The 60948-nt window shown below is 42.5% G+C and overlaps 2 protein-coding genes across 8 annotated transcripts; one reads left to right on the top strand and one right to left on the bottom strand.

The window, feature by feature from the left end:
- Positions 1–2288: 2288 nt before the first annotated feature.
- LOC149914297 (zinc finger CCCH domain-containing protein 11A-like) lies at positions 2289–10357 on the bottom strand. Of its 2 annotated transcripts, XR_016460497.1 has the most exons (6): positions 5933–10357; positions 5168–5291; positions 4628–4690; positions 4290–4376; positions 3279–4000; positions 2289–3157 (listed from the first exon to the last, which is right to left on the bottom strand). XR_016460497.1 is itself a non-coding variant. In XM_090127085.1 (5 exons), the coding sequence occupies exons 1-5, from the start codon at positions 5984–5986 to the stop codon at positions 3633–3635; spliced, it is 696 nt and encodes a 231-aa protein (XP_089983211.1). In that variant the 5' UTR covers positions 5987–10357; the 3' UTR covers positions 3224–3632. The 2 variants fall into 2 exon arrangements, 1 of the variants encoding a protein (XP_089983211.1); XM_090127085.1 differs by lacking the exon at positions 2289–3157 and having other exon boundaries at positions 3224–4000.
- Positions 10358–10530: 173 nt separating this feature from the next.
- LOC149914296 (annexin A4-like) lies at positions 10531–30549 on the top strand. 6 transcript variants are annotated; one of them, XM_090127020.1, is made up of 5 exons: positions 10531–12462; positions 12712–12825; positions 13748–13804; positions 16733–16880; positions 27801–28069. In XM_090127020.1, exons 1-5 carry the CDS (start codon positions 12370–12372, stop codon positions 27845–27847), a joined length of 459 nt encoding a protein of 152 aa, XP_089983146.1. In that variant the 5' UTR covers positions 10531–12369; the 3' UTR covers positions 27848–28069. The 6 variants fall into 6 exon arrangements, with proteins under 6 accessions (XP_089983146.1, XP_089983147.1, XP_089983145.1 ...); XM_090127021.1 differs by lacking the exon at positions 27801–28069 and adding an exon at positions 24621–26268; XM_090127019.1 differs by lacking the exon at positions 27801–28069 and having other exon boundaries at positions 10531–11275; positions 12368–12462; positions 16733–17929.
- The last annotated feature ends 30399 nt before the right edge of the window (positions 30550–60948 follow it).

Genomic DNA, 60948 nt, shown 5'->3' with positions numbered 1-60948 from the left:
CTTCTCCAACTGAACAACCCCAGCTCCTTCAGCCGCTCCTCGTGAGCTCTGTGCTCCAGACCCCTCGCCAGCCTTGGCGCCCTTCTTTGAACCCGCTCCAGGGCCTCGATGTCTTTCTGGCAGTGAGGGGCCCAAAAGTGGACACAGCACTCAAGGTGCGGCCTCACCAGAGCTGAGGACAGGGGGACAATCACTGCCCTGTTCCTGCTGGCCACACCGTTCCCGATGCAGGCCAGGATGCCATTGGCCTTCTTGGCCACCCGGGCACACTGCTGGCTCATTTCAGCCCAGCATCCATCAACACCCCCAGGTCCACTTCCTCTACGCATCTTCCAGCCGCTCCGCCCCCAGCCTGTAGCGTCGCCTGGGGTTGTTGCAGCCAAAGCGCAGGACCTGGCCTTTGGCCTTGTTGGAACTCATCCCATTGGCTTCAGCCCAGCTCTCCAGCCTGTCCAGATCCCTCTGTGGGGCCTCGCTACCCCCAGGCAGATCCACACTTCCAGCCAGCCTGGTGTCATCCGCAAACTTCCCGAGGGTGCACTCAGTGCCCTCAGCTCATCAAGAAAGATCTTGAGGAGGACAGGCCCCAGCACCGACCCCTGGGGAACAGCACTGTGACCCACAGATACCACTTTTCTCACAGATATGTGACATTTTCATCCGGGAACACTATTTTAGTCCCCTACACATGATCTCTTCCACCAAAAAACAAGGACATTTTCTCCCAGGTAGACCACTTTTCTCCTAACTATGTGACCGATTATCCGGGAAATACCCATTTTTTCCTAAAAATATGGCGTTTACTCCCAGAAATACCAGCTTTCTCACATACATGTGATCTTTTCCCCCCAAAACAAGACATTTTCTCCCAGAAATACTACTACGCTTAGAAATACCTCACGTTTCATCCCAAGAATACTACTTGACGCTCCTCAGGATCACACTTACTCCCAGAAAAATGGCAGTTTCTTCCAGATAGACCAGTTTTCTCCCAAATACATGACATTTTCTCCAAGATAGACCACTTTTCTCCCAAAGACGGGACATATTCCCCCAGAAATACCAGCTTCGTCTTAAAAATACGGCCTTTTTTCCCAAAATACCAGCTTTCTCACAAACACCTGTCATTTTCCAACCAAGGATGCTACTATCTCCCAGAAACAGCAGTTTTCTGAGAAATACCTGACATTTTCTCTCAAAAGTACCACTTGACACTCCTCAAGAGGACATTTTCTCCCATATTTACCGTATTTTCTCCCCAAAGGACCAGTCGTCACACCAAAAATACCACAGTTGCTCTCAAATAGAAGACATTCTCTCCCACCATTTCCGAGTTCTCTCCCTCAAGTATGTCATTTTCTCCCAGAAATACCACATTTCAGTGGTAAATTTCACCTTCTCTTCCAAAAAGAGGATATTTTCTCCCAGAAATACCCCTTCTCTTAGAACTACCACACGTTTTCTCCCAAAAATACTGGATGACAAAACCAAATGGGACACTTGCAACCAAGAAGAGGACTGGCACAACTGCAGAGCGGTGCCATCCTCATTGAAGAGGTGACGAGGAGTGTACAGGGAGGGGAGCTGGGGACAGTCGGGGGACATGTGGGGTCTGCTGTGGGTGTGACATGGGGTCGGTGGTGTCACCATTGTTGGTTCTTCCCTTCACTGGATGCCACTGGGAGTCGTTGAGTGTCACTGTCTTCAGGTGACACCGTGACACAGGGTGACCTCGATGTGGAACAGCCGTGACGCAGTGTCCCCATCCCTGGCTGTCACTGTTGTTACCGTCATCTGGTGTCACCGTCACTTGTGTGCCACCATCTATCGGGTGACACCATTCCCTGTACTCTGACCACCGCATAGGGCCAGGCACAGGCAGCTCTGCGTTGTCACCATGCTGTCACTGAGCCTCTCACTGTTCTTTGTCACCCCTCCAGGCCCACCTAGAGCTGGACCTGGTGACACTGGAGTCCTCTGGCGCTGTCACCATCGTCTGACATGAGGATGTGGACACGCACGGTGGTGAACTCTGTGCCACCACCAGAGGGGACTGTGTGACACCAGCGTGGCACAGCCGTGACGCGGTGTCATCGTCATCGGGTGTCGCGTTCGGCAGCCAGCATCGGGTGTCACCGTCATGCAGAGGGGACAAAAGGACCCCCTGGGGACGTTGAGCCGAAGCTGGGGACACTGTAACCAGCTGGAGGACTTCCTGGAGAAGTGGGGACACAGCATCGTGCTGTCACACCACCAAAGTTGGGGACACCTTCATGGCACCCTGGTGGTGTCACGTACTGGAGATGGGGACACCCCCACAGTGTCACCCCCACGGACCACTTTGTTCCCATGGGTCGGGGGTTGACACCCCTCACTTTTGCAATTAAGGTTTATTTTTCGATAATGGGGGTTAGAGGATGTCCCCCCCCATGTCCCCATGTAAACTAAGCATGCACGCTGCAGTTTTCAGCCTAGGCTTTTAAGAGCAAAGCCAGAAAATTCCACACCGCTCAGTACAAAGCTGTGCGATGATGAGAGTGACTCAAGCTCTGCCCAAAGGATGAAAAGTAGCATCAAAACGGCTGAAGAGAGGGGGGACAATGAGGCAAGGTAGCACTGCAGAGAAGTCAGGAGAACACCTCTGCCTTCCGGGATCAGGCAGCCGGCGGAGCCTCTCTTCCCCCAACAGAGACGCCTGCAGGGTGAGGGGCACACGCTCACTTCTGCTCAGTGCTGCCCCGAGAAACTCAGACAGCTCGAGACAGCTGTTCTCTAACTCAGCGCGCCTGTGCTCAGGCCGTGCTACTCGCAGTTCTGTGCACGTGCTTTGCAGGCAGTGCGTTTATGGGCAGGGCCAAGGACTGGTGCATCCATTGCTTCTATAACCTGCAGCATCCCCTGATGGAGATGTGGGAGTTCTGACCCAGCGCCGCGAGTGGAATAACGAGGAGGTGGTGCAGCAGCTCACTGAGTGCCACTGGACAAATCAGGCCGTGCGCTCTTTGTGAATACAAAGCTCCAATTGTTTATTGATGGACTGCAACCAGAGTGCCAAGTTGGGCTGCTGCCACGAAGCCGCTGCCTTCTGATGCTCCTCCACTCAGTCCTTCAGCTGCAGCTTCTCCATCATCTCCACAAGGCTGTTCATTGTGGAGGACTGGAAAGAAAGAAAGCGAGCGTCAAAGTAGGACACCGCTTCCCCCAGCATTCTACAATCCCCTTCACGTCTGACAGACAGAGAACAACAAGAGCCGTGTCTGTGCTCACCGAGGACTCACCTCTGCACGTGCAGCGGCAGCTCTCAGAGCAGCCTTCTTCATTTCTGCTCTCCTCTCTTTTTGTCGTTGTCGTCTTGCTATAGAGAAAGAGGAGAGAAATTCAGTTTGTCAACAGCAAAACCGCGGAAACATGGGTACATGAAAACAGGCTAGGAAGCCTCTCAGGGAAGGGTATTTCCAGTGGGACAAGCAGAAGGCCGTCATGGATTTCATGGGAAAAGAGAGGGTTACACTTTCTGGCACTTCCTTGCCATTGGACTCGGCAGCCTTCTACTCTTTTCCCCTCTCCGCAGAGAGAAGGAGAAAGCAAAGCAAATCCTAAGCAAACTCCATGCACCTGATAAGGGAAGCACCTCACCAGGGCAGCTGCAGCACCTTCCTACCTCTTCGCTTTGAGGTCCGGAACCGCTCAGTCGGCGCTGGGGCAGGCCCAGGGTGTGTTGCTGGAGCTGGCACACCGCCTCTGCTCTGATGTGGGCTCTGAGCCTTCTCCCCATCGCGCTCCACCTTCACTTGTTTCTTGGCAGGCCACAGCTCTGCTTTTTGCTCCTCTTCCTCCACTCCCTTGCGCTTTCTTGCAGCCATGGTCTTGGAGAGGGAGTGGTTGTCAACTGCAGGGGAAGGTCTTTCCCCTCTGCTGGGACCTGCTGTTCCAGGAAGCCCTCCTGGAGCCTGGAGAGGAGCTTTCGCGTACATCTTGCCGTTTGGCTCAGCACCTCTCCCTGTTCAAATCAAGCAAGGGGAAGCAGCAAGATTAAAAGAGAGTCACACACTGCCTTCGGTCTGCAAAATGGGCCACAATGCTAGGAACTCTCGAGTGTTCACAGCAATGGACCTTGGGATCTTGGCTGAACTGTGGGCCATTTCCAATTGGGACAGGAAAGGCAACTGTAATCCCCAGGGATTAAGATCTCAAGCAACACGCAACGACAGCAGTCCCAGGAAAGGACAGACAGAAAGCCTAACTAGAAAGACAGTGCACCAAACCCAGATGCTGCTGTGTGTCTGTACCTCTCTTGGGGGCTGTGCCACACTCCATGCTCCTCCCCTGGCTTCCTGCAAGGCTGCGCTTCACTGCAAGCCTGCTTGCATCAGCTTCTGTCAGAAAGGAAACAAGAAAGACATGAAGAGCATCTCTTTGGAGGAGCATTTTAGCACAGCCAACCACAAACTTCTGCTCCTCAAGCGTAGTTTCTTCAATTGGCCTTTCTGCTGCTACAACGCTGTGCCATTTCTGCAGTCAGCACAGATCTGCAGTGCCCCTTCTTTTCTCCTCCATCCCACACAGCCCTTCATGCAGCCCTATTTAGAGGCAGGTACCCACACCACAGCTCACAAGAGCTTCTTACCTGGGGAGGCTTTCCGTTTCCCCCCAAGCCCAGCACCATTCCATGGACGCGCAGGCTCCGTCCCTACAACAACAGATTGTGTGTTGATTTCACAGACACCAGGAGCAGCACTGTCCTGTTAGCCCACGTCCACCACAAAAACCAAAAGACACTCTTCTACAGCCAGAACAGAAACTGATCTTTAAACTGCAGTGCGCTTGCACAAAGCACTACTGCTCTCATTCCCGCTCAGGTGGCAGCAGAGGAACCCCAGTCTGCCTGACAGCTCTGCATGCTGCAGAGCAAAGCTGCGTCAGCACACAAAACGCTATCAGCTGCAAAAGTCGAGGCACGGATTTTTTGTCCCTACAGGGAATGCACTCAGCTCTGAGCACCACCACTTACACACACACTTCTGTCTCACTGCTGCCATCTGTTGCTGTCGGCCTCTCTAATGCTTCCACCATGGTTACCGGACACCCCTGCAGTGCTGCACCGCTCAGAAGTAATACTTAAAATGCATTCTTCCATACTTCATGACAGAGGACTGCAGAGACTCACTTTTGCGTGGTGCTAAGGATGGTCCGTCCCCATCGCGTCCCTCTGTGCGCTGCAAGGCGCTGTTGGATCTCTGGCAGCCTGCTGGGTGCTGCTCCCTAGCACAGGGAACCGCGCCGCGCTGCTTCTGAGGACAGAAATAAAGGAAGGGCCATGGAAACAGCCACCCAACGTTTGCAAAGAGATGCAGCGTTCCAGATGGTGCCAGAGGTGGGTATCAGAGTGCTGAGACGTTAGTTATCACTAACGGAAACATTTGGGAGCGCATTCACAACATCTGCACGCGCTGCAATTTCTGGGCATATCCAGCTTTCTCATCGTTCAGGTGGAGAAGACGGGCGCTCTCAGACATCACTTCGGGGGGTTAAACCAACACACCTGCAAACACCAGCATTATTCCGAGGGAAACAGTGACTTCAGGTGCCACAGTTCAACCCATGCAAAATTACCGTACACAGCCTTAGCTCTTCACCACTATTTCTTCCCCACCCTTTACTACTGCAGGCAGCTAGAACTAACTTCTCAGCAGAAACCCAGGGCAGCTGGCAAACCATAACCAGGTGCAGCTGGCAGGAGGGCAGTGCCCGCTCTCTGCTCCCACCCTGCCCCAGCAGGTTAAGGAGCCTGGCAATGCTGTCCTGTTGCTGCAAGTGCACAACCCAGCCGCTTACTGAGCTAACAAAGGACCAGCAGGGCTCCCCCTGCTCCACCCCTTCCCCTCCAAAACCAGAGAAAGGAGAAACCCAAGCGAAAGAAACCCAGCCATACCTTTCCACGCGCAAAGCAGCGATGGCAACTGCGTCCGTCTCCCTGCTGAGACATGCTGGGGAACGTCTCAGGGGAAGCTCAAGTTCCCGGGGTCCTCTCCACAGGGACTGCCCGCACTGTTGGAAAGAGCTGGCTTCACTCTCTCTTCAAGTGCCTCGATCCCCAAAATCTCCTTTTGGAAAGGAAAAAGGAACCCTAAGGAAAGAACCTGCAAGTGAAAAACAGTGAGGAAGAAGCATTTTCCCAGCATTCTTCTGCTGTGCAGTTTAGACTCTCGGGCAGGGCAATGTCTCGAAACCAGCTGGTTACAAGGACTGTCCCCAAAATACACCCAGCTCCTGTACAGCTGCCATGATTTCTGACAGCAAGCGTTCTCCATCTCCTCAATAGTTACGTGCCTTGAAGCACATGGCTGGTGTTGCTGTCCTGAAGAAAACTCCCTCTGTCTCACTGCCAGCCGGGACGAGGGCTGATGCAGCGTGCCCACCCCAGCCCAGCTTTCCTGCTGAGACACCTCCCGGCAACCACCCAGCACCAAACCCAGCTCACCTGCTCGGCCTGCTCAGCCTGAGCTGTGCCCAGCTCACGCACACGCCGCAGCGGTGCTTCCGACGGGCTCTCGCAGGGTGATCTCTCAAGGAAAGCTCACAGCTCAGTCTCTGCGTGCAGCACACTCACCAGAGCACCAGCTCTGCTCACCGGCTGTGCCACAAACGCTCCCACCTCGGCGATGACTGTGACCTCAGCGAGTGCCCGCATCACTTCTGTGCTTCCATCATAAGCAAAGGGCGTGCTCACCTCCCAGATCCAAATTTTAGGAAACCAACACCACGGTCTCCCAACGGGTTTATTTAAGTAAAAGAACAGAGAAATTAAGATGACCCTCATGCAGCCAGTTCTTGCTCAGGTGCTGCACAATCGGACCAAGGAGATGTTACCCCCAGGCTGCCTCCAGCTTGGAGGATTTGAGCTCCCAAGCAACCAGCAAGCATTTGGACGTGCCCTCCCCCTGCTTTTTACAAGGACAGACGAGTCCTTCTTGGGATGCCAGCTATTCTGCAAAGGCGGAATAGCTCTGTTCTTGGGCCGCAGCTCCTTGGCCACGCGCTTCTCAAATACTGGGGCTGCATTACCTCCTGGGCATCCACACGTGCTCCGACTCTCCCGCAGGGTTTCTGGCTTCCTGCTGGGGAGCTTCTCATCTTCTGCAATATCATTCCTGCCTCCTCTGGTACCATCCTGGGAGATGCTGCAGAGCTCATGAGCCTGAACTACCTTCCTCCCATCAGCAGCTGCTCTTGCTTTAAAGAAGTGCCAGCACCTACGAATCAGCTTGGAGAAAGTAATTCTGGGGACCCAGAGACACTGCAAGTTTCAATGCAGCTCCCACAAGAACGCTGCTGTTAAATCCATAGAATCATAGAATGGATCAGGTTGGAAAAGACCCGAAAGATCATCGAGTCCAACCGCAACCTGACCATACTCCCCTAACTCTAACAACCCACCACTCAATCATGTCCCTGAGCACCACATCCAGAGCTCTTTAAACACGTTCAGGGACAGCCAGGACACATCCCCAATTAGCCAGGACTGCTGAAGGATGATGGAGAGCGGCTTGGCAGCCACGTCTGCCAACCCCCTCAGCACCCCAAGGTTCAATCCATCCGGCCCCATGGCTTTCAAAGCAGGTTTTGTTTCTTTAATTATTGTCTCCCATTCTATCTTTTCTTTTAGAAAGGAATCTAAAAGATGAAAAGTAAGAAAGTACTAAACAAAATGAATCAAAAGAAATGAAAAAAGGAAAGAAAGGGGAAGAGATGAAAAGAGACGGAAAGAAAAGGGGAGAGGGAAAGAAAAGGGGAGAGGGAAAGAAAAGGGGAGAGGGAAAGAAAAGGGGAGAGGGAAAGAAAAGGGGAGAGGGAAAGAAAAGGGGAGAGGGAAAGAAAAGGGGAGAGGGAAAGAAAAGGGGAGAGGGAAAGAAAAGGGGAGAGGGAAAGAAAAGGGGAGAGGGAAAGAAAAGGGGAGAGGGAAAGAAAAGGGGAGAGGGAAAGAAAAGGGGAGAGGGAAAGAAAAGATGGAAAACAGAAAACAAAATGAAAAAAGGAAAAAAAGGAAAGGAAGGGAAGAAAAGAAGAAAAAGGAAAGGAGAAAAAACTCCTTCCATCACCACTGCTACCACAAGCACTAAACCATATCCTGTAACTCCTAATCCAGATGCCTCTTGAACACTGCCAGGGACGGCGACTCCACCACCTTCCTGGGCAGCCATTCCAGTGCCTGGCTGCTCTCTGAGAGAACAAGTTCTTCCTTATGTCTAACCTAAACCTCCTCTGGTACAACTTATGGCCATTTCCTCGGGTCCTGTTTGTTGCCTGGGAGACGAGGCCAAACCCCTCCTCATCACAGCCTCCATTCAGGAAGTTGTAGATTGCAATGAGGTCTCCTCTGAGCCTCCTCTTCTCCAGACTGAACAACCCCAACTCCTTCAGCCGCTCCTCGTAAGGCCTGTGTTCCAGACCCCATACCAGCTTTGTTGCCCTTCTCTGGACACGTTCCAGGGCCTCAATGTCTTTTTTTGTAGTGAGCGGCCCAAAACTGAACACAGCGCTCAATGCGTGGCCTCACCAGGGCTGAGTACAGGGGGATGATTCCCTCCCTGCTCCTGCTGGCCACGCTATTTCTAATGCAAGATGCTGTTGGCCCTCTTGGCCACCTGGGCACACCTCTGTCCCTGGAAAGGTGATGGAACAGCTTGTGCTGGATGCCATCTCCAGACAACTGGAAGAAAAGGAGGTTATCAGGAGTAATCAGCAAGGGTTCACCAGGGGGAGGGCATGCTTGACCAACCTGGTAGCCTTCTACGATGTTGTCACTGGCTGGGTGGATGTAGTGCATGTAGTCTACCTTGCTTTCAGCAAGGCGTTTGATACCGTCTCCCACAACATCCTTATGACAAAGCTGAGGAAGTGTGGACAGATGAGTGGACAGTGAGGTGGGTTGAGAACTGGCTGACTGGCAGAGCGCAGAGGGTCGTCGTTGGCGGTGCAGAGTCCGGTTGGAGACCTGTAACCAGCGGTGTTCCTCAGGGGTCGGTGCTGGGTCCGGTCTTGTTCAACATCTTCATCAATGTCCTCAATGAGGGAATAGTGCTCACCCTCAGCAAGGGTGATCTGTGAGGCCCCGTGTACTGAAAGGCAGCCACACGGTCTCCCATGAGCCTTCTGTTCTCCGGGCTCAACAAGCCCAAACCTCTCAGTCTCTCTCCAAAGGAGACATTCCCGATGCTTTGAAGCCTTTGAAGTCACGTTCCTGATGTCCAAGTTACGTGCCCATCATGTGTTAATGCTGTTGTGCCAATCGGTGGGCTCAACAGCTGCAACAAAGACACCAACGTCTTTGGGATAGGCTTATTTTACTGCCTATGACAAAATAAAACCAACAGTAATATTGGCAGCGTCTATAGCCAAAAGAGAAGCTTAGCAGTAAAGGGAATAAGCAAGGCAGTGGGCCTACTCATTGCCACGTGAACACAGTGGTGAAGAAAGATCCACGACCAATTGCCCCAGCACTTTACCATCAGCCAGATCCGCAGTCACTGGGGAGCCCCGTTTGCAGGGAGGATCTGAAGAACCTCTCCCAGCCATGGGGAAGTTGCACAGCAATGCATCCATCCCACGAGTGAGGCGTCCAGAGCCGCTGCAAGCAGCTCCAGCCTTTCTAGCACACAGTAAACCAATGTACGGAGCAGTCCGAGGGAACAGCCGCTGCCCTCTTTCTCCTCTTGGTTTTCGCCCCGAAGCCTGGCCAGGGCTCAAGGGGAACAAAAGGCGTCGTGCTGTCAATCTTGCTGCAGCACGGGCCTCTTTGGCAAGACTGTCTGCCCAGCCCCCCCGCGTCGGGCTTCGTCGGGTAACGAACTCAGCAGCAAAGCTGCCCTCGGCTCCTCGGGGAGAGCCCGCCGTCGTCACGGAAACGCAGCGTGACAGCACGCAGGTCCCAGCAGCCCGGCTGATGTCACCGGCGCCGTGACTTCCTCTGCCTGCCCTGGAGCCGCAGCCCGAGAGCTTTCCGGCCCCCGGCCTCCCTCTCCCTGGTCAGCGCCAGCGCCGCCAGCTTTCTTCTCGGACAGACGTGAATACAGAAAACGGCAGTCGAGTCCTCCGCCTGCGGGGCAGCGGCTCAGCACGGCGCTGCTGACCGTTCGAGCCGAGCCGAGCCGGAACCGAAGGCGGCCGCCCGACTCTGCCGGGCTCCGACGCGTCTCGATCGGCGGGGTCGGTCCCTCTCTTTCGGGGCTGCCCGGCTCGGCCAGGAGCCGCTCCCGGACACCGGGCGTCCCGCCGCTCGCAGTCAGCCGCCGGTTCTCAGCCGGCGGCGCCCCGCCGCGACGCCGACTCCGGAGGACGGCTCCGTTCTGACGCGGGACGGACGGGGCCCCGAGGCGCGGGGCGGGCGGCGGCGGGGACGCGGGGCGGCGGAGCGCCGCTTTCCCGGCACGGAATCCCGCGGCCGCCATTGGCGGAGAGCCCGCGCTCGGCCCCGCCTCTCCCGCTCTCCTATTGGTCGGCCCGCGGAACGGGGCGGGCGCTCCCGGCGGGGTCGTTTGCGCCCGCGGTCGCGCCGTCATTGCGTCATCATCGCGCGCGTCCCGCGTGGCCCCGGCCCGGCTGCCCGCGGCGCTGCCCCGCTCCGCGCGCCCGCTCCGCTTCCGGGGCCCCGGGGCCCGCGCCCCCGGATCCTTTTCCTCCGCGCGGCCTTCCAGCCGCTCTGCCCCCGGCCTGCAGAGATGCCTCGGGTCGTCGTGACCGAAGTGCGGGACCGGCGCGTGGCGGTGTTGAACGTCGTTCCGTTGGCATCAGCCGTCGGTCAGCCCGTCCAGAGCCCTGTGCGGGGCCTTCGTTTCCTCAGGCGGATAACGGGAGGATGCCGGAGCCGAGGGGCGGTGGGAGGGAGGCGGGGACGGGAGCATCCTGCCGTGCCGCCAGCAGCCCGGGGGCCGCGTGCTGTGGGTGCCGGCACGAAGCTCCGCCGTCCGTCAGCACGGGAGCTGCGGTTCTGGTGCAGCAGCAGGAGCTCAGCGCAGCGCTGCAGAGAGCGGTCCGGCGGCACGGGAAGAAGATGACGGCCTGGAGCGCGAGTGCCTCAGCAGTGTCTGCAGCCTGCGAGGAGCCGAGCCGGGCTGGGGAGAGGAAGGTGTGGGAGTCCCGGGGAGGGACGCGCGATGGCAGCGTTATTGGCAGGATCAGCTGCTTCCTCCACCGCTCCCGACGCCGAGCACTGGTTTCCTTTGAGAAGCAGCCCACTGTCACATCTGTGGGGTTCCGCAGGACACACAGGCATGGGGTAAGTTTAGGTTGGATATCAGGACAAACTTCTGTGCAGAACTTCTACAGCCGTGGGTGGGATCCCCCTGAGCTCCCCTTCTCCAGGCTGAGCAGCCCCCTCTCTCTCAGCCTCTTGTCATGGCAGAGGTGTTCCAGTCCCTTCACCATCTTGGTAGCCCTGCGTTGGACTCTTTCCAGCATGTCCAGCTGTCTCCTGTACTGGGAGCCCAGAGCTGGACGCTGTTCTCCAGCTGCAGCCTCCCCAGTGCCGAGCAGAGCAAAAGGAATGGTGCAGAATACTGGTCCTTACCTGCTACAAGAGAAGTCAGGACTAGGGCTATGATGGGAGCGCATTGCTTTATGATTGACGTGGAGAACTGCTAGGAAGAAGGCCTGGTGGGCCTGAACACAGATGCCGGGTGGTCCAGCTTTTGTTTCACTGGAAACCAGGTACTCCGTGGGCAGCAGCATGGAGATATGTTCTCCATGCAGTTGTGCCCCCGTGGCTTCTTTCTGATATGCTTGGGAAGTCCCACTAGAACAGGCTGCCGTGTGAGACAGAAGTGAGAGAGAAGCATCAGTTGTGTGGGTGGAGTTTTACTATCTCTGTGTTCACATCTTTTATGTTTGTCTTCTTTTTTTTTTCCAGTTCAACTCTGCGTGCGTCGGTCTGCCTTTGCTAAATCCTTTTCTTGTGGCCTTAGGCAACAATCGAGGGGGTCTCAAGTTTCAGCGCTGAGCAAGAAGCGCAGGCTCTCAGGAAGGCCATGAAGGGCTTTGCTAAGTTGATCTCCCTCCATGGTCAACTTTTATTTTTTCCCCAGCACTGCGAATGGCTGCTCTGGTGGTTTGATAGAGGGAAGCATAGCTGCTTGCACTGCTCTGCTGCACAACTGCCCTAAAAATTGTTGGAAAGTGGAAACAGAACTGCCCTTCGTGTCCCAAAACGCAGCTGCTCTGGTGGCCTGGGTCCTGGCAGCTTTGTGTGCATCGATGTAGTCCTGGAGCTGTTGAGAGCCGGCTGTGTGAGGGACTGGAGGTGGCACAAGACCAGAGGGCACTTCTGATCCTTGTGCAAGCATCCTGACTAGCTTCCATTTGTTTCTTGCAGGCATGGATGAAGATGCCATCACTGACGTCTTGACCAAACTAAATGTTTCCCAGCGTCAGCAAGTTCTGATCACCTCTAAGAGCACTACTGGCAGGGTGGGTGGTCTGCAGAGATGCATGAACGTGGTTGTGTCACTTGGGTGCAAAGTGAAAAACGACCCAATCTCTACAAGAGAAAGGTCGGCAGAGACTTCACCTGACCAAGGTTGTTTTGTTCTTGTTCAGTTCAGAGCAGTTGTTGATGCAAGGAGGGTTGGAGCCTGAAGAGGAGTGCTGAACAGCTCAGTTCCTCTGTCCTCAAAGGCCGTCCCTTCTGCCAACTCCTTTCTCCTCTTTGCCTTCTAGGATTTGATTGATGACTTGAAGTCGGAGCTGAGTGGGAATTTTGAGAGGGTGATCATTGGGGTGATGACTCCCACCACCATGTATGACGTGCACGAACTAAGGAGGGCTGTGAAGGTTTGGAAATCTTCCTTTTGTATTGCTTAAGTTCTGGCCAAGGACTTACTGCTTTGTTATGCATGTCTTCTCTCTCTTAAAGAAACCTGGTTGCACGTCACAAGCAGGTGCTGGTATCTTAAGTCTTGCCTTGGTGATTCCCTAGGGAGCAGGAGCAGATGAAGGTTGCCCAATGGAAATTCTGGCTTCTCGCACCAATGGAGAGATTTGTCGCATTAATGAGAACTACAAGCTTCGTAAGGAGTGCGAAAGGCTCTCTTGTCAGTTTCCTTCTGTCTGCGCTTCTTAATTGGAGGCTGTAGCACTAATGATGATGGCTGGAGTGCTGCAGTGCTGCTGGGAGCCCTGGGCACAGTTCTGTACTTAGCTAGGTTACAGCTGGCAAATGTTGTGGGCAGCACCCAGGTGGTGGCCCTGCTCCTAACGGGTGCTGTGTGTGTGTTCTTGCTGGAATATGGCTGCTCCCTTGAGGATGGCATCGTATCTGACACATCTCCCATGTTTCGAAGGGTCCTCGTGTCCCTCGCAACGGTGAGCCAAGCTGAGGGGAGAAGGGGGTGAATGTTCAGAGCTGTGGGCACAGCTCTGCACTCAGTGGTGAGGAGCTCCAGGCTGGCTTTTTCTCACCCTGTGTGTCCCATGACCTGCTCCTCAAACCCAGCCTCTCCGGGGAGGGAACTCTGACTCTGGGTGTGCATGAGTGCTGTGGGCTCTTCTTTAAATGTCCCAGTGAAGTGGGTTGCTGCTCGTTTCAGAAGGAAGCCCAAAGTACATCTGAGCTGCATTTCATTTGTAAGCTAGTGTTCCCTTTGAAGGACTCCATTATCCATCCCCAGCAGCTTTTCATGAGTGGGGAATTCTCAGGAGTTGCTTCCAGTAGATGCTCTGGTGAACTGAGTCTTCTATCCTTGTGTCTTTGCAGGGAAACAGAGATGAAGGAATGTATGTGGATGATGCCCATGCTCAGCAAGATGCTCAGGTGCGTAGTAATGTGCTTCCCAATCTATTCTTGAGCAGGTGATGCATGGTGAAGAGAAGCCAGCCTGTGAAATGGAAATAATGCTTTTAGCCTTGTTTGCAAGTCTCTAACGAGAGGTCTCTCGACAGGCTGGCTACTTGGCAGGGGCAATGAGATTTTGGCTGTGGGTTGCCGTGCCTGGTAGGTGCTTGTTGGAAAATATCCGTGATCTAGACAAGTACGCGCCAGCAGTGCTCTAGCTGCAAGGGATTTAAGATCTCCTGTACGCCCAGTCTTCTCCATGAGCCTTACTTTGTCACCCCTAATGTCTTGAAGTGCCTGTACGAAGCGGGGGAGAAGAAGTGGGGAACAGATGAGGTGCAGTTTATGTCCATCCTCTGTACACGGAACAGGTATCACCTAGTGAGAGGTAGGACCCCTGCACAGTGTCCTGGGTTTTTCTTTCCTTCCTTGTTTGTGTGTGATGCTTTTGTAGGAGCTCTGTAGCTGTCCAGTAGATGTGAACTCTTCTGAGGCAGCAGGTGTCCTAGAGAGAGCCGCATTGCATCCATTCCATTCTGGCTGTTTTATTCCCTCCTGAGACTGAAAGGGACTTGAGAAACCGAAGTCCAACTGGCTGCAGCTCCAGCATGGAAAGCAGAGATCATGAAGTGTGACTGCCATTGGGGCAGGGGGGAGAGGAGCTAAGAAACTTGATTGGCAGCACAAAGCAGCAGGTCTTGAAAATGGTACTAGCTGTGGTAGGCCAATTCGCAAGACTGTTAGCAGTGAAAATGAATTATTTCTGTGGGGCGATCCTGATTTAGCTGAGAGTGCTGCAGGGATGAAAGAATGTTCATGCAGTATACGAGGAGCTTGTTGCAAAGCGGTCCTTTGAACCTCTGTGACTTTCTGCCATAGTTTTTGATGGTACAGAGGCATTGCTAACAAGGACATAACAGCATTAAATCTGAGATGGTAGGCAGTTATTCAATAGATTGTTTAGTTCTTGTTCGGCCTGTGCTTTTTGTTGTTGTCTGTCTGCTATTCAGCTCAGAATACAGAACTATTGTATTTCTCATAAATGCTTAGCACTCAAATATGGAAGTGCTTCACAGGCATTAATTTTTGTACCTAACAAGTTTTACTATGAAGCCACGAGTGTCTTCATCATTATTTAGCACAATAATTGCAGCAGTACAAACAAACAACCAACCTTATAAAAAATATTACATGCATTATTTTTTTTTAGCTCATCAAGGAAAGGGTTCTGTGAATCTTTACCTACACCTAGATCTACTGTGCAGTATACAAGATGGATACTCATCTGAAATATCTAGTGCTGTATCTATATGCAAAGTGTCAACCTAAATTTTTGGCTTTACAAAATTTTGATGACTATATTTTGCAGTAGATACATTTACAGCCTAGTTGTTTCTTCATTTCTTTTTATTTCCAGTACTTGAATGTATTATAGGATTCTATATGGGTTTATTTGTGTGGCAAAGATCACCTTTCTTTGTTTACTGCTCCAAGATACTCGTTTTATTGAAAATTACTCATGAAGACTTATGATGTTTCTCTGAAAATGCTGAAAATAACTAAATGGCAATCTTTAACATTTACCATTAGAAAACAAATGGTTTGTGCATGAGATGAAAAGACAATAAAATCTGTTATGTTAACAGATAGATATCATTTACTTTTAAGCAGAGTACTATGAAATCTTTTACCAAGAGGTACAAAATTACAAAAGAAGCACTGAATTTACTTCAGTCATTTTTAAATTTTACTTGAGAGTCTGTCACGGAGTTATCTAGATCAACGTGTGCCCTCGACAGGGGGCAGCAAGCCCATAGGCCCCCTGGCCCAAAAACAGGACGGAAAAGGGGGAAGGGAAGGGAGATGGGAGCTGGGCCCAGAAACCAGAACAGCAGCAACAATCTAAGGAGGAAAACTTAATTTTACTAAACATGATATCGGAATGCAAGATAACACAATATAATATAATATAATTGAAATTGAGGCTAATAAATCAAATAAGAGAGAGAGAGTGTCCGAAACTAAAAGGCCTACTTTGAACTGAAGGCACACGGTTGGGGAGCAGACCCACACACTGCTAGGCAGTGAGCAAGAGAGCCAGAGAGCAAGATCCCATGACTCCCTCCCATGGCTTATCCTCCTCTCTGAACATGAAGTCCCCTGGGATGTGTAGTTCTTCCTTTCTTCTGAGAACCAGGCATCCAGAAAGTTGTCAGTCCACGGAACTGGAGTATTAACTCTTTAATTACCCGTGCTTTACATGATGTTTGGTGTGGAATACCGATAACAAAATTATAAAACCATGACAGAGTACTGTGTTTTGTACTTTTTTGACTTCCAAAGTCAAAAAAGAGCTGATTTTGCTGTGGGAGGTAACTATGGTTAGGAGAGAAACTGTGTGCTCATTTTCCAGAAGGTAGTACATAAAAAATAAAGAAAGATCTTTGTATTCCTGGAAATTTGAGAAATTGGAGGGTCTGCTGTAGGAAATAGGATATATCAGTGTTTCTGTTTACAAGACAGTGACTGCTGTTTGTAATCTGTTAGAGGATGGGTATCTTGTCACAGAACAACCCTTTTGGACATCTTTATAAATGTTTTAGTAACTGAGCAATGGATCAGTGATGCAAAATACTTTCTTATCTAGCAGCAGCTCTTATCTGAATTTACTGTATCTATTGTGGAGAAAGCACGAGGTTCCAGTGCTACAGTGTTTGTGTTGTGAGCACTACAAAACTTTTTAAAACCACTGTTCATTTGCTCAGTATCAAAGAAAACATTTTAACCAAACTTAAGTGCTAACTAGTCACTCGGAGGTCTTCACTACCTAAAATTTTCCTTCATAACAGAATCTTTACAGTGTATGAGATAGAAATAATAAAATAATTTTCTTATTCTTTCCCTTAGGCATTTCCTGGAAACACAGACTCTGATAGTGTGGTCCGACATGATTTGCAACACCCAGTCATTGCTCGCTATGTACGTATAGTTCCTTTAGATTGGAATGGAGAAGGCCAAATTGGGTTAAGAATTGAGGTCTACGGCTGCTCCTACTGTAAGTTTTTCCATTATATTCCTTTAAAAAAAAAAAATCTAAATAGAAACTGTCTTTGAATTTCAGATTAAATCTGAATCTCAAGTGCTTTTTGCTAAAATGCATGAAGATATTCCAGGATTACTAATTGTAATAACTGGAGCTTAATTTAATATTTACTGTATCCTTTATTCTGAGTTTCTAGTTAGCTCTTCTATAGGAAATACAGCATTAGAATTAGTAAGAGTGCTTTGAAATCACTACTTTTGATCTTCAAAATTGTTTTTGCAGAAGACTTGAATAGACCAGTTGAGGAAAAGATAGCATTCAGATACATTTCATGCTGGGTCTTGAGAGGGAAACAAGACATAATTCATTGCCTGATGACAAAGATAAAAATAAAACAAGTAAAAATTCAATTGAAGAAGCTCACCTTGTCTAAATATGACATGTTTTTCGGAGATTTTTCCTTTAATATTTGAGTATAACTTTAGAATCTCTTCTAAAAAAAAAAAAACGAGATGAGCAATGGTGCAAGTGGTTAAGAGCACAACAGATCAAGTTTTAAGAAAAGCAAGTGTAGTTTCTAAATACCATTCCTTGAATTTGATCCTGTGGGTGCTTACGTGAAGTCCACATGCCTGCAAACTGTAAATGTCTGATGTCCTATTTCTATGCAAATTTAGTACAGTATTCTTGTAGGTGTTTTAGGGGAAATAAATACTTGAGATTTATCTTAAAAAAAAAAATAAAAAATGTTAGAACAAGTTAAGAAGCACCTATCTTGAAGACTCTTCCATTGACATCAAGTGATTTAAGACCTATTGAAACACTTTGTCATGGTAACTAGCAATTATGTTAATTAACTAGCAAAAATATCTTGTGATTTCTGTTGCTTTGACTTGGCTATGTGCTTTCACTCTACTAAAATATTTTATATGCTGTTTTAAGTGTAGCCAACACTATAACATGGTTGATTTCACATCATGATTACATTTTTTTACATTTAAGTATATCTACTATACAAATTCAAGTATATGGAGACAGAAACCAACTTTTTTTTTTTTTAATCCAACACTTTTTTAAACAACAACAAAAAAAAGAAAATATTTTTAAGTTGTAGGTTTTTTTGTTTTTTGTTTTTTTTTTTTAGCCAAAAATATTTACAAGCAAAAGGTTTTAGGTTTTTGTTTTGTTTCCTTTTTTTTTTTTTTAATTAAATTGATATCTTATGCACTGTAAGCACGTTACAAGATGAATTTGGAGTCTGAAACTAAATGTGAGGAAAAGCATAGTTGGCTAACAAAATTATTTCTGTCACTGGATGAAAAGTTGTCTGCTTGAAAGACTGCATATTTCTGGAGAAAAATAAAACACATCTATCAAGGAAATAATGAATCAACTAAAAAAATACTGATAAAATTTGTCTTCACAGACAACTGAAGTAAGAAACCTAACCTTTTGTTTTCCTCGAAGAGAAGCATTGAACTGCTAGCATTATAAGTTATTTCAGTATTTTGTTAATGACATTAATAATAATGTTTTACATTTATATGTCTATAGGAACTTTTTTTTTCTTTCTCCTCCCAAACAAACAAAACAAAGAAACAAAAAAAACCTCTCCTAAAATACTGTGTAGATTTTAGAAGCAGGAATCAGGCTGTCCTTGAGTCAGTATGCTGAAACCAGTAGACAGCAGCAGCGCAGTTGAGAAGAAAAGTTCACTGTCTTATGACTTCTTGGAAAAACAGAATAATGTTTGAGAGTTCCAAACTTGTTTTCAAATGCATTATTTGGAGCAACTTATGTAAAGTTACATTGTTCCATAGATACGGAATTCAGCAGGAGCAAAGTTTTTAGCCCTATAATTAGTATTGTATATTGAAGCATTGTCATTAACCAGTGAGATTTGCAGATTAATCCTGCTGTCAGTGAAGAAACTGACTGTATAGATAAGTAGCAATTTTTTAAGCCTGATTAAAACATGGGCATCTAATCCAATTTGTGAAATTTTTTTGAAACATTACCTAAAGCAAAAGGTTGCTTAATACCTTACAATCATATATTTTTCTTCAAGTTTGTAGGTTTATATTGAATGCAGTCTTTTATTTAGAGAATATTTGAGAACATATTTCAGATGTAGAACTTGCACATTTTCTCATAGTAAAGGTTTAATTGGAAAGTCATAAACTTAGTGCTTAAAAAAATATTTCATTGCACAATACAGCAATCTGGTTATTAGTCTCAGAGTATTAAGAACTCTCATTAAACCACATATTGAAATACGTGGTCATTAATTGCCATATTGATTTGTTCTTATTTTTCTTGAGTATGCTGATAAAATACACATTATTTTTTGTGTGTCAGAAATGGAAACCACATTCTTCCTTACACAGCAATGTGAATTAAAAAAAAGGTTCAACTTTAAAAGAGAATTAGAGATGACATCTATTCCCTAGAGAAGTTTGTAAAATTACAAAATATTTCCTTTCAAGGTGCTCTTATTCATTTAATTATTTGCTTGCCTTCTTGCTTTGAGATTTTTCTATGTTTGAAACTGCAGATGAGATCTGTGACGTTACTTTCTAATAGATCTCTTGGAAGTCACAAAAATAAATAAATAAATAAATAAATAAATTAAAGGCTCCCTCTACAGTAAGATTGAAAATGTTCTTTACATTTCTCTCTGTGAATAAGTGCTGATGTCAAATTTAGAAAAGATTTTAACTGTGTGGGAAGAGAAGCAAACAAAATATTTAACATTAAAAAAAAATATACTGTAGTCAACGGGAGTTGTAGCTTTCATTTTAAAATCATAGAATGACTTATGTTGGAAGGGATTTTAAATATCATGTAGTTCCAATGCCCTCACATGAACATAGTTATCAACCACTAGATCAGGTTGCCCAGGGCCTGATCCAGACTGGCACTGAATGCCTCTAGGGAAAAAGCATCTGCATCTTCTCTGGGCAACCTTTTCCAGTCCTTTACCACAGTGAATAAAAAATTTCCTCCTATCATCTAACCTAAATCTCCTTTCTTTTAATTTAAAACCATTCTTGCCCGTTCTCACTAATAGACCATGAAAAAAGTTGGTTTTCTGCCAGTTCATAAACTCCTCTGAAGTATTGGAAGGTCACAATGAGGTCTCCCCAGAAAAACAATCCTCCTCTCCAGTATAAACAAGCCCAACTTCCTGAACCTCACGGGAGAGGTGCTCCAGCCCTCTGATCATCTTTGTGGCTGCCCTCTGGACTGATTCCAACAGCTCCACATCTTTATTGTCTTCAGGGCCTAAGACCTGGGCACAGTATTTCAGGTGTGACTTCACAAAAACAGAACTGAGGGGGACAACTTCTTCCTGTTACCCAGTTGGCTGCCCTTCTTTTGAGGCAGTCCAGTATACTGTTGGCCTTCCAAATTGCAAGTGCACAATGCTGGCTCACATCCAGCTCTTTATCCACTAGGACCCCCAAGTTCTACTTGACAGAGCTGCTCTCATTGAGTACTTCTCCCAGTCTGTTCACATATCTGAGATTGCTCCAACCCAAGTGGCAACACCTTACATTTTGGTTTGATGAATCTCATTTGATTTTACATGAGCCCGCTTTTCAAGCTGTTCCAGGCGATTACAGATATGTAGTGAAGCTGTGCAGAGAGAAAATTAGAAAAACCAAAGCCCAGTTAGAACTGAGCTTGGTCATTAAGATAAAAGACAACAATAAATATTTCTATAAATATATCAACAGCAAGAGGAGGGCTAGAGAGAACCTCCATGACTTGTTGGACACCGAGGGCAACATGGTGACCAAGGATCAGGATAAAGCTGAGGTATTAAGTGCTTTCTTTGCCTCAGTCTTTAATAGTAAGACTTGTTACTCCCTGGGAACACAGCCTCCTGCACTGGTAGATAGGGATGGGGAACAGAATAGGCCCTGCATAATCCATGATGAGATGGTTTTGGACTTGCTCCAGAAGCTGAATGCTCAAAAGTCCATGGAGTCAGATGGATTGCATCTAGAGTGCTGAAGGAGTTAGTGGATGTGGTTTCCAAGCCACTCTTCATCATCCTTCAGCAGTCCTGGCTAACCGGGGACGTCACAGTGGACTGGAGACTGGCAAATGTGACACCCATCTTCAAAAAGGACGGAAAGATGATCCTGGTAGCTCCAGGTCTATCAGTCTCGCCTCAGTACCAGGGAAGATTATGGAACAGATAATCTCAGGAGACATAATGGACCAATTAAAAGTCAACCAAGGGATCAGGCCTAGTAAGTATGGGTTTACAAATGGTAGATCATGTTTGGCAAACCTGATTTCATTCTATGACAAGGTGAGCCATTTAGTGGATGAAGGTAAGGCTGTCGATGTGATCTACCCGGACTTCAGTAAAGACTTTGACACTGTCCCTCACAACATTCTCATGGAGAAGGTGGCTGCCCATAGCTTGAATAGATGTATGCTCTGCTGGGTGAAACACTGGCTGGATGGCCAAGCCCAAAGAATTGTGATCAATGGAGTTGAATGTAGTTGGCGGCTGGTCATGAGCAGTGTCCCCCAGGGTTCAGTACAGGGGCCGCTTCTATTTAACATCTTTATTAACAATCTTGATGAGGGGATTGAGTGCACCCTCAGTAAGTTTGCAGTCTACACCAAATTGAGAGGGAGTGTTGATCTGCCAGAGGGGAGAAAGGTGCTACAGAAGGTCCTGGATAGACTGGATTGATGGGCCAAGGTGAACCGTGTGAGATTCAATAGTGTCAAGTGTCAGGTCCTGCATTTTGGTCACAACAACCCCAGGCAACCCTATAGGCTTGGGAAGAAGTGGCTGAAAAGTTGCCTGTCAGAAAGGGACCCTGGTATATTGATGGACAGTCAGCTGAATACGAGCCAGCAGTGTGCCCAGGTGGCCAAGAAGGCCAGTGGCATCCTGGCTTGGATCAGGAATGGTGTGGTGAGCAGGACTAGGGAAGTAATTTGGCCCCTGTACTCAGCACTGGTGAGGCCTCACCTCGAGTACTGTGTTCAGTTTTGGGCACCTCAATACAGAAAGGACATGGGGTGCGAGCAGGTCCAAAGAAGGGCTGCAAGGCTTGTGAAGGGCTTGGAAAATATGCCGTATGAGGAGCGACTGAAGGAATTGGGCTGTTTAGTCTGGGGAAAAGGAGTCTGAAGAGAGACCTTATTACTCTCTTCCAGTACCTGACAGGTGCTTACAGCAAGTGCAGGGTTGGTTTCTTCTCACTGGTGACAGGATGACGGAAAATGGTCTCAAGTTGTGCCAGAGTAAGTTTAAGCTGGATATCAGGAAAAGCTTCTTTACAGAAAGGGTTGTTAAGCACTGGAATAGGCTCCCCAGAGGCAGGGTTGAGTCACCTTTCCTGAATGTGTTTAAAAACCATTTGTTTACTGTGCTCAGAGACATTATTTAGCAGAGGGTTGTTAGAATTAGGGTAAGTTTGGTTAGGTTGTGGTTGGACTTGATGGTCTCTGAGGTCTTTTCCAACCTGAGCACTTCTATGGTCAGGCATAGTCTATCCTTGATGAAGCTGTGTTGGCATTCTTGAATCACCCCCCTCCCCTTTCTTGCACATGCCTTAGAGTAGATTCATGGAGGTTCTGCTCTGTGATCTTCCCTGGCACAGGTAAGGCTCACTGGTCGATAGTCTCCCAGATTTTCCTTTCTCCCTTTATTAAAAATGGGAGTGATGATTCCTTTTTCCACTTGCCAGGACCTTCACCTGACAGCCATGAATATTCAGAAATGATTTAGAGTAGCTTGGCAACCACATCAGTCAGTTAGTTCAGGACTCTGAGATACATGTTGTCCAGCTCCAGAGACTTGTCCATATTTAGTGTCATAAGGCAGTGTCAGACTTGCTCTTTTCTGACAGTATAGGAGGCATTTTGCTCCCCATCCCCTTTGTAGAGTTTCAGGTACATATAATATATTTAATACACTCAAAAGAGGAGAAAGGATCTTTACATTTGCAGTGACATAATTTATCAGAAAGCAAGCCATAGGAAAAATTTATCAAAAAGCAAGTCATAGGAAAGAAAGTAATGTTACAGAAGGCAAAGTATCCACTGAATTCATTAATGCAAAGCTGATGGAATATTTATATTCAAGCTCTTTTTGAGACAGAGAGTAAAGAGACATGATAGATAGATGTCTCTCGTCATGTTCCCATTTATGAATTTTTTAGACAATCAGCAAATTCAAGGCATCTGGAGCCTATGACAACTACAATATATATTGTATTTTATCACTGATTTTTGAAGTTCATAATAAGCTCCTGCAGAATCATTGCCATACGAATAGTTCCTTCAATCACAATACTGCAGCAGATTAATGCATACAAAACAAACAAACAAACAAACAAACAACAACAAAAAAAACAGTAGCATTCCTATTGAACAGTCTTTGACAGCACTTTTTAAGATAATCTTCTGAGGACTTCTGGGTGCTGAAATCTTATGGCATGAGTGGAATGGAGTCACTGATACCTTTGCTCATGGACTAGTTCTATCTTGCTATGTCAAATGTTACTGTTAGAGTATTCTGATGTATGACTGATTTCTTTTTAAGGAAGGAGAGAAAAGAAGAAAAATAAACAAGTCAGACCTTATCATTTTATGAAGAAATGAACATTTTTTTATGGAGATTATTTACTCCTTAGATAGTACAGTGAACAAAATCTTGGTCATGTGAATATTTACAAGAGAAAAAAAAATTAGACTTGGAGATGCTGTTAAGGCTTAAGCCATAAGCATTTGAAAGGAATATTTACAATAACTGTTTTGAAAATATTGAAGTGCTAAAAATTAGAGCTTGAACAGATTTTGACAAGTTAATCCTATTTGCCTGTAGTGACTTTAAGTGAAACCATTGTTCCTCTTCACTATTAATTCCACATTCATCAGCTGTATTCATCATTAGAAAAATTTCTGTGATACTTGTAATTTCCTTTGCCATTGTCATGCTATTGCTACCAACTATTCATATCTCCATCACTCTCTCCTATGGTTGCCATATGTACTTCACAGAAACTCCATTCTCTCCAAAACTATATATTACATCAAAATATCACAGGGAATATTTAAAGTAGATAAGAAAGCCACTATTTAACTTGTGTGGAACCTAACCAATTTTCTTTTGTCCAGTGCCACTAGATAGATATACTGGACATTTTGTTTCATCAGCCTATGCTCACAAACAAACAAACCTTCACGATCAAAAAACTGATGAAGTGTCTTGATGGCCACTGGAACTCCCTATGCTGAATGAACTATATGTCCATATGTATGTAAACATATGAATACATATTTATTCTTTTACACTTTTTTTTTCCACCTAAATTGTGAAGATACTTATGTGGTCTCATAATCCATGTAAATGGTTCTTTGCCAACCTCTCATAATATTTTATTACTCATAATAATAATGTTCACTAAACTGTCTTAATGAAAAGATGGACTTCTATGACCATAGAAGTGATGGAACTGCATAAAAATATTAAATGATAGATAGGAAGAAACATTTTGAAGCATATGTTTTGTCTAATCATGTTCTCATATTTGTAGCAACTGTATTAAATCATTGTAATTAAAATTGTTTTTCATTTTGGAGAAAAAAAGAATCACAGATGTGAGAAAATTATCAGCAGTCACTGTAAACTTAGTAGCTTTGTTTGTGACAGTGAATAGAACACTTAAGAGTTATCCGAAGCATCCAACCCTCTTTTTCTCTGTTTCTCTTTAGATATTTTTATTCTGGATATTTCTACAATTTCTATGTAATTGATCTTCAGCCAGCATAGTCACAGTTCAACATCTGCAAGCATAGCTTGGTATTTACTTTTTCTGATATTACAGGTGCATGTCTCAGTACTTGTATTAAAACAATGGAGAGTGAGGGAAATGAACTGTGAAAGCATTTGAAGATCTCTTTGAAAACATGCTCTGTTTGAAAGCTTAATTCTTTTCTAATGTACTCTCTAGCATGTTTTTTTTTTTTTAATTTTATTTTTCTTATTTGTTTTCACATAGAGGGGACTTCTTATCTTGAAGATCATAAAAAGTGGTGATTTTCCTCATTTGCTCCATGGTACTCCTCAAACAGTAGAGTTTTGCAGATTTAGGATCAAAAATAACTTTTTTTTTTTTTTTTTAATAAGTATTTAAAGTGTGGGTTGTTTACCTACTCCCCAGGAAGAAATAGTTGTGATTGTTTCTTTGCAAGTGTTTGTTATTCTGGTATGAAAGTAAGTGAGAACAGACTTCAGCTAATTTCTTATCTCTAGTGGTTAACAGTAATAGGTATGGGTCTATTTTGGTTCTGGCTGTCCAGCACAGGGCACCCCAGACACACACAGCAGCCCAGCAGGCCCTGTCATCAACTCGGCACCTAAGAATGGTACAATTTTTAAATGAAATATTAAAATTTAACATATATTTTTCATTCTTTTAACATATATTTAGTCTGATACAAAAAATGTTTTATTTTTGTATCAACTTCTTGAAACCACAGCAAATTGAGCAGTCCATTATTTTTAAATGTCTAGCTGTAGTGAAGTTACTGGTGGATATTCTCAGGCACCACAGGTTTGTGATCTGCAACAGCAATGTGTATCCCATACAAGTACATTTGTTATGCATCAGTGGATGCATAATCAAAGTCAGATTTAAAAAAGATCTATTTTACATGCATACATATCCCACCAAAATGTTCAGTTGCATACTCAAACATTTTTCAATTACACTTGAACACTTTTTTAAATCATTCAGCATTTCCTTTAGAAGAGTATGTATTGCTAGTTCATTTTTAAAAGATTTTTTAAGGTTTTTTGATGGAATACTGTATAATCAATGAATGTACAGATGTTATAACAGAATCACTGAATGGCCAGGGTTGGAAGGGACCTCAAGGATTGTGGATCGCCAACCTCCCTGCACATGCAGGGCCACCAACCTCCCCATTTAATGCTAGACCGGGCTACCCAGGGCCTCATAAAATCTGGCCTTGAACACATTCAGAGATGGGGCATCCACAACCCCTCTAGGCAGCTGTTCCAACACCTCACCACTCTCTCTGTAAAGAACTTCCCCCTGACATCCAACTTAAATCTTCCCTCCCTCAACTTCAAACCATTTCCCCTCGTCCTGCCATTATCTACCCTTTCAAAGAGTTGACTCCCCTCCTCTTTGTAGACTCTCTTTAGGTACCGGAATGCTGCTAAGAGGTCACCCTGCAGCCTTCTTTTCTCCAGGCTGAACAAGCCCAACTCCCTTAGCCTGTCCTCACAGGGGACGTGTTCCATCCCTCTGATCATCTTTGTGGCCCTCCTTCAGAAAAATTGATTTAGAAATACTAATTTTTTTTTTTATGGGACACTTGGACTTTGTTTATCTTTTAGAACGTCACAATAAATTAAATAAGATTTGAATACATTCCCTTAAAAATTTTCTTTGCTCTGAAAGTAATGCTTCCCATTTATCAAATTGTATCATCATAATCTTATATAATATAGTTTCCATTTAAATAGAATAAGTTCTAAGCTACAGAAGATTATTTTTCAATGTAGTCACCATGACTAGCTATGCATTTTTGGTGGTGATTGAAGAAGGGCTTGTATGCTGCGCGTATTGTTTAAAAAAAAAAAAAAAAAGCCTGGAGCAGCAGATTTGATCCACTATTACTGTCACCACTGCTGAAACACACCACCTAACACACTATGCTAACACTAACCGTTAAATCTCTGTGAATGTTCATCAAGTATTGAAGAATGTCAATGGATGCTGTTTTTTCCACATGGAGGAATTCAGTTATATCTTTGTTTCATGTGCACTTCTGTGTCAGATATAATTTTCACAGACTGCCACTATGCTGCCATCATGGCAACAAAATCTAGTGGGATACTGGTGGGAACGTTCAATCTCTACTGTTATACTACTGATATCTACCTCTGATATCATGGGCCAACAAAATAAAATAGAAGGCATTGCTTTCAGAGCAGCCTTTGCATGAGAAATCTATAAATCTTTCCTTTTCACATAAGTGCTTATATAACTTCTAGATTAGAAAATTATTTTAATAAAGGAACCTCAAACTTTTAGAAGAATGTATGTAATTAGCAAGTTCTGAAAATAAATATTTTTTTTACATTATTAATTGTTTTCAGCATTTATTTTTCCGAACAGAACTTCATATTTCTGTATTGGTTGCTGGAAAAAGAATTATTGCTTAATTCCTTGCATGGTAACATCTCTATTTTTCTTTTTCAGAAACTTGAAGTAGTGGATTTTTAATTCTTTCAATATAAACATGTTCTTACTTCCTTTCTTCCTTCGTTTTCTCTCTCCTTGTTTTCTTTATTTCTCATGGTACATAGTTGCCCTTTTGGTTCTAAGTATATTGAACAACTTGAGAGAATAACTTTATAAAACTATAGCTATAAAAAAGTTCTTTGTTACCTAAAAGATCGCATCCCTGGATGTGTTTAAAAACCATTTGGATGTGCTGCTCAGATAGATGATTTAGCAGAGGCTTGTTAGGGTAGTAAGGTTAGGTCGTTGGACTCAGTGATCTTGAATGTCTTTTCCAACCTGAGTGATTCTATGATTCTATTTGTATAGCCACAGCTGGCATTTATGTAGCATGCTTTTATTTACGGATGCTCTTGCTTAGTGATGCATGTATAAGTGTGTCTGTCCCCCCATCACTTTACCCCTGTGTACATTCTCTTCAGGTAGAGAGAAAAGCGGTGATTCTGTTTCCTATGAAGACTAAATTGCAAACAATCATACAGACTGTTACTGAACTAAAGAAAACTGAGTTAGTTGTGTTGTTTTTGGTGACATCAGTGTTGCCATGGTACCAGAGGATCTCAACGCACCCCTTTTGCTTGGGTACTTCTTACATTTTTTTCTATGCCTTGTATAGGTGCAGAAAATTGTACCATTGAACTGTCCACTGGACTAATGGGGTAAGTGGGACAGCTGTCCCTTCACCGCTGCTTCATAGCTTCTCTTCTTTGACTCGTTTTCTGAGGAAAGCCTCTGAACGGAATACAACTTGCAAGCATTGGTTGTTGGTTCTTTAGGTTAGATTCAGTGAAGCTTACTTATATCTGGTTAATCTGGGGAGGATTGAAGATCCTCTGTATCTCTGTCACCTGTTCCACGTTTGAGCACCCTCACAGTGAGAGCCTTTTCATTCTACTAAGTATCACCCTGGGTAGGGACACATTTCACTAGATGAGGTAAAAGGAGCAGTCCTTGAGAGCAGTCCTGCAGAGAAGGACCTGGGCGTCCTGATGGATGATAAACTTAACATGAGCCAGCAGTGCTCTTGCAGCTCAGAAAGCAAATGGTATACAGGGCTCCATCAGAAAAGGGGTGGTCAGCAGGGACAGGGAGGTGATTGTCCCTCTCCACTCTGCTCTTGTGGGGACCCATCTGGAGTACTGTGTCCAGATCTGGAGCCTCCAGTACAAGAAAGACAGAACTGATGGAGAGGGTCCAGAGGACGACCACAGAGATGATCATGGGACTGGAGCACCTTCCCTACCAAGATAGTCTGAGGGAGCTGGGCTTCTTCAGTCTGGAGAAAAGAAGGCTGCAGGGTGACCTCACTGCAGCCTTTCAGTACCTAAAGGGAGCCTACAAACTGGAGGGGAGTCATTTCTTTGAAAGAGTAGACAACAGCAGGACAAAGGAAAATGGGTTTAAGTTGAGAGAGGGAAGATTTAGGTTGGATGTCAGGGGGAAGTTCTTTACAGAGAGAGTGGTGAGGTGCTGGAACAGCTGCCAAGAGAGGTTGTGGATGCCCCATCCCTGGAGGTGTTCAAGGCCAGATTGGATGGGGCCCTGGGCAGCCTGGTCTAGCATTAAATGTGGAGGTTGGTGGCTGTGCACATGGCAGGGGGGTTGGAGATTCATGATCCTTGAGGTCCCTTCCAACCCTGGCCATCTGTGATTCTGCAATTTTTCTGGGAGGCAATTAAAGTTAACGTAAATACAGTTTTGCAGCTTACTGCTGTGCTTTCTGGAAACTTTTGCCTGGGTAGCTGTGCTCATCAGAGGTCATATTTCACTGCAGTCTGGCTGACATAAGTAAGCCAGAAAGGTAGGTAGTATATATCTCAAGTGAAGCAGCAAATGACAAATTCACCAAGAAGTTTAAAAAATCGCTGCACTGCCCAATAACTCAGTGTATTCTTCTATGTTTTAAATACATGAGAAGACAATGCATTCCTGGAGCATGCCTGAAAATCAGTAAAGATGTGCAAGTTGACAACACATTCTAGCAAATCACACTGCCATGGCTTAATACAGTATTTTCCTACAAATGATCTTTACTGCTTTTTTGCTGAAGGTTATTGATCCTTCCGAGAATTTTCACCAGCTTCAGTGGGTCCAGTGCTTCATAGTATAGCTTAAAAAAAAACAAACAGGACCTTCTCCCTGCCTATCTTCAAGCTCTGTTTCTTTGTAGGAAGGTTACTGAACCTCATGTGGCCTGTAGCTTCCCATACAGTAATCTTTTTTTGCTGCAGATTTTTAAGAGTGATCCTTATTCCCCTAGCATTAAAAACAGCATCTTTCTTTCACACAGCCACTTGATTGTGTTCTTAAAATGAGATAATGACAATTTCCACTCTTGAAGATATTTGAAGCTCTGGATACTTGAAGCTCTGGATGTACTTATGGGCAACCTGCTCTAGCTGATTCTGCTTGAGCTGGGGGATGGACGAGATGACCTCTAGAAGTCCTTCCAATCTCAACAATTTTGCAAGTTTCTGAAGATGAAATTATAGCTGAGGCAAATACAGTTCTCCCAATCCCCTACCAATCCTTTCCAACAAGTTTCTAATAATAATATATTGTTGATCTTCATTTTGATTTTACTTTCATGTTATCTCACACAAAGTGGGGGGACATAGGACAGGAAGTAAAAAAGAACAACATAAAAGGAATGATGAATATTTTCACAAAATTAAATTATGTGGCCTGCCATATCTGAAGAAAAAGAAGGATATAAGTTCTTTTGAGAACTGCGGTTTAACTTGTCACGTAGCTAAACATCACACAGCCATTCACTCTCTCCAGACTCCCCCTTTCCATCCCAGATGGAATGAGGGAGAGAATTGGGAAAAAAAAAAAAAACAAAAAAAAACAGGAATTGCAGGTTGAGATAAAAACTATACACAAAGAAGAGGAAAATGGGAAGAAATGCAACTATAAATATATAAATGCATACTTTATACAGCCACAGTGCAATTACTCTCTACCTACTGACCAATCCACAGCAATAAATACAACTCCCTGCTGACCTGTGGCCTGCCAGCAATGCAAGTTCTTACCCCATACCAACCAATGCCCAGCAACCCTCAAGGGGTGTCTGTCCCATGTCCTGGCCTTCATCAATACTAGAGCACTTCTCCACCAGTCCAAGTCAATCTACATCCCCATCCCCCTTCAAACTTAGTTTACAGGTCTTTGGATGAGCCCTGCTAATTCCTGTTCCAGAACCCTTTTGCTACTGTGAAATAAACCTTTTCCATGTATTACTGTCAGGTCTGGTGTCTTATAAAACCAGCCATGATCAAAGAACTCAAAGCCCTGCCTATAGCATCAGTCTTGTAGCCAGGCATTTATGGACTGGATCCTTCTATTCCATCCCATGTCATCACCTGAAAACGAAGGGAGGGAAGAGAAAATAACTTGTGCCCCAGACCCTTTCACCAACTGTCCCAAGGCCTTGAAGACTTTCTTCATTCCCCTCAGACTATGGGATGCAGTTTCCTCCCCATCTGTGGAAGATCAGCAGAGGGTAGTAGTCATGACCTTCTGCATGTCATATTTTATAGAATAACCCTTGGCCTAATTCTGGCCACCTGTCCTGGCTCCACCCTCCCCTTGCAGTCATGCGTATAGTGGTGACTTCTTTTTCCCACTAAGTGGCCTGTCCTGGCTTGGCCATGGACATGCTCCCATGACTAAGCAAAAGCCAGGACATCTTTATTTCAGCTGAAACCAGAACAAGTGTTAAAAAGGACACAAAAGCATACCAAAAAAAAAAAAAAAAAAAAAAATTACCTAAATTTAAATTTAGAAAAAGTTTGGCTTTCTTGAGTTCCAAGGTGATATAGTCTCTTGTTGTCCTTCTCCATGGAAAATTACACCTTCACTTTCAGAGGTCTTAAATTTCAGAGAGATGACATCTTTCAATGTTTTCATTTTCTTGTTCCTGAATCTGTATGGTAGCACTACGTGGCCATCAAAATTGATAACATCAGCCCCTAATGAAGAAAAAAAAAAAAAAAAAAAACAACATAACATTGTTTATGAGCGATTATATATTCCAGTAGCTATTGGAAAAAACAGATACGTTGTATGTAGATTGTATCTGAACAGAATAAAAACCTGTGCAAGTGCAGTATGCATTGCAAATATATTTTCTATTGACCAAGGATTATTCCTATAAAAAGTAGGAACGAGGAAGGGCATAAGTTTAATTCATAGGATGTAAAAAACCAGCATCAGGAAAACAAATACTGCCACAGTACTAATTTTATTCTGACTTTTCTTAAATGTATTTGCTTTCCTATGCATTTTCTTAACTAGTTGACAACTTCTGAGTTATCATTAATTACTCATATTATGCCTCCTAAAATCAAATATATGCATCTGTGAAGACTGTAATCACTAAGACATGAAACTAAAAAAATTGTGTAGGAGTTTTAAAATATTTTTCCTTGCCTTGTTCAGTTGTATATATAGAAATGTTTGATAAAATTTAGCTTCAACTGGTCTTGAGAAGAAAAAATTCTATCATTTGGACCAAGCTTTTATCTAGGTTTGGTTTTATTCAAAATCAGGGAGGAAAACTGAGGGATGCAATGATTATCTTTTAAAGTTAATCCAATATTCATGTAAAAGCTGCATAATATACTACAAAATTTGATATATTCTTATTTTCATTTTTTTAAGAATGAGACAGAATTTTTCACAACTTTTTTTGGATGCACGGTCCAGAAGTAATAGCTACAGAATTTCATTTCAATGAACAGGCATACTTCTAGTGAGTTTTGAATCTTCTCTTTTAAAAACAGTTCAGTAAAAGACTGCAAACATATAGATCTTTAAAATTTTATAGATTTGTTTAATAAAACCCTTTAAAAGCCACTTAACCTGTGACCAGTAACTAGTGCCCTAGCTATTATTTCTATGAGTATTTCCTCCTCTCTATTCACAACTAATAATTTAAATTCTTTAAAAATAATTCTTTAAAATGTTGATCTTTTTAAAGAAAAGAGTCTTCCCCACTTATATTCTACGGAAGCGTCCACTGTTATTGGCACAACATATTAGTATAATTCATTTCATGTTCTGAATTAAATAAAAAATAAAATTTATCATAAATTCTTCAATTACATCTTCCTTATTTTTGCCTGCTTCTATTGTGTGCCTATTTTCTTGTGTGACTGCTTGTAACTTTCTAAAAATCCTAACTAGTTTTTGTTATCATGGTGGAAAGTAACTTAAATCTTTCAGACCTTCTCAAAAACACACAAACAAAAACATTCCATTGTGCAGTTAGTGCAGCAGAATCTTAAAAAATTCCATTATAGCATTTTGTACATGATTAATATTACATATAAATGATTAATAAATTATATATATTTCAGTTCAAATTTAGGTAGTCAACATTATCCGCTATTATGTTAAAAAAGTTGCCTTTGTTTTTGGCAACATATGTCAGACATGCATTTTAAAAAATGCATACTAGCTTGTACCAGAAATAGTGCTGCCAGCAGGAGCAGGGAAATGATCATCCCTCTGTACTAAGTTATAGAGAGGCTGCATCACAAGTACTGTGTTCAGTTTTTAGCCCCTGACTAGAAGAAAGACATTGAAAGCCTGGAGTTTGTCCAGAGAAGGGCAATTAAACTGGTGAGGGGTCTGGAGCACAAGTCTTATGAGGAGCAGCTGACGGAACTGGGATTGTTTAGTCTGCAGAAGAGGAGGCTCAGGCATGACCTTATTGCTCTCTACAACTACCTGAAAGAAAGTTGTGGCAAGGTGAGCGTCAGCCTCTTCTCCTTTGTAACTAGCAATAGGACTAGAGGGAATGGCTACAAGCTGTGACAGAGGAGTTCAGGTTGGATGTTAGGAAAAGCTTTTTTTCCAAAAGATTGGTCAAGCACTGGGATGGACTGCCCTGGGAGTGGCAAGTTAGATCAGAAAAAGGTAATACTTTCTTTCTCTACTTGAAACAGTCATAGGCTCCACAAAATTCTTCCTGTGGAAGTAAAAGAGATTAAGAAGACTGAGGGGATAGATTCTGTAGTGCAAGTTTCCTCATGTCTCTCTATGACATTGTTACTCTACATTCTACTGGAGTAAAAGGCACCTACAGAGCATTTTTATTTCATGTTATTTTTGAACACAATTGATGTAATAGCAGCTTAGTATCACCAAAATAGACATGTCACATCACTGGAAGGTTTTCAGGCTCTTTCCAATTGCCTATATATATATGTACAGATATATATTAATATGTAGATATTTTCATGGATCACCTCAACCTATCATGACTTCCACAGCATTGACTTCGCATCCTATGAAGGAGGTCAAAGGAAAGAATTTAATTTTCTGCTGTTTGTAAAGTCCCCTATGTAGAACATATCACCTTTCCCCTAAGATCAGCTGGTATCTCTTTGTAACATCAGCATAAGTTACCTTGACTGTCAAGCATGTGACTCACATCTAATCAAGACTTTGACTAGATTTTTGTGGGTTTGTGGGTTCTCAATATGTAGCTCATGAAATACAAGTATCCTTTTCATACCTGGATCAGTCTTTCAGTCATGCAGTTATGTTCTTTTCATTATCAATTTACTTAAATTAATATCACACACTTTAACAGAGTCAAGTAAAAGTATCACATATTTCTAAAACACGGCCCTGAATATTATGCTTTGAAATCATTCAATTAAAAAAGAAACAGGACTAATCTTTGATTGAGTAGCTTTCTTTTATTCCTAGCTAAGCTACCAGCATGTGCACTGGCCTATATAATAATTCAATATAATAATTCACCTAAAGATTACATAGCAATTATGTTTAAGAGTCATTATGTATAGAAAGATGGTAATGACTTATGTTCCTTCTACAATGACTCTCAGCTATTTAATATCACGATAATAACCATGACAAGAAATGGTACTTAGACAGTAAAACATATTGTTCCTATAATTGAAGCGTAAATATACAATATTTTTCATCCTTAGTCACTAAACTAACTACCATTAATAGGAAAGAGACAGTATATAAGTGTATACATATATGTTTATATATTTGTTTATATATTTACTTAGTGCACGAGAGAGACAGGAAAAGAGGAAGAGAGACAAAAATGTGGTAAGATGGGAAAAAAGTAACTGACAATATTGAAAATAAATATATGCATTTAAATAAGAAATATAAATCTAATTACTTTAAACCTGAATTCTCCACTGTTGGATTTCCTGAGATATGGATAAGCACTATTGACATGTTAAAAATACAACACCACTTTCATCTGGCTAGGAAAATGTATTAGCCCTTAATCCAATATATTTCTGTGATGCCACATTTAAGCAGTTTTCCTCTGAAGAACAATAAATCAGAATATCTCGAAGAAGGTGTTAAAAAATCTGGTGACAAAAGTGACCCCAATTCCAAATCTCAAAGGAAAATAAGTCACCACCCACAGTCTTATTACCTTATTAGACTTGGGTAGGCTTGTTCAGATATTTTTTGCCCTATACTTGTGTCTACTTGAAGAATTTTGTAAATTTTGGTCAGTGAACAAAATCTGTAAAAGAGATTCCTTTTTGAATTCCAAAATAATTCATTTAATTAATTACAAACAATTTTGAATTAGACTCAGACTCCAGAACTTCCCTATTTCCTCTTTTTTCTGGTGACGGAAGTGTAACTATATGTCATGGTTTTAGATTTTTGTTCTCAGTATTCCACATCATAACATCATGTAGTACATGTTAAAGCATTAATGCTCCTGTTCCATGCATAGTAGATACTTCGGGGTACCTGTTTTAGAAGAGAAGAAGAACTATATCCCCCAGAGGACTGCTCACTGTTCTGTTACCATTTCTGCTCAGTGGGAAAGATAAAAACCATTCGTAGATCTCTTGACTTCCCTTTTTTGATTTTCTGGCTCATCTCTGCTCCCAGCCATATCACCTCAGCTTAATTAGAGTAAGGCTTCTATTTTTCAGACACTCTCACTTTAGTTATTAGCTTCAATTCTAATTACGTTATATTATATTGCATTATAGTATGTTATCTTGCATTCTGATATCTTATTTAGTAAATTAGTTTGTTTCTCCTCAGATCATTGCCACTGTGCTGTTTTTAGACCCATCTCCCTACCTTTTCCCCTTTTCCTTTTCCCAGGGCTTGGATTCGCAGGTTCCCCTGCCTCATTAGTCTATTACCTATGTTAGTGTCTGAAAAGTGCTAGAATAGAAGTAGAATAGTGCATAGAGGTGCTCATTCACAAAAACTCAACAGTGATTTCATAACAGCTAATTTAGCTACTTTGATAAACGTTACTGCCTTGAATTACTAAAAAATTCCTGCTAAGAGCAGGTGTCAGTGAATTTACATTGGACAGAATAGCAGTGTACTTTCCAGAGAAATGCTTGTGAATATATCTGAAATCAAGCCAACAATATTCATAGGAAATTTACCATTCACACATATTTCAAAATTGCCAATGGCTTCTACACGATCAACTCTGCACACTTCTTACAAAACATTTCACTGGGATTAAAAATATAAAGGTTCTGTACTAATGATTGCTGGCAATCTTAGGTGAAATTTTTCTCACTTTTTCCACTTCCATTAACTCTATTTCATCTGACATACTTTTTAGATTAAAACATTTTTAGAGTGAGGATCTTCACTTTCAGCATTCTTTCCTTAACATATTATGTGAGCCTTATGCTGCTGTATGGGCACTAATGCATATACTAATTCTGTATGACTAAAAAGCATTAACCATGAATCTATCCTTTAAAAGCATCTATCTTTCAAAAACGTAAAATGTATCAAAGAGCCTCTCGCTGGGCTACCATATTCCACACACGTAGAGTATTTTGTTGTTGTTATTAATCACGGGCACCAAAATATCATTATGAAAATTTAAGCACGTAAACAATATATTATCAACATACTGCTCTGATGACCAAGAAGGCCAATGAGTTCATTGAAAAGAGCATGGCCAGAAGGTCCAGGGAGGTGATCTTCCCCCTCTGCTCTGCTCTGGTCAGGCCTCACCTGGAGTACTCTATCCAGGTCTGGGCTTCCCAGTACAAAAAATGCAGGGATCTCCTGGAGATAGTCCAGCAGAGGACCACAAGTGACCTGGAGAGTCTCCCCTATGAGGAAAGGCTAGGTAACCTGAATCTTTTCAGCCTTGAGAAAAGAAGACTGAGAGGGGATCTTATTAATGTCTATAAATATCTTAAGTGTGGGAGTCAAAGGGACATGGCCAACCTCTTTTCAGCAGTCCATGGGGACAGAACAAGGGGAAATGGCCATAAAGTTGAGCATAGGAAGTTCCGAACCAATAAGCGAAAGAACTTCTTCACAATGAGGGTTACAGAGTACTGGAACATGTTGCCCAGAGCTTTTCTTCAGAGGAGGGGAGTTACATTCAGCTAGATTGAGTCAAGGTTAGATATCATGGGGAAGACAGAGACCCCCATGCTTTCTGGGAGCGCATCCTCATGGGGACAGTCTTTTTCTCCCAGCTGGAAGATGTCCATGCTGCAGCATGTGTCTGGTGCCGCTTGTGCTCCTGTCACTGAGCACCTGTGAGAAAAGCCAGGCTTCATGATCTTCCACAATCCCAGTAAGCATCTGTAGGTAACACTCACTTTTTTTAATACTGATTGTAGGCAGTTCCCTCAGCCTTTGCTGCGACTGCTGGGTGCCCTGGACTCTCACCAGCCCTGGCTGAGCTCTTGCTCCATGTGGCAATGTCTTTTTCATACCAGGGACACCAGGTAGGGACTTAAGAATCCACATGCAGATTCTCAAGGTCCAAAAGGGGGGAAAAAATAGAGAGAGAAATATGTGTTGTTTTTGTTGTTTTTGTGAGTTCGTTTTCTTAAGTATTACTCATTTTTTATTTATTGAATCAATTGTTCAATATGCCTCATCTTGAAAAGATGACCTTCATGCTGAACTTCAGGCTGCTTCATGTCAGAACCAAAGTCATCTTCTCCACATGAGTAGCCACTTCTGTAACTTGTTTGACACATTCTCAGGGCCCCAGTCAGCTCAGGTCCTTCTGCTGGATTCCTTCTGTTGTCCTGGCACAGCAGCTCAGAGAATGCTGGTCTCTGCCTTCCCCTATTCCTGAGGACTTGGGGAAGAAGAAATGACAGATTTTGGCAAGGGAAAAGGATGGAGATGCGAAGGATGGTCTCACAGGAGCTTTTGTTGTCAAAAGAATTACCAGGAATGGCCATGTGAGCCTGCAAGGTGGTACTGGAGTTGGGACTCCGCCAGCTAGTGGTAAACTTATGGGATGGATAGTTTGGTGCCAAGACAGAGGTGGCCATCTGGGGAGAGGTGGACAGGACCCTGCCTGGCCACCAGAGCACACAGCTAGTTTGAGCTGAAGGGGAAATACTTTGTCCAGTAAAGATCCCAGTAAATCCTGGGAAAGCATCCTTCAGGAATAATATTGCAATATTTTTTGGAATTTGGAATACTTCTTTCTTTCCAGACTTGTCCAAACTTGAAGTTTTTTAATTAGATCTTCTTCCTCTGTCACTGGTGTAAAAAATCAGACTTAAATAACAGTGTGGGTTTCTATTCTGTTTTTGTTTCCAATTATCAGTCTCATTACTTATTATTATCTAGCTGGGATTGTATATTGTACAATAACAGAAAACTTCCTCACAGTCTTTGTACTTCATATAAAATCAGCTGTAACTTAATTCACAATGACATAAACAATGTGATAACACCATAGCTTATGCTTCCATTTAAAATTTATCATTTCTATTTTTGTAAAATAACATCAGTTCGTATAATCTGTGTACAATTCAGTCTGATTGCTTAGAATAACTTGTTACAAATGTTAAATAGCTGTCATGCTAATACATCATAAGACGTGATGAATATGTAGTTTTTAGGAAGAGTGCCACAAGAGCTCTATCCATCTTTGAAGAGCCACATTTTTTATAAGGAACCTATTTCATACTCATACATAAAGCACAGTTGTTTAGCTTTGTTTATCTTTGCAGAAGCTTGCTTATGAATATAAATAACACATTTTATAGAAGAGAGAAAGAAAGGTAGAAAGAAAGTAGCAGTAGCACATCCTTCTTTTCATAAATTCTCTTAGAAAGTTAACTGAGTTTCACTGAAGGGAATGAATCAATGGTCCTTTATAAAGAAAAAATCAATTAGAAAGTCATTACATAAACGTTAGCATTCAAAAAATAAAATTATATATTAAAGCCAATTAGACTGTATGTCAGAACTACGGTGAATTGCACTTGCACTGATGTATGCAAAATCATTAGCAACCTCCATGTCCAAGAAATGTAGAGAGTGAAAAAGAACATGTTTATAGACAACTGAATTTTCTTTTGCAAGCTATCTCAAGCAGCAGATGACTTCTCTGGGCTTTTTAAGAGGTTTACTTTGTCTATCTCAAGTGTTACTGTTGTTACTGAAATTAGAACACTTGAGGCAACACATAAGACAACAGCCACTCCTGTGGCATCCAGGAGGGCTATAGGAAGAACAGGAATCCCAGTAGAGTCTTTCTCCCAATAGCTTGCTGTAGTCCTGGTGTGATTTGTGTTTAATGCCACACTGGAGAGGCAGATGGTGTTAAACATTGAGAAGGAGCACTACTGAGCATCTCACAGAAGAGCTGAAGTCCCCTCCTGTGGATGCAATGGGACAGTCAATCTTATTTATTTCCTTAATGACAGCAAATAGGCTAGCTAACTTTTCGTGTTTGGGTCTGCATCACAGAAGATGCAGGTATCTCTCCCTGATGGGTTTGTTCTGAGCAATCAGAAGCAGAAGAAATCTCTCCCTGTAAGTCAGATGCTGTAGCTTGCAAAATTAAACATTCTGATACAGGTTGTCACATCATACAACCACTGCAAGGGATGGGGCATTTCAACTGTATCACAGTTTCAGGATTTTTGTAATTGGTATTTCACATCTTAACATCAAGTAGTGCACTGGGAGTTAAAGAGTTAATGCTCCAGTTCTGTGGATTGTTGATATTTCTAGGTATAGCTGTCTCAGAAGACAACTATATAGCCCAGAGGACTTTACGTTTTTATTTTCTGTTTGGATGGGAAAACAAAACTGTTTGCAAATCATGAGACATCTCCTTTTTCCTTTCCGCTCATCTCTACAGCGTGTGTGCTCCCTAGCCATCTCACCTTCAGCGTTAGAGTAAGGCCTTTGTTTTTTGGACACTCTCATTTTATTTGATTTCTTAGCTTCCATTTCGATTATATTATATTATATTATATTGTGTTATCTTGCATTTCAATATCTCATTTAGTAAATCAACTTTTCTCCTCAGATCATTGTTGTTTCATTTTTAGGCCCATCTCTCTACCCTTTACCCTCTCTACCCCTTTTCCCCTTCCCCCTTTCCCAAGGTGTGGGTCTGTGGGTCCCCCTGACCCATTAGTCATGGAACCAGGCTGAACTGGCCTGTAAACCATTGACATACTGCATCTACCATTAGAGGTTCAATCCTAAACACAGTAGATAGAGAGAAAAGGAGACACAGAAGTCTGAATTCATTACATATGTTTCTGAACACATATTCAACATAATACACATTTTAGTTAGATATAACTGAAATGCAAATGGCATGCATTTCATTTCAGAAACGAGATGCATTTCTGAGCTGAGGTAAAAACTATGTTTAGTTAGAAAAGCTGAATTAGGGTACTTAGTGCCAGAGATGCTTAAGTAACAAAGACATCCCTATAGCTCTGTAGATGTGAAGGAGGTATGAGATGAGACAACAACTGCTGGACAGACAAAATGCCTGAGTGTGCCTCAGCTGGTGAAAGATACCTAAATTCAGAAACATAATTTGTCCTAGGTTCCTAAAACACTTCCGTATGAGATGTATACTGTCCTAACGCTATCCATTTATCTTCTAGCAATATGTACTTAGATTAGACAAGTTTGTATAAAAGTCTAATCAAATGTTCTGATAACGGTTATTTTTATATTTGAATTCAGGCATAATGGACCATAGGGTCATGAAGAGTAGATGGTGCATATACAAATTCATATCCACTTCATAATTTATAACAATTAGTAATTTTGATGACAGAATACTAGTTCTTGGGAACAAACATACCAAAAACTACACCCATTTGGTCTAGAATAGCAAACAATCACCAAAGTCAAATAACACAACTCAAAACACTTAGTACTCCACTAATAATTTCAAAATCTAGCACAAAGGACATTATTTTAAAGACTTAATCTGGATATAGGAACAATAAACAGAAAAATAGAAGAAAAAAAAAAAAAGAAAAAAAAATGAAAGCAAATAATAAAGAAAGATTGTTAAAGAAAAAATGGTTATGACTGCTACTGGAGTACTGTGTTCAGGGAATCCAGAACAACCACATATTATATTCTTATTGTCCCTCATTTAATCGTTGCTAGCAAAACCTATGCTTTAAATAAAATGCTTTTATACTAACTTTTCATACATTAAATTTGATTTCTAAATCAAAATATACCTAAGTCAGGTTTCAATGTAAGATATTTATAAAGTAGCCAGTATTAAATAAATTGTTTGAATATTTATTTTACAACTTGAAAGTCTATTTTGCAACTGTAGCTCATTTTCTTTGGCTCTACTACAAAAAAAAAAAAAAAACAAAAAAATCCTTTTGTGTCTCACATGTCTTAAATCATCTTAAGATGTCTTAAGACATCTTAAGTCACTGCATGTGTTTAGGAGCTGGTTGATCACATCTGAGAAGTGCTTGTAACAGGAAGCAACGTTGTAGTATCTTTTATTCCAACAAGTTAATCAGTAAATCCGCTCTGCTTTCATTGCGCATCATCTGTAAACTGAAAAGCTGGAGGCTGACTTGCATATTTGCTAATGCACTAATGCAGTAAATGATAAGAATATGTAAGTGGTTGATTCTAATCACAGCCTTGTGAAGCTATATTGCAGAAAGCAGAATTAAATCCATAGGGCTACCCTGGACATCTGTTGTGTGGAGCTCTGACTTTGCAATTCCTATTGACAGCTACATCAAACGTCCGAGTGCTTGAAATATTTGAGTGAGTGACCAGAACTCTTTAGGCTCAAATGAGATGCTGCATTACTGCATTAATAATCAGAGGAATGTTCATCAGTTCAGACATCTACAAGTTAGACACTATATTTCTATCTAAACTCTGAATTTTAAATATACATGTTTTCTTAGAATGTAAGAATATTTTACCATTGTGTGCATTGACACAGCTAATCATAGCAGCTAATCATAAATGAGCAGATTTGTAGAAAGATTCAAGCATTAAGCGTTATCTGGAGTATTATGTTCAGGTCTGGGGCCCCCAATACAAGAAGGAAAGGGAGTTGTTAAGGTCCAGAGGAGAGCCACAGAGATGATAGAGGGATGGAGCACCTCCCCTACAAAGACAGGCTAAGGCACATGGACTTGTTCAGCCTGGTTAAAAGAAGGCTACGGGGTGACCTCTTGGCAGCATGTGACATGGAGTATGGAGAGATCAACTTTTTACAGTCTCAGCAAAGATATATTATGCTTCAAATTATGATAGATTCAAAGAAAAACAGAGATTATGCATGGAAAAGGGATGACAATCTGTTAAGCTTATTACTAAAATGCTATCAATACTGAAGGCTTTTGTGGGGTTGAGAATGTAAACTGGGAAATAATATGTAAGAGCCATTTAAAGTTCAATAAATATGCAGTAGAACCACATGACTCAGGAAGTTTTTGAGCCAAAACTAATTCAAAAGTAGAAGAACACTGTCTGGAAGCAACATACCTATTTTTATTTTTTTTATATATACACTTCTTACCAGATCCCAAAGAGATGGCCTTTTCTTACATTTATATATATATAGAAAAAATAAAAATATGGCCTTTTCCCTCTCAAGCATCTGTTTTCTCACCAATACCTGGCATTTTCTCCCAGAAATACCAGCTTTCTCACGGACACATGACCTTCTCCCCCCCACATCAGACATTTTCTCCCAGAAATATGTCATTTGAGCACAGAGATCAAGTCTCCCCGAAAAGGACTTTTCTGAGAAATACCTGACATTTTCTCTCCAAAATACTACTTGACACTCCTCCAGTGGACATTTTCTCCCGTGTTTACCATATTTTCTCCCCGAGACCACTTGGCACACCAAAAATACCGCAGTTGCTCTCCTCTACAAGACAGTCTTTCCCACTGTTTCCCACGTTTCTCCCTCATTTATCTCATTTGCTCCCTGAAGTTCCAGCTTTCTCCTCCTTCGATGACATTTTCTCCCAGAAATTCCCGTTTTTCACCCAGAGGATGGCATCTTCTTCCAAAAAGAACACATTAGCTCCCAGAAATACCAGCTTTCTCCAATCCAATGAGATTAGCTCCCAGAAATACTGCTTTTTGCCCAAACACATGATCTATTCCACCACAACTATCATGTTTTAATCCTCAAGAATACATTCTCTACCAGACCTATGCCATTTCCTCCCACAAATACCAGCCTTCTCCCAAATACGTGGCATTTCCTCCCACAAGTACTACTCGGCCATCCAAAAGAGGACATTTCCTCCCCAAAGAAGGAGACTTGCTCCCTGAAAAAACAGCCTTCTCCCCAAACAGATGAAGTTTTCTACCAGAAAAACAGCTTTTCTTAGATATGCTTCACGCTTCATCCACAAAATACTATATGACAATGCCAAAGGTGACTTTTTCCAACAAAAATACGATCTTTTCTCCCACAAATATCACCATTCTCCCAAACAGACGACATTTTCTACCACAAGTACTACTTCACACTCCACAGGATGAGACTTACCATCATACTTTTCTAGACTTCATATCACAGTTTCCTCCCAAATTAGATTTCCTTCCAGACATACCAGCATTCCCCGAAACAGAGGACATTTTCCCCCGGAAATACCATCATACCATCTTTTCTCCCAGAAATACCAGCTTTCTTACAAATACTTCACATTTCCTCCCATTTACACTACTTCACACTCCTAACAATCCTACGGCCGTTTCATCTCCCAAATGTGTTTCTGCCAGAAATACCAGTTGTCTCTTAAATATATGAAGCTTTCTTCTTATACAATCCTCAAGATGACATTTTCTCCAAACAGAGGACATTTTCTCTCAGAAATACCAGGACTCGTATGAATATTTCAATTTGCTCCCGAATATACAACATTACACTCCTCAAGAGGACAGTTTCTTCCAGAAATGTGGCATTTTATCACACCTAGACCATTTTTATCCCCAATAGAACTCATTTTCCCCCACAAATACCACTACTCCAAGAAATAGCTCCCATTCTCTACCAAAAATGCTGCTTTACTCTCCTCATGATCACACTTACCCCCATCAAGATGGCAGTGTCACAGAAATACCAGCTTCTGCCCCCCAAAATAGGACATTTTCTCCCCAAAACAAGACATTTTCTCCCAGAAATACCACTTCTCTTAGAAATACCTCCCATTTCATCCCAGGAATACTACTTGACACTCCTCAAGATCACACTTACTCCCATCACAATGGCCTTTTCTCCCACATACACCAGGTTTCTCCGAAATACACCACATTTACTCCTACATAGGCCAGGTTTCTCCCAAAGATGGCATACATTCACCCAGAAATTCCTGCCTATTCTTCAAAATACGGCCTTTTTCCCAAAAAAAAACAGCTTTCTGACAAACACATGTCATTTTCCAACCAAGTCTGCTACTATCTCCCAGAAACAGCCGGTTTCCGAGAAATACCTGACGTTTGCTCTCCCAAATACTACTTGACACTCCTCCAGAGGACATTGTCTCCCCTATTTACCACGTTTTCTCCCCAAGAGACCACTTGGCACACCAAAAAGACCACCGTTGCTCTCCAATACAAGATATTCTTTCCCACCGGTTCCCACTTTTCTCCCTCAACGATGTCATTTCCTCCCAGAAATGCCACTTTTCCCTTGGAAATTTCACCTTCTCTTCCAAAAAGAGGAGATTTGCTCCCAGAAATACCCCTTCTCTTACAACTGCCACACGCTTTCTCCCCAAAAAGCCTCCAGGACAATGCCAAATGGGACACTTGCAGATAAGAAGAGGACACCTTCTCTCAGAAAGACCACTTTTCTCCCCAAGAGAGGAGATTTTCTCCCAATTGGATGACATTTGCTGTAAGAAAGACCTGTTTTCTTCCCTCAAGAGGACACTGTCTTTCCCACTGAGGACATTTTCTCCCAGAAGTACCGCTACTCTTAGAAACACTTCCATTTCCGCCCAAATCTACTCCATGACACGCCTCAGGATGACACTTACTCCCCGATTTGGGGCATTTTCTCCCAGAAATACCACTTCTCTCCCAAAGGGATGGCCTTTTCCCTCTCTAGCATCTGTTTCCTCACCAATACCTGGCATTTTCTCCAAGAAACACCAGCTTTCTCACACATACGTGACCTTCTCCCCCCCACATCAGATGTTCTCTCCCAGAAATATGGCATTTGATCACAGATATACTCTTTCCAGGGAATACCAGGTTTCATAAAAATACCTCATAATTTCTCCATGAAGTTGGTTAGCAAGATGACACTTTCACCCTAAATAGGAGATTTTTGCTCAGAAATGCATGCTTCCCCCTCACTGAACGGCATCTTCTCCCCAAATTAGGACATTATCTCCCCGAAATACCACATTTCTCCAATCCAATGACATTATCTCTACGGAGAGTTTGCAGTTGCTGCCCGTTAAATCGCTTTTCTCCCCGAATACCACTCTCAGACTTCAACAGCGATCTCGTCTTTCTCTCTCGGATGCCGAGAAAGACAGACATTATCCGGATGCTTTTCTTGGACGAGCGACTTCTTCTGCGCACATCGCAAAGGAGCGGTTCTGACTTCTCCTTGTGTCCATGCATTCTGCACTACGCTTCTCTCTCATTCTTATGTCTGTCCCTTGATTCCTAGCCACATTTCGTTTTTGTGTGTTTATCCGATGCTACACTTCAGCATTCTGTGACGAACAGAGTAGAAGGGAAAAGCCCCTCTAATAAGGCAGCTAGAAGTTCCAGGAGCGACACACGTTGTGCTTTCAGAGAGGACGTTACAGAAAGTGGAGAGATGTGGATTCTTTCCTCCGGAGAAAAAAAACCTTGTTATTAGGAAATGCAGTATTCTGAAATCGCACGTTGTCGGCATGGCAATTTCGCAAATTCGCTCTCGTGGGTCGACAGCGCCACTCTCTGTTAACCGCTTCGCAGATTTTGCAGTTGCTGGCCGGGAAATCGCGGTTCTCCCCGAATGCCGCTTTCTGCCTTCAGCAGCGGTCTCGTCTATCTCGCATGCCGAGAAAGGGCGACTTCAGCCGTATGCTTTTCATCAAAAAGCGGCTTCTTCTGCGCACATCACAACGGAGCGGTTCTGACTTCATGTGTCCATGCATTCTTTATGTCTTTCCCTTGATTCCAAGCGACATATAGTTTTTCTCTGTTAATCCGATGCTACACTTCAGCATTCCTTGACGAAACGAGTAGAATTAGTGAAACTGCGATGCCGAGAACGTGCGAATTCAGTATACTGCATTTCCTGAAAACAGGGGTTTTTTTCTCCGGAGGAAAGAATCCACATCTCTCCTCTTTTTGTAACGTCCTCTCTGAAAGCACAACTTGTGTCTCTCCTGGAACTTCTATCTGCCTTATTAGAGGGGCTTTTCCCTTCTACTCTGTTCGTCACAGAATGCTGAAGAGTAGCATCGGATAAACAGAGAAAAACGAAATGCCGCTAGGAATAAGAGGAAAGGCATAAGAATGAGAGAGAAGCGTAGTGCAGAATGCATGGACACAAGGAGAAGTCAGAACCGCTCCTATGCCATGTGCGCAGAAGAAGCCGCTCGTCGCAGAAAAGCATCCGGCTGAAGTCGCCCTTTCTCGGCATCCGAGAGAGACGAGACCGCTGCTGAAGGCTGAAAGCGGCATTCGGGGAGAACCGCGATTTCCCGGCCAGCAACTACAAAATCTCTGAAGCGGTTAACAGAGAGTGGCGCTGTCGACCCACGAGAGCGAATTTGCGAAATTGCCATGCCGACAACGTGCGAATACAGCATACTGCATTGCCTGAAAACAGAGGGTTTTTTCTCCGGAGGAAAGAATCCACATCTCTCCACTTTCTGCAACGTCCTCCCTGAAAGCACAACGTGTGTCTCTCCTGGAACTTCTAGCTGCCTTATTAGATGGGCTTTTCCCTTCTACTCTGTTCGTCACAGAATGCTGAAGAGTAGCATCTGAAAAAAAGAGAAAAACGAAATGTGGCTAGGAATCAAGGGAAGGACTGAAAGAATGAGAGAGAAGCGTAGTGCAGAATGCATGGACACAAGGAGAAGTCAGAACCGCTCCTTTGCGATGTGCGCAGAAGAAGCCGCTTTTTGATGAAAAGCATCTGGCTGAAGTCGCCCTTTCTCGGCATCCGAGAGAGACGAGACCGCTGCTGAAGGCAGAAAGCGGCATTCGGGGAGAACCGCGATTTCCCGGCCAGCAAATGCAAACTCTCCGTAGTGGTTTAGCGACAGTGCTGCTTTCGACCCACGAGAGCGAAATAGCGAATTTGCTATGCAGAGAACTTGCGATTTCAGAGTACTGCATTGCCTGAAAACAGAGGGTTTTTTCTCCGTAGGAAAGAATCCACATCTCTCCACTTTCTGTAACGTCCTCTCTGAAAGCACAACGTGTGTCTCTCCTGGAACTTCTATCTGCCTTATTAGAGGGGCTTTTCCCGTCTACTCTGTTCGTCACAGAATGCTGAAGAGTAGCATCGGAAAAACAGAGAAAAACGAAATGCCGCTAGGAATAAGAGGAAAGGCATAAGAATGAGAGAGAAGCGTAGTGCAGAATGCATGGACACAAGGAGAAGTCAGAACCGCTCCTTTGCGATGTGCGCAGAAGAAGCCGCTCGTCGCAGAAAAGCATCCGGCTGAAGTCGCCCTTTCTCGGCATCCGAGAGAGACGAGACCGCTGCTGAAGGCTGAAAGCGGCATTCGGGGAGAACCGCGATTTCCCGGCCAGCAACTACAAAATCTCTGAAGCGGTTAACAGAGAGTGGCGCTGTCGACCCACGAGAGCGAATTTGCGAATTTGCCATGCCGACAACGTGCGAATACAGCATACTGCATTGCCTGAAAACAGAGGGTTTTTTCTCCGGAGGAAAGAATCCACATCTCTCCACTTTCTGTAACGTCCTCTCTGAAAGCACATTGTGTGTCTGTCCTGGAACTTCTAGCTGCCTTATTAGAGGGGCTTTTCCCTTCTACTCTGTTCGTCACAGAATGCTGAAGAGTAGCATTGGATAAACACACAAAAACGAAATGTGGCTAGGAATCAAGGGAAAGACTGAAAGAATGAGAGAGAAGCGTAGTGCAGAATGCATGGACACAATGAGAAGTCAGAACCGCTCCTTTGCGATGTGCGCAGAAGAAGTCGCTCGTCCAAGAAAAGCATCCGGCTGATGTCTGTCTTTCTCGGCATCCGAGAGAGAAAGACGAGATCGCTGTTGAAGTCTGAAAGTCGTATTCGGGGAGAAAAGCGATTTAACGGGCAGCAACTGCAAACTCTCCGTAGAGATAATGTCATTGGATTGGAGAAATGTGGTATTTCGGGGAGATAATGTCCTAATTTGGGGAGAAGATGCCGTTCAGTGAGGGTGAAGCATGCATTTCTGAGCGAAAATCTCCTATTTAGGGTGAAAGTGTCATCTTGCTAACCAACTTCATGGAGAAATTATGAGGTATTTTTATGAAACCTGGTATTCCCTGGAAAGAGTATATCTGTGATCAAATGCCATATTTCTGGGAGAGAACATCTGATGTGGGGGGGAGAAGGTCACGTATGTGTGAGAAAGCTGGTGTTTCTTGGAGAAAATGCCAGGTATTGGTGAGGAAACAGATGCTAGAGAGGGAAAAGGCCATCCCTTTGGGAGAGAAGTGGTATTTCTGGGAGAAAATGCCCCAAATCGGGGAGTAAGTGTCATCCTGAGGCGTGTCATGGAGTAGATTTGGGAGGAAATGGAGGTGTTTCTAAGAGTAGCGGTACTTCTGGGAGAAAATGTCCTGAGTGGGAAAGACAGTGTCCTCTTGAGGGAAGAAAAGAGGTCTTTCTTACAGCAAATGTCATCCAATTGGGAGAAAATCTCCTCTCTTGGGGAGAAAAGTGGTCTTTCTGAGAGAAGGTGTCCTCTTCTTGTCTGCAAGTGTCCCATTTGGCATTGTCCTGGAGGCTTTTTGGGGAGAAAGCGTGTGGCAGTTGTAAGAGAAGGGGCATTTCTGGGAGCAAATCTCCTCTTTTTGGAAGAGAAGGTGAAATTTCCAAGGGAAAAGTGGCATTTCTGGGAGGAAATGACATCGTTGAGGGAGAAAAGTGGGAACCGGTGGGAAAGAATATCTTGTATTGGAGAGCAACGGTGGTCTTTTTGGTGTGCCAAGTGGTCTCTTGTGGAGAAAACGTGGTAAATAGGGGAGACAATGTCCTCTGGAGGAGTGTCAAGTAGTATTTGGGAGAGCAAACGTCAGGTATTTCTCGGAAACCGGCTGTTTCTGGGAGATAGTAGCAGACTTGGTTGGAAAATGACATGTGTTTGTCAGAAAGCTGTTTTTTTTTGGGAAAAGGCCGTATTTTGAAGAATAGGCAGGAATTTCTGGGTGAATGTATGCCATCTTTGGGAGAAACCTGGCCTATGTAGGAGTAAATGTGGTGTATTTCGGAGAAACCTGGTGTATGTGGGAGAAAAGGCCATTGTGATGGGAGTAAGTGTGATCTTGAGGAGTGTCAAGTAGTATTCCTGGGATGAAATGGGAGGTATTTCTAAGAGAAGTGGTATTTCTGGGAGAAAATGTCTTGTTTTGGGGAGAAAATGTCCTATTTTGGGGGGCAGAAGCTGGTATTTCTGTGACACTGCCATCTTGATGGGGGTAAGTGTGATCATGAGGAGAGTAAAGCAGCATTTTTGGTAGAGAATGGGAGCTATTTCTTGGAGTAGTGGTATTTGTGGGGGAAAATGAGTTCTATTGGGGATAAAAATGGTCTAGGTGTGATAAAATGCCACATTTCTGGAAGAAACTGTCCTCTTGAGGAGTGTAATGTTGTATATTCGGGAGGAAATTGAAATATTCATACGAGTCCTGGTATTTCTGAGAGAAAATGTCCTCTGTTTGGAGAAAATGTCATCTTGAGGATTGTATAAGAAGAAAGCTTCATATATTTAAGAGACAACTGGTATTTCTGGCAGAAACACATTTGGGAGATGAAACGGCCGTAGGATTGTTAGGAGTGTGAAGTAGTGTAAATGGGAGGAAATGTGAAGTATTTGTAAGAAAGCTGGTATTTCTGGGAGAAAAGATGGTATGATGGTATTTCCGGGGGAAAATGTCCTCTGTTTCGGGGAATGCTGGTATGTCTGGAAGGAAATCTAATTTGGGAGGAAACTGTGATATGAAGTCTAGAAAAGTATGATGGTAAGTCTCATCCTGTGGAGTGTGAAGTAGTACTTGTGGTAGAAAATGTCGTCTGTTTGGGAGAATGGTGATATTTGTGGGAGAAAAGATCGTATTTTTGTTGGAAAAAGTCACCTTTGGCATTGTCATATAGTATTTTGTGGATGAAGCGTGAAGCATATCTAAGAAAAGCTGTTTTTCTGGTAGAAAACTTCATCTGTTTGGGGAGAAGGCTGTTTTTTCAGGGAGCAAGTCTCCTTCTTTGGGGAGGAAATGTCCTCTTTTGGATGGCCGAGTAGTACTTGTGGGAGGAAATGCCACGTATTTGGGAGAAGGCTGGTATTTGTGGGAGGAAATGGCATAGGTCTGGTAGAGAATGTATTCTTGAGGATTAAAACATGATAGTTGTGGTGGAATAGATCATGTGTTTGGTCAAAAAGCAGTATTTCTGGGAGCTAATCTCATTGGATTGGAGAAAGCTGGTATTTCTGGGAGCTAAGGTGTTCTTTTTGGAAGAAGATGCCATCCTCTGGGTGAAAAACGGGAATTTCTGGGAGAAAATGTCATCGAAGGAGGAGAAAGCTGGAACTTCAGGGAGCAAATGAGATAAATGAGGGAGAAAAGTGGGAAACGGTGGGAAAGACTGTCTTGTAGAGGAGAGCAACTGCGGTATTTTTGGTGTGCCAAGTGGTCTCGGGGAGAAAATATGGTAAACACGGGAGAAAATGTCCACTGGAGGAGTGTCAAGTAGTATTTTGGAGAGAAAATGTCAGGTATTTCTCAGAAAAGTCCTTTTCGGGGAGACTTGATCTCTGTGCTCAAATGACATATTTCTGGGAGAAAATGTCTGATGTGGGGGGGAGAAGGTCATGTATCCGTGAGAAAGCTGGTATTTCTGGGAGAAAATGCCAGGTATTGGTGAGAAAACAGATGCTTGAGAGGGAAAAGGCCATATTTTTATTTTTTCTATATATATATAAATGTAAGAAAAGGCCATCTCTTTGGGATCTGGTAAGAAGTGTATATATAAAAAAAATAAAAATAGGTATGTTGCTTCCAGACAGTGTTCTTCTACTTTTGAATTAGTTTTGGCTCAAAAACTTCCTGAGTCATGTGGTTCTACTGCATATTTATTGAACTTTAAATGGCTCTTACATATTATTTCCCAGTTTACATTCTCAACCCCACAAAAGCCTTCAGTATTGATAGCATTTTAGTAATAAGCTTAACAGATTGTCATCCCTTTTCCATGCATAATCTCTGATTTTCTTTGAATCTATCATAATTTGAAGCATAATATATCTTGGCTGAGACTGTGAAAAGTTGATCTCTCCATACTCCATGTCACATGCTGCCAAGAGGTCACCCCGTAGCCTTCTTTTAACCAGGCTGAACAAGTCCATGTGCCTTAGCCTGTCTTTGTAGGGGAGGTGCTCCATCCCTCTATCATCTCTGTGGCTCTCCTCTGGACCTTAACAACTCCCTTTCCTTCTTGTATTGGGGGCCCCAGACCTGAACATAATACTCCAGATAACGCTTAATGCTTGAATCTTTCTACAAATCTGCTCATTTATGATTAGCAGCTATGATTAGCTGTGTCAATGCACACAATGGTAAAATATTCTTACATTCTAAGAAAACATGTATATTTAAAATTCAGAGTTTAGATAGAAATATAGTGTCTAACTTGTAGATGTCTGAACTGATGAACATTCCTCTGATTATTAATGCAGTAATGCAGCATCTCATTTGAGCCTAAAGAGTTCTGGTCACTCACTCAAATATTTCAAGCACTCGGACGTTTGATGTAGCTGTCAATAGGAATTGCAAAGTCAGAGCTCCACACAACAGATGTCCAGGGTAGCCCTATGGATTTAATTCTGCTTTCTGCAATATAGCTTCACAAGGCTGTGATTAGAATCAACCACTTACATATTCTTATCATTTACTGCATTAGTGCATTAGCAAATATGCAAGTCAGCCTCCAGCTTTTCAGTTTACAGATGATGCGCAATGAAAGCAGAGCGGATTTACTGATTAACTTGTTGGAATAAAAGATACTACAACGTTGCTTCCTGTTACAAGCACTTCTCAGATGTGATCAACCAGCTCCTAAACACATGCAGTGACTTAAGATGTCTTAAGACATCTTAAGATGATTTAAGACATGTGAGACACAAAAGGATTTTTTTTTTTTTTTGAAGTAGAGCCAAAGAAAATGAGCTACAGTTGCAAAATAGACTTTCAAGTTGTAAAATAAATATTCAAACAATTTATTTAATACTGGCTACTTTATAAATATCTTACATTGAAACCTGACTTAGGTATATTTTGATTTAGAAATCAAATTTAATGTATGAAAAGTTAGTATAAAAGCATTTTATTTAAAGCATAGGTTTTGCTAGCAACGATTAAATGAGGGACAATAAGAATATAATATGTGGTTGTTCTGGATTCCCTGAACACAGTACTCCAGTAGCAGTCATAACCATTTTTTCTTTAACAATCTTTCTTTATTATTTGCTTTCATTTTTTTTTCATGTTTTTTTTTTTCTTCTATTTTTCTGTTTATTGTTCCTATATCCAGATTAAGTCTTTAAAATAATGTCCTTTGTGCTAGATTTTGAAATTATTAGTGGAGTACTAAGTGTTTTGAGTTGTGTTATTTGACTTTGGTGATTGTTTGCTATTCTAGACCAAATGGGTGTAGTTTTTGGTATGTTTGTTCCCAAGAACTAGTATTCTGTCATCAAAATTACTAATTGTTATAAATTATGAAGTGGATATGAATTTGTATATGCACCATCTACTCTTCATGACCCTATGGTCCATTATGCCTGAATTCAAATATAAAAATAACCGTTATCAGAACATTTGATTAGACTTTTATACAAACTTGTCTAATCTAAGTACATATTGCTAGAAGATAAATGGATAGCGTTAGGACAGTATACATCTCATACTGAAGTGTTTTAGGAACCTAGGACAAATTATGTTTCTGAATTTAGGTATCTTTCACCAGCTGAGGCACACTCAGGCATTTTGTCTGTCCAGCAGTTGTTGTCTCATCTCATACCTCCTTCACATCTACAGAGCTATAGGGATGTCTTTGTTACTTAAGCATCTCTGGCACTAAGTACCCTAATTCAGCTTTTCTAACTAAACATAGTTTTTACCTCAGCTCAGAAATGCATCTCGTTTCTGAAATGAAATGCATGCCATTTGCATTTCAGTTATATCTAACTAAAATGTGTATTATGTTGAATATGTGTTCAGAAACATATGTAATGAATTCAGACTTCTGTGTCTCCTTTTCTCTCTATCTACTGTGTTTAGGATTGAACCTCTAATGGTAGATGCAGTATGTCAATGGTTTACAGGCCAGTTCAGCCTGGTTCCATGACTAATGGGTCAGGGGGACCCACAGACCCACACCTTGGGAAAGGGGGAAGGGGAAAAGGGGTAGAGAGGGTAAAGGGTAGAGAGATGGGCCTAAAAATGAAACAACAATGATCTGAGGAGAAAAGTTGATTTACTAAATGAGATATTGAAATGCAAGATAACACAATATAATATAATATAATATAATCGAAATGGAAGCTAAGAAATCAAATAAAATGAGAGTGTCCAAAAAACAAAGGCCTTACTCTAACGCTGAAGGTGAGATGGCTAGGGAGCACACACGCTGTAGAGATGAGCGGAAAGGAAAAAGGAGATGTCTCATGATTTGCAAACAGTTTTGTTTTCCCATCCAAACAGAAAATAAAAACGTAAAGTCCTCTGGGCTATATAGTTGTCTTCTGAGACAGCTATACCTAGAAATATCAACAATCCACAGAACTGGAGCATTAACTCTTTAACTCCCAGTGCACTACTTGATGTTAAGATGTGAAATACCAATTACAAAAATCCTGAAACTGTGATACAGTTGAAATGCCCCATCCCTTGCAGTGGTTGTATGATGTGACAACCTGTATCAGAATGTTTAATTTTGCAAGCTACAGCATCTGACTTACAGGGAGAGATTTCTTCTGCTTCTGATTGCTCAGAACAAACCCATCAGGGAGAGATACCTGCATCTTCTGTGATGCAGACCCAAACACGAAAAGTTAGCTAGCCTATTTGCTGTCATTAAGGAAATAAATAAGATTGACTGTCCCATTGCATCCACAGGAGGGGACTTCAGCTCTTCTGTGAGATGCTCAGTAGTGCTCCTTCTCAATGTTTAACACCATCTGCCTCTCCAGTGTGGCATTAAACACAAATCACACCAGGACTACAGCAAGCTATTGGGAGAAAGACTCTACTGGGATTCCTGTTCTTCCTATAGCCCTCCTGGATGCCACAGGAGTGGCTGTTGTCTTATGTGTTGCCTCAAGTGTTCTAATTTCAGTAACAACAGTAACACTTGAGATAGACAAAGTAAACCTCTTAAAAAGCCCAGAGAAGTCATCTGCTGCTTGAGATAGCTTGCAAAAGAAAATTCAGTTGTCTATAAACATGTTCTTTTTCACTCTCTACATTTCTTGGACATGGAGGTTGCTAATGATTTTGCATACATCAGTGCAAGTGCAATTCACCGTAGTTCTGACATACAGTCTAATTGGCTTTAATATATAATTTTATTTTTTGAATGCTAACGTTTATGTAATGACTTTCTAATTGATTTTTTCTTTATAAAGGACCATTGATTCATTCCCTTCAGTGAAACTCAGTTAACTTTCTAAGAGAATTTATGAAAAGAAGGATGTGCTACTGCTACTTTCTTTCTACCTTTCTTTCTCTCTTCTATAAAATGTGTTATTTATATTCATAAGCAAGCTTCTGCAAAGATAAACAAAGCTAAACAACTGTGCTTTATGTATGAGTATGAAATAGGTTCCTTATAAAAAATGTGGCTCTTCAAAGATGGATAGAGCTCTTGTGGCACTCTTCCTAAAAACTACATATTCATCACGTCTTATGATGTATTAGCATGACAGCTATTTAACATTTGTAACAAGTTATTCTAAGCAATCAGACTGAATTGTACACAGATTATACGAACTGATGTTATTTTACAAAAATAGAAATGATAAATTTTAAATGGAAGCATAAGCTATGGTGTTATCACATTGTTTATGTCATTGTGAATTAAGTTACAGCTGATTTTATATGAAGTACAAAGACTGTGAGGAAGTTTTCTGTTATTGTACAATATACAATCCCAGCTAGATAATAATAAGTAATGAGACTGATAATTGGAAACAAAAACAGAATAGAAACCCACACTGTTATTTAAGTCTGATTTTTTACACCAGTGACAGAGGAAGAAGATCTAATTAAAAAACTTCAAGTTTGGACAAGTCTGGAAAGAAAGAAGTATTCCAAATTCCAAAAAATATTGCAATATTATTCCTGAAGGATGCTTTCCCAGGATTTACTGGGATCTTTACTGGACAAAGTATTTCCCCTTCAGCTCAAACTAGCTGTGTGCTCTGGTGGCCAGGCAGGGTCCTGTCCACCTCTCCCCAGATGGCCACCTCTGTCTTGGCACCAAACTATCCATCCCATAAGTTTACCACTAGCTGGCGGAGTCCCAACTCCAGTACCACCTTGCAGGCTCACATGGCCATTCCTGGTAATTCATTTGACAACAAAAGCTTCTGTGAGACCATCCTTCGCATCTCCATCCTTTTCCCTTGCCAAAATCTGTCATTTCTTCTTCCCCAAGTCCTCAGGAATAGGGGAAGGCAGAGACCAGCATTCTCTGAGCTGCTGTGCCAGGACAACAGAAGGAATCCAGCAGAAGGACCTGAGCTGACTGGGGCCCTGAGAATGTGTCAAACAAGTTACAGAAGTGGCTACTCATGTGGAGAAGATGACTTTGGTTCTGACATGAAGCAGCCTGAAGTTCAGCATGAAGGTCATCTTTTCAAGATGAGGCATATTGAACAATTGATTCAATAAATAAAAAATGAGTAATACTTAAGAAAACGAACTCACAAAAACAACAAAAACAACACATATTTCTCTCTCTATTTTTTCCCCCCTTTTGGACCTTGAGAATCTGCATGTGGATTCTTAAGTCCCTACCTGGTGTCCCTGGTATGAAAAAGACATTGCCACATGGAGCAAGAGCTCAGCCAGGGCTGGTGAGAGTCCAGGGCACCCAGCAGTCGCAGCAAAGGCTGAGGGAACTGCCTACAATCAGTATTAAAAAAAGTGAGTGTTACCTACAGATGCTTACTGGGATTGTGGAAGATCATGAAGCCTGGCTTTTCTCACAGGTGCTCAGTGACAGGAGCACAAGCGGCACCAGACACATGCTGCAGCATGGACATCTTCCAGCTGGGAGAAAAAGACTGTCCCCATGAGGATGCGTTCCCAGAAAGCATGGGGGTCTCTGTCTTCCCCATGATATCTAACCTTGACTCAATCTAGCTGAATGTAACTCCCCTCCTCTGAAGAAAAGCTCTGGGCAACATGTTCCAGTACTCTGTAACCCTCATTGTGAAGAAGTTCTTTCGCTTATTGGTTCGGAACTTCCTATGCTCAACTTTATGGCCATTTCCCCTTGTTCTGTCCCCATGGACTGCTGAAAAGAGGTTGGCCATGTCCCTTTGACTCCCACACTTAAGATATTTATAGACATTAATAAGATCCCCTCTCAGTCTTCTTTTCTCAAGGCTGAAAAGATTCAGGTTACCTAGCCTTTCCTCATAGGGGAGACTCTCCAGGTCACTTGTGGTCCTCTGCTGGACTATCTCCAGGAGATCCCTGCATTTTTTGTACTGGGAAGCCCAGACCTGGATAGAGTACTCCAGGTGAGGCCTGACCAGAGCAGAGCAGAGGGGGAAGATCACCTCCCTGGACCTTCTGGCCATGCTCTTTTCAATGAACTCATTGGCCTTCTTGGTCATCAGAGCAGTATGTTGATAATATATTGTTTACGTGCTTAAATTTTCATAATGATATTTTGGTGCCCGTGATTAATAACAACAACAAAATACTCTACATGTGTGGAATATGGTAGCCCAGCGAGAGGCTCTTTGATACATTTTACGTTTTTGAAAGATAGATGCTTTTAAAGGATAGATTCATGGTTAATGCTTTTTAGTCATACAGAATTAGTATATGCATTAGTGCCCATACAGCAGCATAAGGCTCACATAATATGTTAAGGAAAGAATGCTGAAAGTGAAGATCCTCACTCTAAAAATGTTTTAATCTAAAAAGTATGTCAGATGAAATAGAGTTAATGGAAGTGGAAAAAGTGAGAAAAATTTCACCTAAGATTGCCAGCAATCATTAGTACAGAACCTTTATATTTTTAATCCCAGTGAAATGTTTTGTAAGAAGTGTGCAGAGTTGATCGTGTAGAAGCCATTGGCAATTTTGAAATATGTGTGAATGGTAAATTTCCTATGAATATTGTTGGCTTGATTTCAGATATATTCACAAGCATTTCTCTGGAAAGTACACTGCTATTCTGTCCAATGTAAATTCACTGACACCTGCTCTTAGCAGGAATTTTTTAGTAATTCAAGGCAGTAACGTTTATCAAAGTAGCTAAATTAGCTGTTATGAAATCACTGTTGAGTTTTTGTGAATGAGCACCTCTATGCACTATTCTACTTCTATTCTAGCACTTTTCAGACACTAACATAGGTAATAGACTAATGAGGCAGGGGAACCTGCGAATCCAAGCCCTGGGAAAAGGAAAAGGGGAAAAGGTAGGGAGATGGGTCTAAAAACAGCACAGTGGCAATGATCTGAGGAGAAACAAACTAATTTACTAAATAAGATATCAGAATGCAAGATAACATACTATAATGCAATATAATATAACGTAATTAGAATTGAAGCTAATAACTAAAGTGAGAGTGTCTGAAAAATAGAAGCCTTACTCTAATTAAGCTGAGGTGATATGGCTGGGAGCAGAGATGAGCCAGAAAATCAAAAAAGGGAAGTCAAGAGATCTACGAATGGTTTTTATCTTTCCCACTGAGCAGAAATGGTAACAGAACAGTGAGCAGTCCTCTGGGGGATATAGTTCTTCTTCTCTTCTAAAACAGGTACCCCAAAGTATCTACTATGCATGGAACAGGAGCATTAATGCTTTAACATGTACTACATGATGTTATGATGTGGAATACTGAGAACAAAAATCTAAAACCATGACATATAGTTACACTTCCGTCACCAGAAAAAAGAGGAAATAGGGAAGTTCTGGAGTCTGAGTCTAATTCAAAATTGTTTGTAATTAATTAAATGAATTATTTTGGAATTCAAAAAGGAATCTCTTTTACAGATTTTGTTCACTGACCAAAATTTACAAAATTCTTCAAGTAGACACAAGTATAGGGCAAAAAATATCTGAACAAGCCTACCCAAGTCTAATAAGGTAATAAGACTGTGGGTGGTGACTTATTTTCCTTTGAGATTTGGAATTGGGGTCACTTTTGTCACCAGATTTTTTAACACCTTCTTCGAGATATTCTGATTTATTGTTCTTCAGAGGAAAACTGCTTAAATGTGGCATCACAGAAATATATTGGATTAAGGGCTAATACATTTTCCTAGCCAGATGAAAGTGGTGTTGTATTTTTAACATGTCAATAGTGCTTATCCATATCTCAGGAAATCCAACAGTGGAGAATTCAGGTTTAAAGTAATTAGATTTATATTTCTTATTTAAATGCATATATTTATTTTCAATATTGTCAGTTACTTTTTTCCCATCTTACCACATTTTTGTCTCTCTTCCTCTTTTCCTGTCTCTCTCGTGCACTAAGTAAATATATAAACAAATATATAAACATATATGTATACACTTATATACTGTCTCTTTCCTATTAATGGTAGTTAGTTTAGTGACTAAGGATGAAAAATATTGTATATTTACGCTTCAATTATAGGAACAATATGTTTTACTGTCTAAGTACCATTTCTTGTCATGGTTATTATCGTGATATTAAATAGCTGAGAGTCATTGTAGAAGGAACATAAGTCATTACCATCTTTCTACACATAATGACTCTTAAACATAATTGCTATGTAATCTTTAGGTGAATTATTATATTGAATTATTATATAGGCCAGTGCACATGCTGGTAGCTTAGCTAGGAATAAAAGAAAGCTACTCAATCAAAGATTAGTCCTGTTTCTTTTTTAATTGAATGATTTCAAAGCATAATATTCAGGGCCGTGTTTTAGAAATATGTGATACTTTTACTTGACTCTGTTAAAGTGTGTGATATTAATTTAAGTAAATTGATAATGAAAAGAACATAACTGCATGACTGAAAGACTGATCCAGGTATGAAAAGGATACTTGTATTTCATGAGCTACATATTGAGAACCCACAAACCCACAAAAATCTAGTCAAAGTCTTGATTAGATGTGAGTCACATGCTTGACAGTCAAGGTAACTTATGCTGATGTTACAAAGAGATACCAGCTGATCTTAGGGGAAAGGTGATATGTTCTACATAGGGGACTTTACAAACAGCAGAAAATTAAATTCTTTCCTTTGACCTCCTTCATAGGATGCGAAGTCAATGCTGTGGAAGTCATGATAGGTTGAGGTGATCCATGAAAATATCTACATATTAATATATATCTGTACATATATATATAGGCAATTGGAAAGAGCCTGAAAACCTTCCAGTGATGTGACATGTCTATTTTGGTGATACTAAGCTGCTATTACATCAATTGTGTTCAAAAATAACATGAAATAAAAATGCTCTGTAGGTGCCTTTTACTCCAGTAGAATGTAGAGTAACAATGTCATAGAGAGACATGAGGAAACTTGCACTACAGAATCTATCCCCTCAGTCTTCTTAATCTCTTTTACTTCCACAGGAAGAATTTCGTGGAGCCTATGACTGTTTCAAGTAGAGAAAGAAAGTATTACCTTTTTCTGATCTAACTTGCCACTCCCAGGGCAGTCCATCCCAGTGCTTGACCAATCTTTTGGAAAAAAAGCTTTTCCTAACATCCAACCTGAACTCCTCTGTCACAGCTTGTAGCCATTCCCTCTAGTCCTATTGCTAGTTACAAAGGAGAAGAGGCTGACGCTCACCTTGCCACAACTTTCTTTCAGGTAGTTGTAGAGAGCAATAAGGTCATGCCTGAGCCTCCTCTTCTGCAGACTAAACAATCCCAGTTCCGTCAGCTGCTCCTCATAAGACTTGTGCTCCAGACCCCTCACCAGTTTAATTGCCCTTCTCTGGACAAACTCCAGGCTTTCAATGTCTTTCTTCTAGTCAGGGGCTAAAAACTGAACACAGTACTTGTGATGCAGCCTCTCTATAACTTAGTACAGAGGGATGATCATTTCCCTGCTCCTGCTGGCAGCACTATTTCTGGTACAAGCTAGTATGCCATTGGCCTTCTTGGCTACCTGGGCATACTGCTGGTTCATGTCTAGATAAACCTCTATTATAGTTTGCATGTAACTAAATAGCAAGCATTACTTTCAGAGTGACCTATGAATCAGTGATTGGTGCATGGGTTTCCGTACTTTTGGTTTGCCTGGTATGTTCTGAGAAAAGAGGAATTTTTGTGGGCTACATGTACGTAGGTTACTGCAAGTAATGTCTCCATGGAAACTACAACAGATACAAAGAGCATAATAACACTATTTGATAGAGCAAATTCTCAGCCTCATAATACTATTTTTTCAAGAAAATCACCACCACTAGCTGTGTATTTTCACCAGGGATGAACAAGAAACCACAGGCCATTCTTGTAAAAACCTGCACCAGAGGAGGAGACTAGCTGTCACAATTGCTGAAGTCTACCACCTACCAACTCGTATTCACATCCACTGTTGGTGTTCATCAGTGTTGAGTCATCACCAGTGAATGTCAATGAGAGCCAATTTTCCACCTGGAGGAATTGAATTATCCACCTTTGCTTCTTATGCACTTCTGTGTCAGAGGTTATTTTGTCAGACCACCATCCTGCTTCCATCTGTCACACACAAAATGTGATGGAATATGGTCAGGAAGTTTCAGCCTCTACTACCACACTTTCAACATCTGTCTCTGTCACCATGGGCCAACACAATAAAGCAGGAGGCATTATTTTTGGAGCATCTCTTGTAAAATATATAATATAGTTTATGTATGTAAGTAACAAAACATTTCAATTTTTAATTTTTAAAAAGGGGGCGGGGGGTGGGGAACCATAAAACTAGTAAGATATTTGATTTCATTTCTGTGAAATCAATGCACAACTCTGTTTTTATAGTAGTGGTTGCAATTCCTAGTGAGTTCTCAAGGTGTTAGTGAGAGACTTTTGATGAAATT

Source organism: Phasianus colchicus, chromosome 30 (genome assembly GCF_987193195.1).
Source record: "Phasianus colchicus chromosome 30, bPhaCol1.hap1.1, whole genome shotgun sequence".
In the NCBI taxonomy this organism is placed as follows: domain Eukaryota; kingdom Metazoa; phylum Chordata; class Aves; order Galliformes; family Phasianidae; genus Phasianus; species Phasianus colchicus.
This window is presented reverse-complemented; position numbering and strand designations above follow the sequence as displayed.

What these genes read in the sequence shown, in the direction of transcription:
- LOC149914297 (XM_090127085.1), bottom strand. Translation starts at nt 5,986, where the DNA reads ATGTCTCAGCAGGGAGACGGACGCAGTTGCCATCGCTGCTTTGCGCGT. An exon ending in GCTGCTTTGCGCGTGGAAAG is followed by an intron (nt 5,292 to 5,932) that starts GTATGGCTGGGT and finishes TTCTGTCCTCAG; the next exon opens with AAGCAGCGCGGCGCGGTTCC. An exon ending in ATCCTTAGCACCACGCAAAA is followed by an intron (nt 4,691 to 5,167) that starts GTGAGTCTCTGC and finishes CTGTTGTTGTAG; the next exon opens with GGACGGAGCCTGCGCGTCCA.
- LOC149914296 (XM_090127019.1), top strand. Translation starts at nt 12,370, where the DNA reads ATGGATGAAGATGCCATCACTGACGTCTTGACCAAACTAAATGTTTCC. An exon ending in AACTAAGGAGGGCTGTGAAG is followed by an intron (nt 12,826 to 13,747) that starts GTTTGGAAATCT and finishes GTGTCTTTGCAG; the next exon opens with GGAAACAGAGATGAAGGAAT. An exon ending in ATGCTCAGCAAGATGCTCAG is followed by an intron (nt 13,805 to 16,732) that starts GTGCGTAGTAAT and finishes TCTTTCCCTTAG; the next exon opens with GCATTTCCTGGAAACACAGA.